Raw genomic sequence first — 72089 nt, 5'->3', positions numbered from 1 at the left:
CATACTCTCTGCTTTATCAACTGTGTGCTGTGTAAAGTGTAAAGACATATAGGAAGAGGTAGGAACACAAGATTGGGTGGCACACACCAGGCTTCATTTGGTGGTGCTCAGACAGTGGAAGGGATTCTTCCCACTAAGTTACCTTCCTCCCCGACCTCCACCAGTGGAATGTGCATGTGATCTAGAGGAACGGCAGAGTTCGGCATGAAAACTTGCATGCCATGGTGACATCACTGAAGTGGCAGTCTCATTGTCAAAGAACTCTAAGGCACAGCAGTAGTTTTGGGGTCTTTTATGAGTTTAAGGTTTTTCTAACCTCTTATTAGCAGACTTTAAATACAACGGCATATATATATATATATATATATATATATATATATATATATAAATAGTTCAGATTCTAAAGGGCTAACTTGTGTTATTTTGGTTTTAAGCATTTATTTTCCTGAAGGTCTACATTGTACTTTGAACATATTCTCATCCCTATTACTCATTTTCTTCTCTCCCCCATCATTCAACTTTCTTCCCCTAGAGGATTTTTACTTCTCCTTTCACTTAATATGTGAATATATGAATGTATATAGTCATATGAAATCTAGAAACCACATTATTTGGACTATTTTTATTGTTTAAACATGTGAAATAGAGACTAGTACGAGAAGGGTTTTTACTCACTATGGTGAAATACCTGAGGCAAGCTACATACAGAAGTAAGGTTTACTTCAGCTAACCTTTTTAGAGTGTTCACTGAAAGACAACAAGAAGTAGGAATTCGAAATCTAGTGGCAGTTGGGAGAGTCTGGAGAGAGAATAGTGAGTGGGATAGAAGAGACACCTTGTAGCAGTATCAAAGAGTTTCACAACACAAATTTCTTTCAAAGACGAGACTCCTGGGAACAGTTTCTTACCAAGTTGTCCCACCTAATTCGTGCCTAACTCTCAGGCAAGACAGAAGTAACCGATGATGCTCTAATCCATTGATCCAAATGCATCTAAAAGTGCAATAAGCTGAGGACAAAGTGTTCAGAGCACCACAGAAGGAACTGAGAAACTGTACTTGACCACTTACATGACTTTTTGTTGTTTGCTCTTTTGTCTCCTTTTTTTAAAAATTAATCTCAGAGTACAAATCCTAATTCATGAATCATCATTACGAAACACAAAGGAGTCCAATGCGCCTTTCTGATTGAAACTGCACTTCTCCCACTGTCACCAATTGCGTCACGGCTTCTCCAGCTCCTCTTGTCCCTTCTCTATGCTTCCTAACCCCATACAATAAACAGCTCTGTCTTTCCACACTCATCATACTGTTCTGTCAATCACAGCTCCCAACACAAAGACATGAGATACTATGGGCTCAAATTATGAGTGAGAGTAAATCTTTCTTCCTTCTAAGTTTATCTACCCAAGTATTTTCTAGAGAAATTAACTAAACATATACCAAAGATCAGTTTAGAATGACAAAACTATGGTTTATGGTGGTAATACCATCATTTAGGAGAGAGGCAAAGGATGACAAGTTTAAGGCCAATTATATAGATAATGATATCCAGCCAGAAACATCAGCAGCAAATAAATCAGTTTATCACAGCACTTCCCTACTTTTGTATGGCATCAGCTGGCCTCCAGGTAATACTGTCCTTAACCAGTGAGTAGACACTGGATTGTAGATACCTCCTGTCTGAATGCTTATCATTGTCCTAAATACTATAATCCTTTGGAATAATTCCCTGATACTCCTCCCTATCCATCAACGGTCAACCCCAGTGACCTTGTTTCCATTCTTCTTACTCCATGTCTCTTTTAAACTTTCTTCATGACCTTCCCAGGAATAAAAGTTCACCCTAGACATAATACATTTAGCTCTTCTCTTCAAGCATGCCCTTCTAACTCTGGCAGCCTTTCTCAAGACCAATTTGGGATATCCCATGAATCCATTTTCCTCTTTAATTGCCTCATTTAATTCCCCATATTTACATATATATCATTTTACTATATTTCATTAACCTTGGACTTGTCATACGCATTATCTACCCCTTTGGATCTGTGTTTGTCCGATATAGATCTGTAGGCAGATGATAACTTAAAATTCACCTTGATTCTTGGGACTGTTCACAAATGTTGCATGTCTCTTCAATCAGTTCCCATTTTCTGTTTCCTCAGTGGTGATGCAAATCTTGCCACTCTGCTGGAAAATCTACCCACTCCTACTCTCTTTTTTTCCATACTAAATATTTGACTAATTTTTTAGAGGAAAAAATAAGCTCCCATTTTCACTAACTGCCCATTCCAAGAAGCTTTCTTGCTCATTTACACAGTCTATTACAATAAATTTTCTTTCTCTCTAATTCTGCATGTTTTCTTTTCACAAACCTCCTTCTACCTTATCACTTTGGAATGTTTCTTGGATTTTGAGGATGCCTTTAAGTTCTCCTGTCTCCAACATCAAGTTCTTCCTCCATAATCCAACAGGAACTTAACTGAATCAAGTCCTTTTGCTTCTGTCTTTGACATTCTTTAATGTGGTTCTCTATTATCATATAGATATTCAAAACTGGGTTTCTGCACAACTGTTAATTTCCTTTTATGTAACCTTATTCAAATAATCTAAGCTCCAACAATAATGATTTACTCATAGACATCTGTGCTTGCCATAGCATTTTTCATACCATTCAATACAAATAAATTTCTTTATTTTTGCTTTTCATGGAGAATTATGGCAATCATACAGTTTAGAAAAAATCGCTGTATAAATTTTACTAAGTTCTTTTCTCTTTCCCAAATGTTGTTAAAATGTCCGGGAAAGGAGCATGCTTTTGAGAGAATGTGGTATTTAAGCTGTGAATGAATACCTAATCCAACTGTACAGCTAGAGGAGGTGTACAATTGGATTTATGAATTCATGTGTTCATTGCTAATGATCATATATTTAATTGTAAATAGAGCATACAAGTTTGGTCTATACAGATTGAAATGCCAAATCATAAATAATTATTTAAGCTGTGAATGAATACCTGATCCAACTGTACAGCTAGAGGAGGTGTACAATTGGAGAAATGCCGATTCTAACCTCAGTTATTGAAGGAGCAATTATATATGCTAACTGATTTGGTATTAAGAAGGAAGTTAGTAGAATAAATGGATTATCTCCAGGATGTTAAGTTTCTCCCAAGACTCCTATCTAACATTGTATCTACCACAGTACCATACACAGATAACATGTCCAATAATGCTTTGATAAAGGAATAGGAAAGGTAAGACAACTAGAATCCACTTGTATATCTTTTATGCTCAGTTTTTTAAAAATATTCTATAAAATACTCTCCTTATAGAATAGCCCTAGACTGTACTTCTTATTACTATACAAGGGCAATGGTAAAATAAAACATTTGTCAAAAGAAAAAAAAAAGAGTTAAAGGAGTTATAGTAGCAATGCCAGCAATCTCTGAGTGAGAATAAGGCAGATTCATAATTAATTTACTCTATATTTGTGCCATACTAGCTAAGATCTGCTAACTATATGTATATACATAAGATATATAAATACACATACACCGTACGTGTAGAAACACATTTTATATATGTGTATAGAGTCCAACCTTGTACATAGTGAGAATAATAAAATGTTCTCTTCATAAATAAGTAATAGAAGTCAGCCTTTCCTCCTCTCTGCCAAAAATAGAGCTCTAAGTGATCACAATACACTAACTGGATTTATGAATTCATGTGTTCATTGTTAATGATCATATATTTAATTGTAAATAGAGCATACAAGTTTGGTCTATAAAGATTGAAATGCCAATTCATAAATAATTATTTCAAAAGTAAAGGACTAAAGTAAATTTGAACTTTATGTTTATGTTTATGAACATATGTTCATAAATATGAATTTATGTCTGGAAAACCCAGAATAAACTCATTGAAGAAATTTGAGCCATTCTGGGAATTAGGATAGACAATGTATGTGAGGAAAACACATAACGATAAGCATTTTAAGCTTGATGAACAATAGTTTTCAGGATAAAATGCTAGAAATGGATACAAGGATGAGAATGGTCATTAGTGTTGTTAAACAGGACCTAAAGTTCTTTTTATTTTACATGGCTTGTTTGAATTTTCTAGTGTTCTTAGAATCTATTAGGAACATGATTAATTTGGGTCAGGGAGTTGTCAGTTGAAATGATGTGTTATTTCTATGCTATGACATCTAACTGTTAGTGTATAACCCTCAACATGCTTCCCAAGCAGCAACAATGAAGACCATGGATGCTCCCAGAACCTGGATTCAAGTGGCTCCAGAAAAACAAAGACATTTCTGACTAGATGAAAGGACTAGGTATATTTTATAGAAAATAAATTTTAGTCATTTCAAGAAAGAGATTTTATAATGGTTTATTGTCATACTTTAGCCTAGAGAATACAAACAGGTAGAAACACAATGAGATACTCCATTTGATAGGCATATGTGACATATTAAATAAAGCAGTAATATGTTTGAAGGGGTAAACAAGTCAGTTTGCAGAGAAGCATGAATTCCATCTTAAAGCAGATAGGGTTTATTTTACAGGCAACAGAAAGCTGTTAAAAGCTTTTAAACAAGGAAATATTATGAACAGAATTGTGCGTTAGGAAAATTAATCAAGCAGGATACAGGATGCCTAGGAAGCAAAAAGACACTTAGAAGCAGGGAAACAAGCTCTGCTATTGTAAAAAGCCGAGAAGTCATGGTGTTTAAACTAGGGTAGTAGCAGTGGGAACCAATTTGGCAGAATGAATGGAACAGTAATTTGCAGGTCTTGGCAACTGATGAGGCCCAAGGGATTTATAAATCATTCCAAGCTTTTGAGCCTGAATGATTGTTAAGATGGTGCTGTTGCCAGTTAAATAGGAAGCCGGGAAGGTTGAATAAATTTGAGAGGAAGAAGAGCAGATTTGGGTAAAGTACATTCAGCTGGTGGTGTCCAGTGAACAACTGGAAACAAACTGAATACAGATTTGAATCACTCAGGATATGTGAGACAGAAAGGTGCAATGATGAGGCTTTGTGTATACCTACCTTTAGGCAGAAAAAGGAGAATTAATGATATCAAGACATATGCTTTCACTGATACAAGGCAAAGGGGAATGTCAAACAAAATAGCTAACTAAGAGCACTTTCTGTAAAGCTGGATTAAATAATATATACAATATTTAATATATATTAAAAATCTATTGTATTTGGTGATTTCTTATATGGTATTTTCAAGTGGTCACTGGAGCAGGAAAACAGAACTGAAAAGAAAAATGTGAACAGTATAAAACACATTGAAGTTTTTGCTTTGTACAATGGAAAGGTAAGTAGCAGGTAAAATAAACCAAGTAAATCAGTGCATAAGAAAACATGGTTCATCTCAAAAATAGACTGATTTAAACAGAAAACTTTAAAATTATACAAACAATATGATTTTACTTATCAGACATATAAATAACACAGGCAAATATTTACAAATAAATGTCTTATACATATATTGTATATGTACATTATTTTTTAGTGGCAAGTTGATGGAGGAGGGTCATCTGTATATCTGTTGTTTCATTGGTTAATTAATAAAGAAAACTGCTTGGCCTGATAGGTCAGAACATAAGTAGGCGGAGTAGACAGAATTGTGAAATAGAGAAAGCAGTGTCATGCAGACACTTCAGGCAGTCGTCATAGGCTGTCGCCATGCCTCTCCTCTCTGAGTCAGACGCAGGTTAAGATCTCTCCTGGTAAGCCACCACCTCTTGGTGCTACACAGATTACTAAATATGGATTAGTTAAAATGTGAGAACTAGCCAATAAGAGGCTAAAACTATTGGGCCAAGAAGTGTTTAAATTAATAGTTTCCGTGTAATTATTTTAGGTGTAGAGCTATCCGGGTGGCAGGATGCAGCCCCTCAGCTCCATCTACAGCAAGTCAAGTTGTGTGTGTGATATTAATGGTGCCTGGAATGGAGACGGTGATGATGATGTTGAATCTGTAGTGATGATAGTGCTGGCAAACAGAGTAACAACAAATTAGTCATCAAAACTATTGTAGAAGGAGAATTGCAGCATAAAATTACTTTTGCTTACTTATTACTTGTGATATGTGCATACATGTGTGCATACATACAAGGTATGTGAAGAACAACTTTCAGAAGTATTTCTCTCCTTCAATAAATGCTTCAACATGCCATATTGCTAGCACACATAAATTGCTTTAGCCACATGGGTCACACATTAGGTAATTTATAAGAACCTGCCGTACACTGCTTTTGCTAGCCATGACTTTTGCTTGTATTCTGCTTTTCTTTTGTGGACTGGGTAGTGAGGAATCTGCCATATAACGCTGATCTTTTACACAGTTGTTCTCATGGCCAATCACAAGTTCATCACCTAACTGCCCACACTTCAGTTTCTGTCAGCAAAAAGCTCTAATTAATATCCCCAGATAAGTCATATTTCACAAATATATTTATATGAATTCATTCACTAAGGTGTGGATTAAACTGCTAAGCGTGTACTCTATGTGACAAGAAAATGGTTTTGGGGATATATCCATAGCCAAAACTGCCAGTGTTTCTGCTCTCATAGAGGGTTTTTTGATGCACTGTCAAATCAACAAATTGTATTAAATTTAAATAGTAACATCCCCATAGTTTCAGACTGTGTGTATTTCTTGAGATTAGCTTCCAATACATACTTTTTATTCCCTCTGTACTTACTATTTTGTCTTCTGTCATCAATTACTTTTCTTTATTCTAAAATTTCATAAAATATGTTTTGCGGAGAGGGTGCCAGAAATGTCCAGATCCTATTGCCATATTCATGAATATCTTGCATATCACCATAGAACCTTCACCTGGCATTGGATGGAGAAAATGACAGAGCCCCACATAGGAGCACCGGACTGAGCTCCCAAGGTCCTGATGAGGAGCAAAAGGAGGGAGATCATGAGCAAGGAAGTCAGGACCGTGAGGGGTGCGTTCACCCACTGAGATGGTGGGACAGATCTAATGGGAGACCACCAAGTCCAGTTGGAATGGGACTGATGGAACAGGGGACCAAACCGGACTCTCTGAATGTGGCTGATGGTGGAGGAGGACTGAGAAACCAAGGACAACGGCGATGAGCTTGAACTCTACAGCATGGACGGGCTCTGTGTGAGCCTTGTCAGTTTGGTTGCTCACCTTCCTGGACTTAGGGGGAGTTGGGAGGACCTTGGACTTAACATAGTGAAGGGAACCCTGATGGCTCTTTGGCTTGGAGAGGGAGGGAGTGGGGGTATGGGTGGAAGGGAGGGGAGGGAAGGGGGAGGAGGAGGGGAGAAGATGGAAATTTTTAATAAAAAATGAGAAAAAATATGTTTTGTGAAGTTCAGGATGGTCTGTAGCTCTGGTCCTCCCATCTCAGTCTCCAGTGTGAATGATCCTAAGAATATGTTATCACACTTGGGGCTTCTGGGCATTTCTTAATCCAGACAAACTGGTATTACACAGACAGATAAAAAGAGAATGATTATTGGATCACCTTGCAAGCAGTCAGCTTCCATACACTGAAAAAAAAAAAACCACTGAACTGTAAGTGCTGACAGTCAGTCACCTCTCCCTTCCGGACTAAACTATTTTTGCTTATAGAATACAAGGTTCTGATGAGGAGCAGAAGGAGAGAGAACATGAGAAAGAAAGTCAGGACCGTGAGGGAACCTCCACCTGGCAATAGATGAAGAAAATGACTGAGCCCCACATTGGAGCACTGGACTGAGCTCCCAAGGTCCTGATGAGGAGCAGAAGGAGAGAGAACATGAGAAAGAAAGTCAGGAACGTGAGGGGTGCGTTCACTCATGGAGACAGTGGGACAGAACTAATGGGAGATCACCAACTCCAGTTGGAATGGGACCGATGGATCATGCGACCAAACCCGTCTCTCTGAATGTGGCCAACAGTGGGGGCTGTCTGAGAAGCAAAGGACAATGGCGCTGGGCTCTGATTCTTCTGCATGGACGGGCTCTGTGGGAGCCTTCTCAGCTTGGTCGATCACCTCCCTGGACCTGGGGGGAGTTGGGAGGACCTTGGTCTTAGCATAGAGTAGGGAACCCTGATGGCTCCTTGGCCTTGAGAGGGAGGGAGGGGAGGTATGGGTGGAGGGGAAGGGAGGGAAGGGGAAGAAGGACGGGAGGGAAGGGGGAGGAGGAGGGGAGGGAAGGGGGAGGAGGAGAGGAGGAGATGGAAATTTTTAAATAAAAAAAAACATGAAAAAAAAAAGAATACTTTTCTTGAAAATTTTTGATAACTGACCTTCAAGTCTCTCATGCTGTTGCTTAATTCAAGCAATATTTCAGCTTACAAAAATGCAAAATATTTTATTTACTAGGATACTTAACATATCCATGAATTAATAAAACGTAAATGCAAAAGGCCAGTCTTCTAGTGAATTTTGTAATGTGCTTTACAAAAACATGATTGCCATGGGTAATAACTGTAAATATTTTTCTCTTATGCCAACTACATCTAGTTACTGATCTACTGAATCTACTGCAATAAGTATTGAGCCTAAAGTGTTTCACCTAGGAAAAAGGGGAGGGATGAGAGGTAAGCATTGCCTCTATATCAAGAATGACTTATGTCCCTCCTCCCAATTTATGACACTAAACTGGAGTCTCTCTTCAATTACTCTTTTCTAGAAAGATTTCAATCACATTTTTAAAAGAGTTTATTTTTTGCCTCCTCTAGCAATATGAAATAAGTGATACATTTCAGAAAATACACTACTAAGTTTCATCATATTATGAAGACATACCATAATTTATGTGCTAGTTTTCTCAATTTTTATCTGTCCCATTATTTAAATTTGGATTTCTGTAAAAAAGTACCTATTCAATTCTCAAATTTAATCATTTGATTTTTGCTTTTTCTATCTTTGAGGATAATTGTCTGTGTGTGTTAAAGAAAAAAAGGGCATTCTAAAAATCCTTACTATTTCTGATTTCTTATGAAGATGATCATTAAGATAGTTTCACTGACTTTCTTTTTCATGATCTCTCTCTCCTTCTGCTCCTCATCAGAACTTTGGGAGCTCAGTCCGGTGCTCCAATGTGGGGCTCTGTCTCTATCTCTATCCATCGCCAGGTGAAGGTTAAGGCTCACAGTGAGCCCGTCCATGCTGTAGAGTTCACATTCATTGCCGTTGTCCTGGACCTGGAGGGAGTTGGGAGGACCTTGGACTCAACATAGTGTAGAGAACCCTGATGGCTCTTTGGCCTGGAGAGGGAGGGAGTGGGGGTATGGGTGGAGGGGAGGGGAGGGAAAGGGGAGGAGGAGGGGAGGAGATGGCAACTTTTAATAAAAAATAAATAAACTGGAAACAAAAAAAACAAAAAAAAAACAAAGAAAAGAAAAAAAAAGATAGTTTCACTGGCATTTTCCACATAACAATTTGTGATCATTATATCTCCATTTAAATATTTCAGTATGCGTATATGCCTACACATTTTTCTAAAGGTGCAACAAACTACATTTATAGATGCACCATAACTTTTTTAAATGTGTGGCTTATTGATAAATCTTGTTTTTGTTTCTATCGACTTTACTGTAGTAAACAGCCTCCTAACCCTTACATACAGCTCACAAATAAATATACAGGACAGATTTCCAAAGCTAATTTTTCAGTAAGCTTATAATTACATATGTAAAGCATATATCCAAAGCAAATTCATACTACAATGCACTCAGACACATCTACATAAAGATACATCTGAGAATGTACAAAACAAAAACTGGTACAAGTTATTAAACTGTGCTAAGAAAAGGGATGGACTATGGAGGAAAATAGCATGAGATTGAATTTTTTCACATTCAAAATAATTTATAACTTTGAAATTTGTGTTTTCATTTTGATCTTTATATTTCACTTATTCAAAGTGTAAATTTTAAATGTTTATCTTTTTACTAGCAAGATTGAGATCTTCTGAAAATAATCAAAGAAAACAGCTTCAACCTGATACCAAATAAGTAGTACATATATGTTAAAGCACAGAGTTTGCAGTAGTCAGACCTATACAAAGGCATCTGAAATTCTTGAATGATGCAGATATGATTAATAGAGCCAGATAAATGTCTGAAACACGAATTCCACCCAAAAGCCTGTAAACAATTCAATGGACATTTAAACTTCATGCTCAAAGAACTTTATGCAATACCTGTCACTGCCAGAGTATCAACAATACAGTGTGCAAAGTGGTCTCTTGGGCAAGGACATGGGATAACATTTTAAAACAGACATGCATTGTGTAGTTAAGAACAGTCTGGGCTCAGCATCAACTATTCCCTACAACATAGACAAGACTCTATCTAGGTAGAATACCCTCTAATCAATGATACCTCTTCATTAGTACTTTTTGAACTAACTAGTTTTTGATTTGAGGGGAGGAGGTGTACCTTCGAATGAAGCTTGTCCTCACCTTCCCAGTGTGCTTTGCATGTCTCATACATAAAAGGATGAGTTAGTAGAAGTGCATGTGAAAGCTGACGTTGAGCTCCAGTGTTGTGACCTAAAGTGTAATAAATCTGCTTTTCACCCATATTTCCCTAATGTGAATTATGTGGCTATATATTAGATAAAGCAAAGGTGAAAGACCGCTGGATATTGACTAAAGAAGAGTAATTAGAGGAGGAAAAATTGTTCCATAAAGACATCGAAAATGTATAACTGTAGATTATTATAATTTAAAATTGAAAATATCCTCAAGTATAGAATTCATGTCTTCAAATAGATGAAAGACATGCATCAAAGACAAAGGTCTGAAAGATAGCATATTAGGCTAACAAAACTCTAAGAAGTAAAAAGGTTTCAGGATACTGTTCCAATGCCACAGTCCTTCCCCTAATACAGCTGTGGGTGAAGCCTGGCAGGTGGATCCAATATCCCCTGCAACATCACCTTTTAAAATCAATGAGAAAAGACATTGACATTACTTTAGGAGAAATAGGCAGCAACTCAGCAACTCAGCAAGTTTGTTTGTTTGTTCCTTCTCACAGGACTTAGCTCTGTGACATGAAAGTTCTTTCTCCAGCTGCACATCAGTGTAACTGAGCACAGCACTGCCAGAGCCCCAGCAAATGTAGTACCATCTCTACAGCTCTCGTGGACCCTAGAACCCTTCTTATGTATGCAGCAATGCTTATTTTGGAAACTGACTGAATCTGTCCATGCATGTAAGTTTATTATGTATGTTAAAATCATTTGAGGTAGATTGTAATTTCCCAATAGTAAATACGTGACTGTAGTAACTGAAAGGTTATATATCTGACATGTACTCATATGTCCATGATGTGTTTGACCAACTTCAATAAATTAAAGAAAAATTTTCAAATATTGGAAGAATATGTCTTTAATTTTTGTGCTATTTACAGTATATAGGATATGAAAAAAGTTTAATTTAAACTACAGGTTTAAGATTTTATCCATGGAAATTTTTAAATATAAGAAAAAAAATAAACCATGAAAAAAAAAAAGAAGGAGAAGAATCACAAAAAAAATATTACATTTAAAAGTATATTTGTTTCAATAAACCTTGCATTTTGATATTATCAGTCAAAAAAAGATTTTATCCATGATTTAATCAAGATTATGAAGTCAATAAAACAGTAATTCAGTCTCAATAACTAGAATTTAGTGATTTTCAGGTTTAAATATCCCTCTAGTGGAAAAATAAATGGTCAATTTGTTAAGAAAATGAACAGCTCTCCCAATCCTTCCCTAGTGTATTCAAGTGTTCTGCTCCTGTACTAAGGCCATCCACCCAAAGCGGTGAGACTCTGGCCTCTAGGCAGGTCTGAGGATTCCTGCAAGGGAATGAGGGCTCCTTCAGATTGTGCTGCGAGGTCTGCTGTGTGATACTCCATCCCGCCCTGCCCCCACCTTGGCCTTCTTGGCCGGGCAGCTTCCCTGGGCTGCCAGGAATCCCTGTTCTGGTGCATTGGAGTTCCATCTGGACTGGTGAGTATGTGCGACCCTGGGGCAATCTGCCCTGGAAGAGAGCACAGACCCCCTCGCCCAGTTCCTGCTGCAGGCTTGTCTTTGGTTCTCACTTCCCAGCCTCTCCCAAGCCTTCCCTAGTGTATTCAAGTGTCCTGCTCCTGTACTAAGGCCATCCACCCAAAAGGGAGAGAGGCTGCCCTCCAGGCAGGTCTGAGGATTCCTGCAAGGGAGTACGGCTCCTTCAGATTGTGCTACAAGGAATAGCTCCTGATCAGGCACTGAGGATATCCAACCAGATTCAGTCACAGCAAAGATTGGTCTAAGACACCAAGTACCTCCCGGCTCCATTTGAAGGAAGAGATGGGCAGGCGCCAATGCAAGAACTCCTCCAACAACATGAAAGGCAACATGACATCACCAGAATCTAGACATCCCGAAACAACAAGAATTGAACACCATAGTCCAGAAGATATAGAAGAAACCGACCTTAAACAGTACTTTATGAAAATAATAGAGGACCTTAAACAGGAGGTAAAAAACTGCCATAAAGAAATGGAGATGACAAACAAAAAGGTAGACAAAATGAATAAATCTCTCAAAGATACCCAAGAAAAACAAGAAAAACCAATCAAACAGGTAAGGGAAACAGTACAAGACTTGGAAAATGAAATGGAGGTAATGAAGAAAACACAATCTGAGGGAAGACTGGAAATGGAAATTCTGAGTAAACGAACAGAAACTTCAGAGATAATTATTTCCAACTGAATACAAGAGATGGAAGAAAGAATCTCAGATTCTGAAGATACTATAGAGGAAATAAACTCACAGATTAAAGAACAAAATGAGAAGCCAAGGATAATGGCTCTGGGCTATGATTCTTCTGCATGGATGGGCTGTGTGGGAGACTTCTCAGCTTGGTTGATCACCTTCCTGGACCTGGGGAGAGTTGGGAGGACCTTGGTCTTAACATAGAGTAGGGAACACCGATGGCTCCTTGTCCTGGAGAGGGAGGGAGGGGGGTATAGGTGGAAGGAGGGGAGGGAAGGGGGAGAAGAAGGGGAGGAGAGGGAAGTTTTTAAATATAAAAAAATAAACCATAAAAAAGAAAAAAAGAACAAAACAAATCCAACAAATTCTTAACACAAAACATCCAGGAAATCTGGGACACCATGAAAAGACCAAACCTAAGAATAATTGGGGTAGAAGAAGGAAAAGAATTACAACTCAAAGGCCCAGAAAATATATTCAACAAAATTATAGAAGAAAACTTCCCCAACCTAAAGAAGGATTTTCCTATGAAGGTACAAGAAGCCTACAGAACACCGAATAGACTGGATCAAAACAAAGCATCCCCATGCCATATAATAATCAAAACACAAAACATACAGAATAAAGAACAGATATTAAAAGCTGCATAGGAAAAAGGTCAAGTAACATATAAAGGGAAACCTATCAGAATTACACCTGATTTCTCAATGGAAACCATGAAAGCCAGAAGAGCTTGGATAGATGTGCTACAGACACTAAGGGAACATGGATACAAGCCTAGACTACTATACCCAGCAAAGCTTGCATTCACCATTGATGGAGAAAACAAGATATTCCAGGACAAAAACAGATTTAAACAATACGTAGCCACAAATCCAGCCTTGCAGAAAGTAATAGAAGGAAAATCACAAACCAAGGAGTCCAACAACACCCACAATAACTCAGGCATCTAGCGACCCTTCACCAGCACAACTAGAAGAAGGGTAACACACAAACTCTACTACCAGAAAAAAAAAATGAAAGGAGTTAACAACCACTGGTCATTAATATCACTGAATATCAATGGACTCAATTCACCTATAAAAAGGCACAGGCTAAGAGATTGGATACAAAAACAGGATCCAACATTCTGCTGTTTACAAGAAACATACCTCAACCACAAAGACAGACATCTACTCAGAGTAAAGGGTTGGGGGATGGTTTATCAAGCAAATGGTCCTAAGAAACAAGCTGGTGTGGCCATACTAATTTCTAACAAAGTTGACTTCAAACTAAAATCAATCAGAAGAGATGGAAAGGGACACTTTATACTCATAACAGGAAAAATCCATCAGATTGAAGTCTCAATCCTGAATATCTATGCCCCTAATATAAAAGCACCCACTTATGTAAAAGAAAAATTACTAGAACTCAAGGCAGCCATCAAACCACACACATTAATAGTAGGAGACTTCAACACTCCTCTCTCACCAATGGAAAGGTCAATCAGACAGAAACCTAACAGAGAATTAAAAGACTTAATGGAGGTAATGAACCAAATGGAATTAACAGACATCTATAGAACATTCCACCTAAAAAGGAAAGAATATACCTTCTTCTCTGTGGCTCACGGAACCTTTTCGAAAATTGACCATATACTTGGTAACAAAGCAAACTTCCACAGTTACAAAAAATATTAGTAACTACCTGTGTCTTATCGGATCACCATGGATTAAAATTAGAATTCAACAACAATGCTACCCCCAGAAAGCCTACAAACTCATGGAAACTGAACAGTCAACTACTGAACCACAGCTGGGTCAAGGAAGAAATATTTAATGAAAACAAAGACACAACATACTCAAACCTATGGGACACAATGAAAGCAGTGCTAAGAGGAAAGTTCATAGCACTAAGTGCCCACTTAAAGAAAATGGAGAAAGCACTCATTCGAGACTTAACAACACACCTGAAAGCTCTAGAAAAAAAGAAGCAGATTCACCTAGGAGGAGTAGAAGACTGGAAATAATCAAACTGAGGGCAGAAATCAGCAAAATAAAAACACAGAATACAATCCAAAGAATCAATGAAACAAAAAGCTGGTTCTTGGAGAAAATCAACAAGATTGACAAACCCCTAGCCAAACTAATCAAATGGCAGAGAGAGAACAAGAAAATTAATAAGATCAGAAATGAAAAGGGGGACATAACCACAGACACAGAGGAAATTCAGAGAATCATTAGATCTTACTACAAAAGCCTGTATGCCACAAAATTGGAAAATGTAAAAGAAATGGACAGTTTTTTAGATAAATACCATATACCAAAGTTAAACCAGGACCAGGTAAATGCTCTAAATCGTCCTGTTAGTCACGAAGAATTAGAAACTGTTATCAAAAACCTCCCTACCAAAAAAAGCCCAGGACCAGATGGTTTCAATGCAGAATTCTACCAGAACTTCCAAGAAGACCTAATACCTATACTCCTTAAGGTATTTCATAATATAGAAACAGAACAGTCATTGTCAAATTCCTTTTATGTGGCTACAGTTACCCTGATACCTAAACCACACAAAGACTCAACCAAGAAAGAGAATTACAGGCCAATCTCACTCATGAACATTGATGCAAAAATTCTCAATAAAATACTGGCAAACAGAATCCAAGAACACATTAGAAAATTTATCCACTATGATCAAGTAGGCTTCATCCCAGAGATGCGGGGCTGGTTCAACATATGAAAATCCATCAATGTAATCCATTATATAAATAAACTGAAGGATAAAAACCATATGATCATCTCATTAGATGCTGAAAAAGCATTTGACAAAATTCAACACCCTTTTATGATAAAGGTCTTGGAGAGATTAGGGATACAAGGGTCATTCCTAAATATAATAAAGGCTATTTACAGCAAGCCAACAGGTAACATCAAATTAAATCGAGAGAAACTCAAGGCCATCCCACTAAATTCAGGAACACGATAAGGCTGTCCACTCTCTCCTCATCTCTTCAATATGGTGCTTGAGGTTCTAACAATAGCAATAAGACAACACAAGGGGATCAAGGGGACTCAAATTAGAAAGGAAGAAGTTAAACTTTTATTATTTGCAGATGATATGATAGTGTACATAAGCGACCTCAAAATCTCCACCAAAGAACCCCTACAGCTGATATACTCCTTCAGTAACGTGGCAGGATACAAGATCAATTCCAAAAAATCAGTTGCCCTCCTATACACAAAAGATAAGGAAGCAGAGAGGGAAATCAGAGAAGTATCACCTTTCTCGATAGCCACTAATAGCATAAAATATCTTTGGGTAACTATAACCAAGAAGTGAAGGATCTATTTGACAAGAACTTTAATTCTCTGAAGAAAGAAATTGTAGAGGATACAAGAAAATGGAAGAATCTTTCTTGCTCATGGATTGGGAGGATCAAAATAGTAAAAATGGCAATTCTACCAAAAGCAATCTATAGATTCAATGCAATTTCCATCAAGGTCCCAACAAAATTCTTCACAGATCTTGAGAGGACAATAATCAACTTTATATGGAAAAACAAGAAACCCAGGATAGCCAAAACAATCTTATACAATAAAGGAACTTCTGGAGGCAGTACCATCCCTGACTTCAAACTCTATTACAGAGCTACAGTATTGAAAACAGCTTGGTATTGGCATAAACACAGAGAAGTTGACCAATGGAACTGAATAGAAGACCGAGGCCTTAACCCACAAATCTATGAACACCTGATTTTTGATAAAGGAGCCAAAAGTGCACAATGGAAGAAAGAGAGCATCTTCAACAAATGGTGCTTGTATAACTGGATGTCAACCTGTAGAAGAATTAAAGTAGATCCATATCTATCACCATGCACAAAACTCAAGTCCAAATGGATTAAAGACCTCAATATTAATCGGAACACACTGAGCCTGATAGAGGAGAAAGTGGGATGTACTCTATAACATATGGGCACAGGAGACCGTTTCTTACGTATAACCCCAGCAGCACAGACATTAAGGGCAACATTGAATAAATGGGACCTCCTGAAGCTGAGCAGCTTCTGTATGGCAAAGAACACTGTCACTAAGACACAAAGGCAGCCCAGTGACTGGAAAAAGATCTTCACCAACCCTGCAACTGACAAAGGTCTGATCTCTAAAATATATAAGGAACTCAAGAGACTAGACTTCAAAATGCTAATTAACCCATTTAAAAAATGGGGCTCTGAACTGAACAGAGAATTCTCAACAGAAGAAATCCAAATGGCCAAAAGACACTTAAGGTCATGTTCAACCTCCTTAGCTATCAGGGAAATGCAAATTAAAACAACTTTGAGATACCATCTAACACCTGTCAGATTGGCTAAAATCAAAAACACCAATGATAGCCTTTGCTGGAGAGGTTGTGGGGTAAGGGGTACTCTCATCCATTGCTGGTGGGAATACACACTTGTGCAACCACTTTGGAAAGCAGTGTGGCAGTTTCTCAGGAAATTCGGGATCAAACTACCCCAGGATCCAGCAATTCCACTCTTGGGAATATACCCAAAAATGCCCAATCATACTACAAAAACATTTGTTCAATTATGCTCATAGCAGCATTATTTGTAATAGCCAGAATCTGGAAACAACCTAGATGCCCTTCAGTGGAAGAATGGATGAAGAAACTGTGGAATATATACATATTAGAGTACTACTCAGCGGTAAAAAACAGTGACATCTTGAATTTTGCATGCAAATGGATGGAAATAGAAAACACTATTCTGAGTGCGGTAACCCAGACCCAAAAAGATAAACATGGGATGTACTCACTCATAATTAGTTTTAGCCATAAATAAATGACATCGAGCCTATAATTCGTGATCCTTGAGAAGACAATAAGAAGGTGAAACCAAAGAAAAACATATAGTTATCCTCCTGAATATTGGAAACAGACAAGTTTGCCGGGCAAAAATTGGGAACTTGTGGGTTGGGTGGGTTGGGGGCAAGGGGAGATGGGGAGAGCAAAGCGTGAAGGGGAGGATAGAGAGACACCTTGGGGGAATGGGATGTTTGGGATATAGGAAGGGTGGATATGGGAGCAGGGAAGCATATATCCTAATTAAGGGAGCCATCTTAGGATTATTAAGAGACTTGACTTTAGAGGGGTTCCCAGGTATCTAGTGAGATGCCCCAGCTAGTTCCATGGGCAGCTGAGGAGAGGGAGTCGGAAAAGGCCAGATCCTATAGCCATACTGATGATTATCTTGCGTATCACCATAGAATCTTCATCTGGAGATGGATGGAGCTAGAGACAGAGCCCCACATTGGAGCACCGGACTGAGTTTACAAGGTCCTGAAGAGGAGCAGAAGGAGGGAGAACATGAGGAAGAAAGTCAGGACCATGAGAGAACCTTCATCTGGCAATGGATGGAGATAAAGACAGAGCCACACTTTGGTGCACTGAGCTCCCAAGGTCCAAATGAGGAGCAGAAGGAGGGAAAACATGAGCAAGGAAGTCTGGACTGCGAGGAGTGCTCCCACCCACTGAGATGGTGGGGCTGATCTATTCGGAGCTTACCAAACCCAGCTGGACTGGGACTGAAAAAGCATGAGATAAAACCGGTCTCCCTGTACATGGCAGACAATGAGGGCTGCTGAGAAGCCAAGGACAATGACACAGGATTTGGACCCTACTACACATACTTTCTTTGGGGGGGCCTGGCCTATTTGGATGCTTACCTTCCTAGACATGGATCGAGGGGGGAGGAACTTGGACTTCCCACAGGGCAGGGAACCCTTACTGCTCTTTGGACAGTAGAGAGAGGGGGAGTGGAGGAGGGAGGGGGGTAAATGGGAGGTGGGGTGGAGGCGGATATTTTCAATAAATAAATTTAAAAAAAGAAAACATGAACATGACATGAAATTGGCAGCTATTTCTACTGTATGTCACATGAGACATGAGCAACATCAAAAGCATATGTAATACTATGCTTTGTCATTCAGTAAATTAATCAGGCAATAATATTTTAAAATCTATTATGCATGTTTTAAATAGCTGTTTCATTTTAAGTTTGCATTCTTAGAAATTCTAAAAACAAAGGAAAGCCAGACTATAGTCCACAACCCTGGAAAACATAGACAACAAAGAGGACCCTAAAACAGACCTACATGGACCAACATAAGAAAGAGGAAAAGACAAGATCTCATGAGTAAATTGGGAGCACAGGAGTCACAGGAGAGGATAGAAGGGGAAGGGGAAGGAAATGAGGGGAGCAGAGAAAAATGCATACCTCAAATAAAAGCAATAAAAAACTAAGTAAAAGTCCTTAACAAGTGCTTTTTATAAAACTTCTAAGATTCTGATAATTAAAGGTAGTATGATGCACAAAAGAACAAAGTTAAGATTTTTTTCAATTTCTTAGAAAACAGATTTTCTAAACCTCACCAAATGAGAAGACAAGACACATAAGATAAAATAGCCTTGAATGCTATTTATGTTGAGTCCTTAATCATAAAGTCTTAGCTAAGCATGAATTTTTACTCTACTGTAAAGGTGGAAGGTTTCAGTGTGCAACACGCTCACTAACTCACATATACACACAAGCACACACATATATCCTTTCTGATTTTATGAGCAATCCTGTCTTCATGCTTCTTTAAACTTGAAGCTCTTTCAAAAGCAACATACTGTGCCAAATGTACAGTGATTATATAATGTGGACAAAAGCCCAGGGGAAATGTGTGAAACACATCAAAATCACTCCACTTACAACCTTTTACAGCCATTTGATCTAATGATGTTCATTCGCTAAGGATTGATGGACTAAGAGGCAGCCATAGTGGGAACATAAGACATATGATGTGCCAGTGAAACCAGCATTATTTTGTCTCTTGAAGACTATTTTACATGCAAAGTGATATGTCTATACAAAATAAATCTGTCCATACAAAATAAATCACAGGAAAAAACTATTGGAATTACCCCCATCTTACACTATATTTTATTTAAAAAAAAACCCACCAAGTCTTAGAAAAATTAAAGCAGAATTCTTTATACATATGATAATAAATTGTAAATTATATTGATTACTTAAATGAGAAGTGTGAATCAATTTAGTTTATGGAGGAAAATTAGTTTTCTTCTGGTTTGTTGTTGTTTGTTGTTTGTAGTTTCATTGGGAGATCCACGGTTGTATAGTGAAAACAAAAATATTTCTTCCACTTTTTTTACATTATATTCTTAGTTAATTTTTCAATATCTAACTTGATCACATGTTTCAAGATTCCAATACACCTGTGACTAACAATTTTAACAAAGACATGGAAATAAACCTCAGAAAATTTCCCAGATTACAGGTTTATTTAAAAAAAAAAAAAACAAAACAAAACAAAAAGTGAAGTGTAAAAAAAAAGTCTCCTCCCAAAAACCCAAGAAAAAGTTTAAAAATTCAGATTATACAAAAAAAGAATTACTATTGGTATTGGAGGTCTTTCTGTCCATGTGCAGTTTTCATTGGTTGATAAATAAAGAAACAGCTTTGGCCTTTTGATAGGTCAGAACTTAGGTAGGCAAAAGACAGAACTGAATTCTGGAAGGAAGAAAGCTGAGTCAGATAGCCACCAGAGAGTCGCCAGAGACAGACACTGGGAATTTTACCCAGTAAGCCACTGATATGTGGCAATACACAGATTAATAAAATGGGTTAAATTGAGATGTAGGAATTCGTCAATAAGAACTAGAGCTAATGGGTCAAGCAGTGATTTAATTAATAGTTTCTGTGTGGTTATTTCAGGGCTAAGCTAGCGGGGCAGCCAGGAAAAACAAGTCCTTGCAACATACTATTAGAATTTACTCTGGATCCCAGCAACAATCTCAACTCAGGGAAGTTATAAACTTGGCTGATTCCCACATCTCCAGGCTTCAGACCTGCAGATGCACAGCACTAGTCCCCAAACTCTAAGCTACAGAAAACACTAAAGAGCCAGATAGTTCTTTTGTACTTAGATTTTAGTCCTCTTCCAATAGGCTCAGGCTCCAGCCTAATAGTCACAAACTCAGCTATGGGCATTTCCCAGCATTAGTAGAGTTAAATAAAGATGCAGACGGGAAGCTCTTGCCAGAACAAGAACAACCATGTAATATAGTGTTTAGGTCTGCTCTATTACTAAACTCATTACTACAACCTCAGGATTCAGGCCAGCTCGAGAAATAGGCTGACTCAAGAGGCTTCAGTTGGACCAGTCCTTGAAGATCCAGGCATCTGATTTTCCATCGTGGACTGAGGATCTGAGGTCATCCTAATGTTAAGCCACCCTCATAGCTCTAGGCCTTCAGCTGTCTTCAGTATCCCAATTCACATCAGTGTTACTGGTCCATGCCACACCATGTGCTCAATACCTTCATATGAACATAGGTTCCATAACAGTGTCCCAGATTCCAGGGTCCAGGTACACTACAGTGCCACCAAGATCCACAGAGCCCCATGTGATAGGAAGTTCCTTATAAACTTAAGGGTCAGATCTTCTCCCAGGAAGTCAAGCTCCACTTGACATCAAAACACTCCCAAAGCCCATTTTCTGGTCTTATGCTAAAAATCCCAGACACTAGGCCCAATCTAGCCCAAGCTTGGCTGCACTAATCGTGCCTAGATTCTAGACTAGAGCATAGAGGCTGAGACTCCAAGAACATGACAATTTATCAACAGCCACCATGGCCCAGGATTTAGCCCTTTCTCTCAACACTAAGGAAAAAAGCATGGCAGTTTTGACTCTAGCTTTAGACCCCATCAAAGAGGCCCCCGCAGCATATGCAGCCTCTGTCTTTCATTGTTGCTGTTGTTTTGGTTTTTTGTGTGTTTGTTTGTTTTTGAATCAGGGTTCTTCTGTGTAGTTTTGGTGCCAGTGCTGGAGCTTACTCTGTAGTCCAGGCTGGCCTTGAACTCACAGAGCTCTACCTGCCTCTGCCTCACGAATGCTGGGATTAAAGATTGACCACGACCACCCAGCTTTTAAGACCATCCACATAGACCTATATTACTTTACCTAAATACCTGAGCCTATGAAGCTGGATTCATCAGGTTTACCATAGAGCACCATGCATCATGCCTGTAATTAAAACTAAGACTTGCCAGGAAAACCTCTGTGCATTCGAGAACAGCCTGGTCTACAAGAGCTAGTTCCAGGACAGACTCCAAAGCTATAGAAAAACCCTGTCTCGAAACAAACAAACAAACAAACAACCCCCCCCCCAAAAAAAAACCACACATACAAAAATTTAAGACTTCAGTCTGGCTCAGATTAAGCTAGACTCTGAATCCATCCATGTGCGCTCAGGTGCCAAACCTGTCTTTTAAGATTTATAAACCAAGTGGGGTCCTGTTGCCATAGAACAAAACCCTCTATCCCACTGAACAAGGGAACAAGCAAGCTCACCAAAGACTCTCAAAGCATTCATTTCTCACAGGCGTAACCAATCAGAGTCTTTAATTTACAGACACACTGTTAACTTAAAGCCATTCAGAAACTACATAAAAAAGTTTCCTACATCTTCCAATGCACAGATGTATGCCAGACTACAAGATCATGAATATGCATGGAAACATGATAGCTCAAAGAAAAAAAATCAAAGTATCACTGTGGATCCCAAAGATAACACAGAGCAATATACTATACAAGGAGAATTTAAAATAAATAGCTTCATCTACTACCTCTGACTCTTACAGTATTTATGTCTCCTCTTCTAGAATGATCTCTCAGCCTTGGGAAGAGGAGGCGTGAAATACATGTCCTATTTAGGGCTGAGAATTTCAGCCTCTTCTTTGCTGTACTTTGACCAGTTTTTGGTTCTCCATGTTAATCACTATTACAAAATGAACCTTCTCTGAATATGGTTGAGAGATGTGCTAATTCACATGTACTATGATAGTCTTTAGTAGTGGATTTAATATGATGCCCTTTCCAAGGGAATACTACCTAACTACCTTCAGGTTCCTGACCCATACATGAATGCAGTCATAATTTCCCTCATGTTGAGTGAGTCTTAATCTCATCAGAGTGATTGGTTACTTCCATTAGATTTATGCTGTTTTTGCAACTGTGGATATATCTTGTCAGGCCAGTGGCTACTGTAGTTCATAGAATTCACAGTTGGGTAAGATTTATGCTTGCTTTTCTCCTCTAGTAGAAAACAGTCCAGTAGGGATGAAACTTTTGGGTCAGTGCAGTTTGGTTTCTTCATGTTCTACAATTTTTGTGTGTGGTGTCCTCAGGAGCATGGTCTTACAACCAAGCATTATTATTTTGGGGGGTGGGGCAGGGACCTGTAATGTCTGGAGGATTATGGGATGTACTGGCAAACAAATCCCAGGGATTCCCATTTCTGCTTCTGGGATTTTATTTTTTATCTTATGGTGTCTTGAAAGGGCTTTGTTGTCCTATTTTAGTGTAACTCCAGTTGAATTCTTTTATTTTTGGATATGTATATATTTTAGGAAACCTCTAGTGCAGTAGCTTTCTATATGACTCTTCAAAAATGTCTTTTTCACCCATTATCCCTCTAAGCATTCCCTCCTCAATCCTGCCCTCATATTCCTTATCCCTTCTAATCCTTTTTTTCCCACTATTCTTCTTTAGCTTTTTGTACTACTGCATTCTATCTTTCTTCTCTTCAAACTCCCCAGTTCTTCTCCTCTAATTTCCCGACCATTATGGATATTCCAAATGCAGCACACATAACTGAAGACTCAAGGCTGACATTGAAAACATTCTCCAGATACAGCTTTGTAGTTACACATAAGAACTCATAGCCATCACAGCAGTAATGACAGAATATGCAAGATCTACGTAAGCACAAGCCATACACAATCTCAGGATTGAGTAGGAATGTGTGCATGAAGTCTCACTTCTAGTTATGAAGACTGGCAGATGATAGCTGCCAGGAGCAGACAAGTCTGGGAGATGAAGGCTATCTTTGATAAACACAGGAGCAGGCCACATATGCCAAAAGAAATAGTCAATGAATTTGGAAATATATCAATAGAGATTTTTTAAACCAAAGTCAAATGGAAAAGAATAATGAAAACATACAGAACAGGACTATCAAGAACTGTGTGACTTGGGCCGTTGTCATATTTGCAAAATTTTAGTGCTACCAGTAGAAGAGAGAATGAGGTAGAAGAATATTTTATGTAATAGCTGCTAAAAATATTTCAAAAACTAATGACAGTCATTGAAGCCCAAGATCACAGGATCTCACAACTATTAAGCAGGACAAGAACACAAAGTTACACATACCATATTGGAGTTGCATAAACCAGAGGCAAACAGAAATATTAAAAGAGAAATACTATATTACATAGATGGGTGACTTTTATAACTACAACAACTTATTGGGAAGCCATGAAAGGAAAGGGAAAAAGCACAGAATCTCAAAATACTATTTCATAATTTTCCTAAACTGCTCTAAGATAAAATGACTATGTCTTAAATGTGCAAAGCCATGCCTCTCATGCTGATCTTGCTCAGAAGATGTTCCCCTCTCCTTCCTGCCTATTTGATCGCACTTAGACAGTCTGGTGCCTTAAGCTCTTTGTAGTTGGAGAAGGATGATAAAAGTACAAAAAAAAAAGTCTAGCTTTGCTTCAGCCACTAAGAACAGTCCTCTGCAGATTTGCTTCCATATCATTCCAATGGACAATACAGAACAGTGGACAAATCTAATATTTGACAATGAAGCCTCTGTATGTCAATATTTTAAATGGCATTGTTGTAAACTTAAGCCGTGTTCATAAAATGAAGAAATTGATAAATGAAAATAAATCCTATGATTTAGATTGTGAATTTTAATGTTGGACATAATTAGGTCAAACTCTCTGTTGATAACAGATGAAACAAAATTTCATCAGAATTCTGTCTATTTTATAGATGGGCAAACAGATCCTAAATTTCATATGAAGTGACAAGGTGCCCAGAATTTAAGAGAAATTATCTCTTAAAAAACAAAGTTGGAGAAAACATAATTCTCAGTTTCACAACCTCTTATAAAGTTGAGGCAATCAGAAGAAAGCAATAGATATGTATATTAACAAAGTAGAATTAACAGTGCCAATGTATCTATGACCTGTTCATATTTATAACAATTGAGAAGGTCATTCACTGGGAGGAACAGTCTCTTCAAAAGTATTTTCTGAAAAAAATGAATACCATATGAAAAATAGCAGATTGCCACCATTTCATATAAAGTTCAAAAATCATATCAGGATTAATCCCAGCACTTGGGAGGCAGAGGCAGGCGGATCTCTGTGAGTTCGAGGCCAGCCTGGTCCACAAGAGCTAGTTCCAGGACAGGCTCTAAAACTACAGTGAAACCCTGTCTCGAAAAACCAAAAAAAAAAAAAAAATCATATCAGGAATAACAAAAGACTTAAATAATAATAAAAATAAGAAAACTCTGTAGATGAAAATCCATGTAGACATCTTCATAACCCTAGTTCAAAGAATGGTTCCTTACTTATGACACCAAAACCAAAACAACAATTAAAAGTTTTTCGGACAAAATTTTATGAAAGTTAAAAGTTTTCATATATTAAAGCATGTCATCAAGAAATGGGACGGGTCAATAGCATAGAAGAAAATATTAGAAATTCAGTAATAGTAAACCAATTAAGGGCTGCATGTGTTTCAGTGGCTGGGAACTTACATAGCATATTCTAGCCTGTGTTCAACACCTAGCACTACAGAGACAGGTTATTAGAGTTACACAATAAAGGAATAAACAAAGGAATTTAATTGGCCATCTTTTCAAGAACATTTTCAAGTAGCTAATAAGCAGACAGAGGAAAGATCAACATTATTGACAATTAGGAAGCTGAAAGTTAAATATTGCAAATAGTGTCCACTAGAATGACTATTGTTAAAAATAAGAGAAAATAGCAAATGAAGTAAAAATATGGAAAAGTTATAATGCTCATTTGTTGTTGACAGAGTGTAAAATGGTAAAATTACTACGGAAAATATCTCATCAGTTTTGTGATCCAGCAACTCTACTCCTAGGTATATCCATAAGAGAATTGAAAGTGCAGGCTCATTCTAAAGAATTGTTCATGAGTATTCTGCCACAGGAGCAGAATCCACAATAGCTCAGAGGTGGAAATGACATAAATCTCCATTCATTGTTGAAAGGCTAAACAAAATATAATAAATCCATAAAATTAAATATAACAAGAATAAGGAAAGGAATAAAATGCACACTATAGTGTAGATGCTTCTTGGAATACTGAAATTATCAGAAAAAAATTAAAAAATGGAGACTAGTCTTTGGACATACTTGGAGCAGGGAAAACTCAAGAATGCCTGTTGACTGAAGCCAGCTTTCCTTTCAAGGTCTCAAGAATATTGGGCAGCAGAAGAGAGGGTACCTGAGCTGGCCTTATCCCATAGCCACACTGATGAATATCTTGCATATCACCATAGAACCTTCATCCAGCGATGGATGGAGATAGAGACAGAGACCCACATTGGAGGACTGGACTGAGCTCCCAAGGTCCAGATGAAGAGCAGAAGGAGGGAGAACATGATCAAGGAAGTCAGGACTGCGAGGGATGCGTTGGGGAGATGGTGGGGCTGATCTAATGGGAGCTCATCAAGGCCAGCTGGACTGGGACTGAACAAGCATGTGATCAAACCGGACTCTCTGAATGTGGCTGACAATGAGGGCTGACTGAGAAGCCAATGATAATGGCACTGGGTTTTGATTCTACTGCATGTACTGGCTTTGTGGGAGCCTTCCTAGACCTAGATGGAGGTGGGAGGGCCTTGGACTTCCCACAGGGCATGGAACCCTGACTTTTCTTAGAACTGGAGAGGGAGTGGAAGTGGAGGAGTGGGAGGGAAATGGGAGGAGGGGAAAAGGTGGAATTTTTAACAACTAAATTTTAAAATTTAGTTGTGAATACACTAAAACCACTAAATGATATACTTACCATGGAGAGTTCTATAGTATAAATTACTTTTTTCTTATCACTTTGACAGCTAGTGAACGATCTGACCGTGGCTAAGTTTGAAGTCTTTAACAGAGTGCTGACAAGGACACCAGCCTAGGGCTAAAACAGCTCTGTCAGATACAGTTGTTGGCAGCAGGAAGGAAGAACTGCTCCTCCCGCCTGAAGAGGACCCCAAACTTGGGCACAGCTGCAAATATCCCTGAAATAGAGGGCAACACAAGAGACCTGGATTTTCCACAGAGCCTTACTGTTCTTGTGAAACAGCCTGACCAGTGTGGATAGCATCATTTTCCTCTTAACAGCCGATTGTTTCTTACCAATATCTCCTCTGTGGTTTAAGTTCAACATAAACTGTCTATGTGTTACTTTCATTATTAATAAAGAAAACTGCCTTGGCCCTTTAAGAGAACAGAAAATTAGGTAGGCGGAGTAGACAGAACAGAATGCTGGGTAGCAGGAGTGGGGGAGATGCTTCAGGCAGTCGCTATATGCAGCTGTGATGCTTCTCTCCAAGATGGACGCAGGTTAAGATCTCTCCTGGTAAGGCACCCCTCGTGGTGCTATATAAATTACTAAATATGGGTTAAAGCAAGATATGAGAATTAGCCAATAAGAGGCTGAAACTATGGGCCAGGCAGTATTTAAAAGAATACAGTTTCCATGTAATTATTTCGGGTGTAAAGCTAGCCGGTGGCCGGGTGGCGGGACACAGCCCGCTACTCCTTCTACATAAGGGACCCATCTCAATTCAGTCAATAGACACAAGTGCTCTCGGGCATAGAAATGGGGGAAGAACCTGTGCTAGTCTATTCAGAAATGCAGTTTCCAGAGTCAGATCAGGACAGCAAATGACAACTCATGGGGAGCAAAGCAAAGGAAGGAGAGCAGTACGAAGTGACATCAACAGTCCTAAGAAACTTCAGTGTTTCCCTGAGGTGGCTGTGAAGGTGTACTGGTAAAGGGAAAACTCAGGTCTTCCTTTATCTTTGAAACAAGTATCTAGGAACAAAACCTTTTGTTGATTCACAGACCAGAACTATCAAGTGACCTCATTTCTGACTTTTAGAGTTGGAAATGTAACCACACTCACTGTACACCCTAAATTGGTATTTTCCAAAGGAAAGCTAAATTGTTTTTAATAAGTTCTTCCAGGCCTTCCTCCATTTTCTTGAGAATATATTCTTGAGACTGAGCCTTCTCTGGCCAGAAGAGTAAAAATTAGCCAAAGAACATTTTTCTTTTGAAACACAAAGGTGCTCTTTAGTAACACTAGAGTTCAAATCCCTAACTATGGGAAACAAAATAATGCTCAATTAATTGAATTACTTCATTTACCAAGATATTTCAGAAAGAAAAGTCATGAATAAGTCAGTCTATTGCCATATTAATGTGCTTAGAGTGGTGTCTCCTTAACTGTGAAACTTGGAGCACAAAGGCCACTATCCCAGCAACCATCCTGCTTAAAGGTGGTCTCAGGATTCTGTGGAACTTTTGTCCTGCCAGGCTAGAGGAGAAAAAGAGAATATATCATTCCCAGCTAGATCAACACTGGAAAGGCTTCTCCAATAACATGAGTAATATGACTTATTTGCTATAAAGGGTACTCTGTTAGGAGTCATTTTTAAGAGCAGTCCACTTGTTTTTTTAATTTTTTAATTGATTTTTTATTGAGTTCTACTTTTTTCTCTCTGCTCCCCTCCCTGCATCTCTCCTCCCCTCTTCAACCATCTCCCAAGGTCCCCATGCTCCCAATTTAATCAGGAGATCTTGTCTTTTTCTACTTTCCATATAGATTAGATCTATGTATGTCTCTCTTAGTGTCCTCATTGTTGTCTAAGTTCTCTAGGATTGTTGTTTGTAGGCTGGTTTTCTTTGCTTTATGTTTAAAAATCACTTATGAGTGAGTACATGTGATAATTGTCTTTTTGTTTCTGGGTTATCTCACTCAAAATAATGTTTTCTAGCTCCATCCATTTTCCTGCAAAATTCAAGATGTTGTTATTTTTTCTTTTTTCCTATTCATTTTTTATTAAATTATATAATTTTTCAAATTTTCACCTCCTCTCCTCCTCCCATTTTCCTTCCCCTCCACCATTCCACCTCCCCTCCCTCTCTAGTCCAAGGAGCAGTCAGGGTTCTCTGCCCTGTGAGAAGTCCAAGTCCCTCCACCCTCCATCCAGGTATAGGAAGGTGAGGATCCAAACAGACTAGGTTCCCACAAAGCCAGTACATACAGTAGAATCAAAACCCAGTGCCATTGTCCTTGGCTTCTCATTCAGCACTCTTTGTCAGCCACGTTTCAGGGAGTTCAGTTTGATCACATGCTCCATCAGTCCCAGTCCAGTTGGCCTTGGTGAGCTCCCATTAAATCAATCCCATTGTCTCGGTGAATGGACACACCCATCACGGTCCTTTCTTCCTTGCTCATGTTCTCCCTCCTTCTGTTCCTCATTTGGACCTTGGGAGCTCAGGCCAGTGCTCCAATATAGGTCTCTGTCTCTATCTCCATCCAACCTCAGGTGAAGGTTCTATGGTAATATGTATGGAAGATAATCATCAGTGTGGTTATAGTAAAGGGCCAGTTCAAGCCCCATCTCCTCAGCTGCTCAAGGAGCAAGCCGAGGACATCTCCTTGGACATCTGGGAACCCCTCTAGAGTCCAATCTCTTGCCTACCTTCAAATGGCTCCCTTAATTAAGATATATACTTCCCTGATTCCATATCTACTCTTCCTCCATCCCAACAGTCCCATTCCCCCAATCTCTCCCCATCCTCCCCTTCTCACTTCTCTCTCCCCATCTCCCCTTACCCCATCCTACCCCCACCCCCAAGCTCTCAATTTCTGCCTGAAAATCTTGTCTACTTCCCATATCCAGGAGGATAACTACATGTTATTTTTTTTTTGGGGGGGGGGGTTCACCTTCCTATCTAGCTTCTCTAGGATCATGAAATATAGGCTCAATTCTATGGCTAGAATCCACTGATGAGTGATTACATACCATATTCATCTTTTTGGGTCTGGGTTACCTCACTCAGGATGGTGCTTTCTATTTCCATCCATTTGCATTCAAAATTCAAGATGTCATTGTTTTTTACCACTGAGTAGTACTCTAATGTGTATATATTCCATACTTTCTTTATCCATTCTAGGTTGTTTCCAGGATCTGGCTATTACAAATAATGCTGCTATGAACATAGTTAACAAATGCTTTTGTAGTATGATAGGGCATCTCTTGGGTATATTTCCAGGAGTGGTATTGCTGGATCCTGGGGTAGGTTGATCCCAAATTTCCTGAGAAACCACCACACTGATTTCCAAAGTGGTTGCACAAGTTTTATTCCCACCAGCAATGGATGAGTGTTCCCCTTACTCCACATCCTCTCCAGCAAAGGCTATCATTGGTGTTTTTGATTTTAGCCATTCTGTCAGGTGTAAGATGGTATCTCAATGTTGTTTTGATTTGCATTTCCCTGATGGCTAATGGGGTTGAGCATGACCTTAAGTGTCTTTTGGCCATTTGAACTTCTTCAGTTGAGAATTCTCTGTTCAGATCAGTACCCCATTTTTAATTGGATGAATTAGCATTTTAAATTCTAGTCTCTTGAGTTCCTTATATATTTTGGAGATCAGACCTTTGTCAGTTGCATGGTTGGTGAAGATCTTCTCCCAATCAGTAGGTTGCTTTTTTGTCTTATTGACAGTGTCCTTTGCTTTACAGAAGCTGCTCAGCTTCAGGAGGTCCCATTTATTCAATGTTGCCTTTATTGTCTGTGCTACTGGGGTTATACATAGGAAATGGTCTCCTGTGCCTATATGTTGTAGACTCTTTCCCACTTTCCCTTCTATCAGCTCCAGTGTGTTCAGATTGATATTGAGATCTTTAATCCATCTGGACTTGAGTTTTGTGCACAGTGATAGATAAGGATCTATTTTCATTCTATTACAGGTTGACATCCAGTTCTGCCAGCACCATTTGTTGAAGATGCTTTCTTTCTTCCATTGTATACTTTTAGCTCCTTTGTCAAAAATCAGGTGTTCATAGGTTTGTGGGTTAATATCGGGTCTTCTATTTGATTCCGTTGGTCAACTTCTCTGTTTTTATGCCAGTACCAGGCTGTTTTCAATACTGTAGCTCTGTAATAGAGTTTGAGGTCAGGGATGGTAATGCCTCTAGAAGTTCCTTTATTGTATAGGATTGTTTTGGCTATCCTGGGTTTTTTTATTTTTCCATATAAATTTGATTATTGTTCTCTCAATGTCTGTGAAGAATTTTCTTGGGATTTTAATTGCCAAACATAAAAATAATAGGGGTAGAAGAAGGAGAAGAATTATAGCTCAACGGTCCAGAAAATATATTTAATAAAATTATAAAAGAAAACTTTTCCAACCAAAAGAAAGATATTCCTATGAAGGTTCAAGAAGCATATAGAACACTGAATAGCTGGATCAAAAAAAATCCCCTCACCATATAATAATCAAAACACAAAACATTCAGAATAAAGAAAGAATATTAAGAGCTGCAAAGGGAAAAGGTCAAGTAAATTATAAAGATAAACCTATTTGAATTACACCTGACTTCTCTATGGAAACCATAAAAGCCAGAAGGTCCTGGGTAGATGTACTGCAGAAATTAAGAGATCATGGATGCAAGCCCAGACTATACCCAGTCAAGCTTTTATTTATGGAGAAAACAAAATATTCCAGGATAAAAACAAATTTAAACAATATGTAGCCACAAATCCAGTCTTACAGAAAGTAATAGATGGAAAATCACAAACCAAGGAGTCCTACAATGCCCACAATAACTCAGACATCTAGCAAGCCTTCACCAGCACAACTCAAAGAAGGGAAACACACAAACTCTACTACCAAAAACATGATGACGAGAGTGCACTTGTTTTGTATTTGATTGTGATTCAGAGCACCACATGTAGTTTGTATTCCACATGTAGATTTACCCTTATATAACACAGTTAGCAACTCAATATAGTAAATAAAGACTTCAGAATGGAAAAAGAGATCTTTTGATTTAACTGGTTTCACATATGGTGGGCACATTGTAATATTAGCCAGATATAAAAGGGTTAAGGGAGTCCTGAACACTCTAGAGCAATGTGGGCTGGGCCTTAATGTGGTCATACTAAAAAGTACTTCCTAACTAGCATGACTCAAGGAATTGTCATTCTTGTGGTTTGGATCATGATTCATGACCGCAAATACCTTAGGGGCCAAAGATTGTATCTATCAGTGCAAGCTGGAATCATCTTCCCTCATTCTGTTAGATCTCTTCACACTACAACATGTTAAGATTTGCCATTGCATGGTGGGGTAACTAAAAACACATAATGATAAATACAGACAGGGCTACTGTCAGTATATTCATGAACCTAGAATATATTTCCTAGTGTTTATCGATTTAGACAATTTGAGTTGTATCAAACCATATGCAGTACTTTTCTAACAACCTCAAATCAGAAAATTCAAAGAAATTATACTTTGGCCAAAGAGAGGCTCAAAGATGACCCTAGAGGGTTCCAGAGACATTCATATATTGTTTCTTTATGTGGGAAGGGGTTGATGGTGTGTTGAAATGGCCCAACAAAGTGAAATAGGAAGAGAACCCATGCATGTACAGTACAGTTGTACAGATCTCTCTCTCTCTCTCTCTCTCTCTCTCTCTCTCTCTCTCTCTCTCTCTCTCTCTCTCTCTCTCGCATGTTTTTGCTTTCTCTGAGTATCCCTGGCTGTCCTGGCACTACCTCTGTAGATAAGATTGGTCTCCAGCTCATACAGATTTACCTGCTTCTGTCTCCTTAGTACTGGGATTAAAAGAGTGAGCCACCATTGTTCAGCAACACTTTATTGATTTTTGTTTCTTTCTAAAAATAAACCAACAACCAAATAAACAAAAATCAACTCAATCCAAAAGTAAAAGAAACACACACACAATCACAAAAGCACTGTTTTATTGGAGGCTTTCATAATCTCTCTTCCTCTTCTTCTGCATAGGCTCCTGAGACTTGAAGGGTAGAATTGTATAAGGACATCACATTTATAACTTAGTGCTCCAAAGTTCCCTACTCTCTGCACATCCTTCATTTGCGTGTCTCCATGCTAGCTCACCTTTATCACCAAAATTAGCTGCTTTTATAAGTAAAGCATTGATCTATGGCATATCAGCATGTCATTAGGATTTACTTAATTGCTGTGTTTCTTTAGGAGGTCCTTGGCCACATTAGTCATGTCAAATATGAGTTCCATGTCTTGAAATGGGCCTTATATCAAACCAGAAAATAGTTCTTTATTTCTGTAATATCTGTTCCACTTTTGAACCAGTACAGGCATTTCACTGTTTTAGGTCACAGGATTTGTAGCTGAGAGAGACTGATGACATCTTCTAGTAGCATTCAGAGTACCTCCTAGGGCACTGAATTCTACTCAGTAGGAGTAAAGCTTCTAGCTATACACCAGCTCAACTTCTTCATGTTAAATGTCACGTGTTAAGAGTTATCTTCAGCAGTAGGACCTTACCCTTACCATCAACTCATAGAGAGTAACAAATAGCTTTGAAAATAGTCTGAGATATGTGGATAGTTTCATAGGACCCCTTTGACCAAAAACTCAACAAGATATAACACATTGCTGGCACTAAAAGTTTTATTTGGTGACTTAAGATGTCTAGTTGGCTCAATGTCCTTTAATTATGGCTAGAAACCGATTATGAGTGAGTACATCCCATGTTCATCTTTTTGGGTCTGGGTTACCTCACTCAGAATAGTGTTTTCTATTTCCATCCATTTGCCTGCAAAATTCAAGATGTCATTGATTTTTACCACTGAGTAGTATTCTAGCATGGAGCACCGGACTGAGCTCCCAAGGTCCTGATGAGGAGCAGAAGGAGGGAGAACATGAGAAAGAAAGTCAGGACCGTGAGGGAACCTCCAGCTGGCGACAGATGGGGAAGGTGACTGAGCCCCACATTGGAGCACTGGACTGAGCTCCCAAGGTCCTGATGAGGAGCAGAAGGAGCGAGAACATGAGGGAGAAAGTCAGGAACGTGAGGGGTGTGTTCACTCATGGAGACGGTGGGACAGAACTAAAGGGAGATCACCAACTCCAGTTGGAATGGGACTGATGGATCATGCGACCAAACCCATCTCTCTGAATGTGGCCAACAGCGGGGGCTGACTGAGAAGCAAAGGTCATTGGCGCTGGGCTCTGATTCTTCTGCATGGACGGGCTCTGTGGGAGCCTTCTCAGCTTGGACGATCACCTTCCTGGACCTGGGGGGAGTTGGGAGGACCTTGGACTTAGCATAGAGTGGGGAACCCTGATGGCTCCTTGGCCTTGAGAGGGAGGGAGGGGAGGTATGGGTGGAGGGAAGGAGAGGGAAGGGGGAGAAGGAGGGGCGGGAAGGGGGAGGAGGAGCGGAGGGAGGGGAAGGAGGAGGGAAGGAGATGGAAATTTTTAAATATAAAAAAAAATAAACCATGAGAATGAAAAAAAAAAGATGTCTAGTTGGGGCATTGTCTCCCTATTGTTTGGTGACTCCAATTGGATTTCTTTCATATTCATATATATTCTAGAAAGCTTCTATAATACTACATTTCCATATTTTATATGACCTTTTAGTGTTATTTCTTTCTCCATATATTTTTTTTCCTTATACATCTCTTCCATGCTGCTCCTTATTTAATCTTCCTATTCTGGCTTCCTGTTTGTCTCTCCATAGCAATATATTCTATTTCCCCTTACTAGCTAGATCCTTATTCTTCCCCCAGTCTAGTGCTTCTCAATTTTCCTAAAGATGCAATCTTTTAATACAATTCTTCATGACCCCCAACCATAAAATTATATTGTTGTTATGTCATAACTGTAATTTTGCTACTTTTGTGAATCATACTGTAAATGTCTGATGTTCAGGACATCAGATACATGACCCCTGTGAAAGGGCCATTTAATCCCAAAGTGGTCTTAAACTTTTTCCTTCCCTGATCTCTTAGTAGGTACCTAGCCTCTGTGGTCATTCAGATTGTAGCACACATATTGAAGACTTAAAAGCTAATATCCACACATAAGAAAAAAGAGAAACAGACAAATTTGTCCTTTTGACCCTGGGCTACCTTATTCAGGATTATATTTTTTTCCTTACTTCTACCCACTAATGGTGTGGAATTCCCTTCTGTATGCTGTGAATATGTTTTATTACCATTGGATAATAAAGACGCTTCTTTGGCCTATGATAGGGCAGAAGAGAGTTAGGCAGGAAACTAAAATGAATGCAGGGAAAAAGAAGGCAGAGTCAGAGTGACACCAAGTAGCTGCCAAAGGAGAAAGATGCTGGACACTTACTGGTAGACCACAGCCTTGAGGAGATACATAGATTAATAGAAATGAGTTAATTTAAGATGTAAGAGCTAGATATAAATATGCCTGAGCCATCAGACAAACAATGTTGCAATTAATATAATTAATATAATGTAATATAATATGATTACTTGGGTCTGGGTGGTCAGGAAATGAATGAGCAGCCTCAGTTTGCACACTAACTTATATATTTCAGATTTTTTTCTTAAACAGCTAAATATTATTCTATTGTGTAAATATTGAACATGTTTCTTATCCATTGATGGGCAACTATGGTATTTCTAATTTCTTGCTATTATGAAAAAAGCAGCAATAAACATGAGTGGGCAATATTTTAGTAGAATGATAAACTCTTTTGGGTATATGCCCAAGAATGGCGTAGCTATATCTCGAGATAGTTGGAATCCTATACAGTTGCACTCCCACCAGCAATGAAGTACTTCACTTTCCCAGCATCCATGACATGTACTGTCATTCATTGTATTTATCTTGGCCATTCCTATAGATATAATATGAAATCTCAAGGTAGTTTTAATTTGCATTTTCCTGGTGGATAAGGATGTTAGTCATTTCTTTAAGTGTTTCTCAGCCATTTGCATTTCATCTTTTAAGAACTTTCTGCTTAGTTTTGTAACTAATGTTTTAATTGGGTTATTTTTGTTTCTTCAGTTTGTTTAATTTTATATATATATATATATGTATATATATATATATATATATATATATATATATATATATATATATGAATCGTTTCCTGCGCATAACCCCAGCTGCACAGACATTAAGGGCAACATTGAATAAATGGGACCTCCTGAAGTTGAGCAGCTTCTGTAAAGCAAAGGACATTGTCACTAAGACACAAAGGCAGCCTACTGACTGGGAAAAGATCTTCACCAACCCTGCAACTGACAAAGGTCTGATCTCTAAAATATATAAGGAACTCAAGAGACTAGACGGTAAAATGCCAATTAACCCAATTAAAAAATGGGGCGCTGAACTGAACAGAGAATTCTCAACAGAAGAAGTTCGAATGGCCAAAAGACACTTAAGGTCATGCTCAACCTCCCTAGCTATCAGGGAAATGCAAATCAAAACAACTTTGAGATATCACCTTACACCTGTCAGATTGGCTAAAATCCAAAACACCAATAATAACCTTTGCTGGAGAGGTTGTGGGGTAAGGGGTACACTCATCCATTGCTGGTGGGAATGCAAACTTGTGCAACCACTTTGGAAAGCAGTGTGGCGGTTTCTCAGGAAATTCGGGATCAACCTACCCAAGGACCCAGCAATTCCACTATTGGGAATCTACCCAAGAGATGCCCAATCATACAACAAAAGCATATGCTCATCTATGTTCATAGCAGCATTATTTGTAATAGCCAGATCGTGGAAACAACCTAGATGCCCTTCAGTGGAAGAATGGATGGAGAAACTGTGGAATATATACATGCTAGAATACTACTCAGCGGTAAAAAACAATGACATCTTGAATTTTGCAGGCAAATGGATGGAAATAGAAAACACTATTCTGAGTGAGGTAACCCAGACCCAAAAAGATGAACATGGGATGTACTCACTCATAATCGGTTTCTAGCCATAATTAAAGAACATCGAGCCTATAAATTTGGGATCCTTGAGAAGATAATAAGAAGGTGAACTCCTAAAAAAAGATATAGTAATCCTCCTGGATATTGGAAGTAGACACGATCGCCAGTCAAAATTGGGAACTTGAGGGTTGGGCAAGACTGGGCCAAGGGAAGATGGAGAGAGAAAAGTGTGAAGGGGAGAACGGGGGGAGCTCGGAGGAATGGGGTGCTTGGGATATAGGAAGGGTGGATATGGGAGCAGGGAAGCATATATCTTAATTTAAGGAGCTACCTGAGGGTTGTCAAGAGACTTGACCCTAGAGGGGTTCCCAGGTTTCCAGGGAGACGCCCCCAGTTAGTTCCTTGGGCAGCTGAGGAGAGGGAGCCTGAAAAGGCCAGTTCCTATAGCCATACTGATGATTTTCTTGCATATCACCATAGAACCTCCACCTGACGATAGATGAAGAAAATGACAGAGCCCCACATTGGAGCACCGGACTGAGCTCCCAAGGTCCTGATGAGGAGCAGAAGGAGAGAGAACATGAGAAAGAAAGTCAGGACCGTGAGGGAACCTCCATCTGGCGACAGATGGGGAAGGTGACTGAGCCCCACATTGGAGCACTGGACTGAGCTCCCAAGGTCCTGATGAGGAGCAGAAGGAGCGAGAACATGAGGGAGAAAGTCAGGAACGAGAGGGGTGTGTTCACTCATGGAGATGGTGGGACAGAACTAATGGGAGATCACCAACTCCAGTTGGAATGGGACTGATGGATCATGCGACCAAACCCGTCTCTCTGAATGTGGCCAACAGGGGGGGCTGACTGAGAAGCAAAGGACAATGGCTCTGGGCTCTGATTCTTCTGCATGGACAGGCTCTGTGGGAGCCTTCTCAGCTTGGACGATCACCTTCCTGGACCTGGGGGGAGTTGGGAGGACCTTGGTCTTAGCATAGAATGGGGAACCCTGATGGCTCCTTGGCCTTGAGAGGGAGGGAGGGAGGGGAGGTATGGGTGGAGGGGAGGGGAGGGAAGGGGGAGAAGGAGGGGAGGGAGGGGGGAGGAGGAGGGAAGGAGATGGAAATTTTTAAATATAAAAAAAATAAACCATGAGGAAAAAAAAAGAGAAAAAAAAGATAAAAAAAAAAGAATTTTCTGCTTAGTTTTGTAACTAATGTTTTAATTGGGTTATTTTTGTTTCTTTCTTCAGTTTGTTTAATTTTATATATATATATGTATATATATATATATATATATTTAGATACTAAATATCTATCATATGTATTATTGGAAAATGTATTTTCTCATTTGGTAGCATGCTGCTTTGCCTGAATGATGGAATCCTTTGCTGTACAAAACCTCTTCAGCTTCATAAGGCTCTATTTATTCATTGTTTGTTCTTAGTGCCTGTGCTATTAGAGTTCTGTACAGAATACCTTTTTCTGTTAGCAGGGCAGTGGTGGGCACATGCCTTTAATCCCAGCACTCAAACATATCACAGAATATTTGAATATTTTTCTTGAAAATTGTGATTGATAGTCTTGATGGGTATAGTAGTCTGGGACGCCATCTGTGGTGTTCTAAAAGTTTGTACAAAATCTATCCAGGCTGTTCTGCCTTCCAGAATGTCCCCTGAAAAGTCAGGCATTATTATTATGGGCCTGTCTTTATATATTACATGGCATTTTTCTCTTGTAACTCGTAATACAAACAGTTGAATGAAATAATGAAAACAATTCAAGACATGAAAGCAGAATTTCACAAAGAAATAGTATCTCTGCCCCTCACATACACACACTAAATTAAATAAAGTTGCAAATGAAAATTTTTGTTCTGTACATTTAGTGTTTTGATTATTATCATGGGGAATTTCCTTTCTTTTTTATCAAAAATTTCCATATTTGATAATCTCTGCTCTTCTTTTTACTGTGATAGAGGCCTCCTACTTTAGATTAGGGGAACTTTCTTAAATAATTTTTTAAAAATATATTTTCTGTCTCTTTGTTCTGTTTTTTTCTATTTCTTCTATCCCCATTATATTTATAAATTTAGTATTTTTATTGTGTCTCCAGTTTCCTGCATGTTTTGTGCCTGGATTATTTTAGGTTTAACATTTCTTTGTCTGGGCTATCCATTTGTTCTTTTATCTTGTCTTCAATACCTGTGATTCTGCCTTCCATTTTCTGTAATCTTTTAGTGAGGCTTACCTCTGAGATTTTTGTTTGACATTCTAAAATTTTCATTTGCAACTTTATTTAATTTAGTGTGTGTATGTGAGGGGCAGAAATACTATTTCTTTATGAAATTCTGCTTTCATGTCTTGAATTGTTTTCATTATTTCATTCAACTGTTTGTGGTTTCATGGACTTCATTATGGAATTTACTCATGTCCTCTTTGGACATATTCATGGCTGCTGTGTTAACTCTTTGTCCTATGATGAAGATACATTGCATTTCTGAACACCCACTGCACTAGCACTACTGACATGTTCTGGATTCATATTTTCTTGGGGTTGATGGTTATATTTTTGTACTGGGATCTAGGTTTCTAGATTTATGATGTTAGATATATCTCTTGGTGTCACTATCTAGCCTTGTCTTTGTTGGGTGGGCATTCTGTTCTTTGGTTTCTGTTGCCTTCTCTGGATTCTAGGGTACATGGTAGAAAGTGCATTTCCACAAGTCAGCACATAATAGAAAAGAATGGAGTTAGGCTAGGAGAGAGTTTAAGTAGAAAAATTGAGGACTATCGGGGTCCACATGAAACATCAGATCCCAAGGGAATGAAGGTGGGTAAGAAGGAAGAGTTCTTGTAAGCAAGCTGCTAACCAGAATAACAATAAGTCTGACATGATCTTAATGGAAGACAGTGTAGTGTGAAGCGGCGGGACTGCGTCCCGCCACCTGGCCACCGGCTAGCTTTACACCCGAAATAATTACACGGAAACTGTATTCTTTTAAAACACTGCCTGGCCCATAGTTTCAGCCTCTTATTGGTTAATTCTCACATCTTCCTTTAACCCATATTTAGTAATCTGGGTAGCACCACGAGGTGTGGCTTACCAGGAGAGATCTTAACCTGCGTCCATCTCGGAGAGGAGCAGCATGGAGACTCCTATGGCGAATGCCTGAAGCGTCTCCCCAACTCTACTTCCTTGTTCCCACAATTCTGTTCTGTCTACTCCACCTACCTAATTTTCTGTCCTCTTAAAGGGCCAAGGCAGTTTTCTTTATTAATTAACCAATGAAAGAAACATAGACAGATAACTCTCCTCCATCATTTCCCCTTTTTCTGTTTAAACAAAAAAGAAAGGCTTCAACTTTAACATAGCAAAATTACATATAACAAAACAGTTATCAAGCAAGTATTACAATTACAATATTTAAATCTATTTTATCTTTTATCATAACTTAGGAAAGCTATAACTATCTATTTATTCTTCAACTCCATCAAAGACTCCAGAAGGATATAATGCTACCTAAGTAAACAAGAAATAAGTAACTTATAAAACTCTAGAAATGACAGAGACAACTCGCTGTCTGGACAGTCACCCAAAGTTCCTCTGTACCGTTGGGGCATCCATCTTCGGGCTTCAGGCCCACAGTATCCAGCAGACATTTCCATGAAGCAGAAAAATTCCAAAGACAGTTCAGTCACTTTCTGCTGTGTCCTGCAGAACGTCTCGCAGACTCTTTCACGAATCAGGAACCCTGAGAGACCATCTCACCTTTAGGCAAGTTTAGCAGTCCTCTTTCTGTGGGTTCCTTGTGTCCAGTTTATGCAACAGTCCAGGCAAGAGCAGTTTCTTGCCTAAATGGCTAACAAACTCCATAAGTAGCCTCTTCGATGCCCATCTTCCTCTTGAAGTAGATTGGTGCTGCCAGGAGCAGACGTGTCTCATTGTCATGAAAAACCCTAAGTTATTAAAACATTAAATGCCATATTCTGCAGTCTTTGAAAGATATGAAGAATGTCTATCTAACTGAAATATATCTCTACATATCTAGAAAATCTAATAACATAACTACAAGCTTAACTATTATCAATGATTATCCATTAACAACCTATATTTCCTAATTATACATTACAGTTTTTAAAATGAACTACAATCACAATAGCTTAATCAAGATCAGAAATACATATAACAAAATTGACCTTAAAATCTATACCAATGCAAATTCATATCTATATCATCTCCCCCTTTAAATGTAAAAGAACATTTATAAGCAATATTTGGGAAAATGGGCGCAGTTTTTTTTCTCCAAACTGCTTCCCGCTGAATGGGGGCGCTGTTATTTAGGTCTTTCATGGTGTAACCTGTGTGCTAGGTTCCTCTCAGTTGGCTGAAGGGGAAGCCTAGCCCAAAACCTTGTTTTGTAAGGCGTGTCCCCCTTGGTTTAAAGGCGTGTCCCCCTTGGTCTAAAGGCGTGTCCCTCTTAGGCGTGTCCCTCTTAGGCGTGTCCCCCTTAGGCTAATATTGACTTATAAAATCTTGCGGGCCTGCGGCCTGCCTGCTCTTTGTTTTCCTGCCCTCCTCGCTGGAACCTTGGATTTGTAAGTTCCCTTTCCTTTCCTTTATTAAAACTGACTTATATATATATATATTAAAGCTTGTCTGGTGAATCATAACTGCCGATCAACCACGCACCTTCAGTTGGCAGTTGAGTGAATTAATTTTTTGAAGATGTTCACAGCAACCTTTCAGGAGGGCGTGGTCTATCATACCATATTGGGATAGAAGCAATCCACAGAGTCTCGTCCTCTGTGAAAACAAAAGAAGAAACTCTTTTCCAAAGCATCATGTTCTTAGATCCAAATCCTGAAGTCATACCGTTAAGATGTCCATTCTGGTCTAGCCTGGCAGCCCATATAATGAAATGTCTCTCTGTACTTAGCTCCTTTACAGTCAAAAAAATCAAAGAAAACACAATAAAATACATAATCCAGACTCTCTGTGAATTTTCCATTTTTACGTGGCTTATTTTTACTCTATCACTTTACTTCTTTTAATCTATAACTATCTGTACTCTGTCTCTTTAAAGACTACCCTTTTTTAAGGCATTAACTTTTTTATATTTTTTTCTTCTCTCTCTCAAGCCTACGTAATTCATATGTCTGAATCTGTCCTATTGTGAATCTGTAATTTTTTTACTACCCAGAAGCACTTTTGTTTTATGCTTTTAAATCGCTATGCACTTATGAATCTAAGCTGTGACATTCCTAGGTCAAAAACAGGTACTGTGAGCTTGCCACGCTCAGTCCACCATGGCGGAGCCGTTTATGACTCTGAATCGGTTGCAGCTCTGAGCTGCAGAGCTGCGGGCTGCTCTGGATGTTGGCTCCACCTCTCTCCAATTTCAAAATGGAGGACGTACCATTTTCTGCTAGCTCTGGGGCTGCCAGGTAGGAGCCGCACTCAGCACTTTAACTCTGAGACTGAGCATGCGGCACAGAAACTCTTTTCATCCAAGTTACAATCAAATCTGACACGCAAAGCACTGTGCAGTCTGAAAAACATCTCTCTGTATGGTGGCAGAAATCCGCCATGTTCTCCCGCTGGCCTAAGCCTGATTCCGCCATCTGCCCAGGTGCAGGCAGGGAGCAGTGAGCCATTGGCATGGTCTCAGAGCAGCACTTTCTTTCCGATCCCAAGCAGGCACACAAACATCCAGTCCATAAAAGCCACTGAAATGCTTTAAAGCCAGAGTTCGCACTGGCGGCACAGCACCAGGAAGCCGCGTTTTAAAATGACTCAGCGTTTTCTCTGCCGCTATTGCCGAAACAGGAAATCTCTCTACAGCACGTCCAGGCAAACAGCAAAAAGCTGTGTTAAACTCTCTCTCTCCTTTATTTAAAGCTTTTTCAGGTTTTTACGTGGATTTAGTCACCACGTTGGAGCACCAATCTGTAGAGTGAAGCAGCGGGGCTGCGTCCCGCCACCCGCCACCCGGCCGCCGGCTAGCTTTACACCCGAAATAATTACATGGAAACTGTATTCTTTTAAAACACTGCCTGGCCCATAGTAAACTCCATCGAGTTCCAGGGCAGTGTGGCCACTGAGGGTCTGTGTTAGAAAGCATTTCTATGGATAGGTATTTGACACAAAGGAATGAATGATGTAGGTGTGTCTTCTATCTATCTGATGATTTCATTGGTTAATTAATAAAGAAACTGCTTGGCCTGATAGGTTAGAACATAGGTGGGTGGAGTAGACAGAACAGAATGATGGGAAGAAGGGAAGTAAGTCAGATGCAGTGAAGCTCTGAACCAAGATGGACGTACGCTAGAATCTTCCCGGTAAGCCACCCTTCGTGGTGCTACACACATTACTAAATATAGGTTAATCAAAATGTGAGAATTAGACAATAAGAGGCTAGAACTAATGGGCCAAGCAGTGTTGAAATGAGTACAGTTTGTATGTTGTTATTTTGGGGTATAAGCTAGCCAGCAGGCCAGGAACAGGGCGGCGGGAACGTGGCCACTGCTCCACACTACAAATGAAGATGATCTAGAAGAAAAATCTTAAAAATGGGTTGGCATATTTTAACTATCATCATGCCATATTATCCCATTCAAGAAATTTCTGATTCTTTCAATCAATTACAGTTAAGACATCACATTGAGTCCCTAATTTGAATAATATATTCACTGCTAATAGTTACTGGAAAGAAATATATAAGGAAGATGGTGTGGGGGGGGCGTGTGTGTGTGTGCGTGTGTGTGTGTGTGTGTGTGTGTGAGAGAGAGAGAGAGAGAGAGAGAGAGATAGAGAGAGAGAGAGAGAGAGAGAGAGAGAGAGAGAGAGAGAGAGAAGGGTGAGTGTGGGAGAATAGGAAGAAAGAGAGGGAGCTAATAAGATTCTGATAAAAATATATGGGGATGGGGTTATCACAGGTAGAAGAAAGCTAAGAACTGGAAGAGGGCATTAATAATCCAGGGAAATAATATTATTTATAGATAGGTACAAACTTCCCACAAATAGGGCAGCTAATAACAGAAGGCAAATCCTCCTTAGCATGCCCCAATTGACTTGCTTGTGCACATGACTCCCTCTCACGACCATTGTACCAGTCTGATTTTATTATGTGGTGTTTATGCTTTTAAACAGGGAATCAAGATAATCACTCTTAGATATTTGCTGAGGATTTATTACAATATGCTTTGATCAGATTCACCCACCAGGACTCCTCCAAGATCCATCTCCTTCTCCATTTATTCAACTTCCTGTCCTCTTTTTAAAATCCTAACAAGTCTGTTTTTGTTTTTACTCTCTACTCTTGGATGTATGACCTTCATCTCTGAGACTCTCAGAATGTGGCTGTTCATTGTACTTCCCATTTTGGTGTCACTGGTCCAGGGCTGCCAGTGTTATAGAGAACTTATATTGCAAAATTCTGATCACATTTGAGTGCTTCTTAAATGCTTAATGGAAAACAGAAAACCACCGTAATTCTATACTAACTTATGAGTGCTGTGGCTCCACTCATAGAAATCAGTCCAGCTTCCAGCTGGCACAAGGCCTATAACTCCATCCAAGTCCCAGAGAGAGAAACCCCTGAGAGACAAAAATACAAACTAAAAATCTGACAGAAGAGTTTTAAATTGCTTTCTTTTGATCTACTGAACTACATGAAGTACAGCATGTATAAAGAGACTTCTAGGAAAAGATTCTCAGTAAATGTTATCATTAAATAATTGTGGTGGAAATCATAAAAACCAAGTGGCCCTAAAGCATAATATTGGAAGACAATGGCACAGTAATGATTGCAATTGAGAGAAAATTAATGTAAGAAAATAGCTTGATGGGCAAGATAGGAGCACAGAATTAGAGTAAATTTTCATTGCCATAGTCTGAGAAAAAAAATTCTAATATAATTCAGTCTTCCTTCCACAATCCCGAGAAGGGAAAAAATGGCATTATATAAAGTATACAGGAATACAAAGTACTAGTTCAATTATGAGCTCTATGAGCTCTAAATTTCAAAAATGGACTTCTTCCTAGAGAACTCTGAGAAAAATTCTGATATCATCTCAAGGGAAAAAGGAGGAGTATGAGCCCTAGCGCTTGTCTCCACGAAAGAAGGCAGGACGGGAGTTCAGGCGAGTGTTCTCCTGAAGTCACAGTGCGGCTACTTAGATATTAATAAATTCAAAATCAGACTGAACAGAAATTATATTACAAAATTGAGACTTTCATAGGCCTATTTGACTGTTTACTCTCTTCTTAACCTTAATACTATGAATTTCTTCCTTGATCCACTATAATATAATTCCAACTTTCCTTATTATAAAGATATTAACATTTCAAGAAAATCTCTACATCATCCCAACATTTAGTTCTTTACTTCATGGATCTCTTGGTTTATTTTGACATGCATCATAAGACGTTTTCTCTTCTGTTGCCAAATCCTCTGCTCTCTGAGCCTTACTAACATCTGTCTTCAGTCGAGTAGCTTAGCCTACTATCTCTTCTATTTATTGCTTTTCTTCCTCCTTTTGAAGCTTAAATGACTCACTTAAACCAACTGGATTTTTTTCTCAAAAATCTTGTCATAAAGAATGAGCTTATTAAAGTTTAACATCTAACATAGACCTTAGGTAGAGCTTTCCTTTATAATCTCCTAGTGGAATTGTATTTATTATTCTTGCAAACTTCATGTTTTCTACTCCATGCAGTCATTCTGGGTACAAACAGACAATAGAGCTACCATTTTTAACTTGGAATTGTGAAAATCAGATGCATAGATGGGTAATAGATAAAGTATTATTTGGGATATTTTATAAATTTTTGATATTTAAAATGAAATAAAATTAGTTTACAAAGAGGTCATATTAAAGTATAGAAAAGTCTGTGAATCTTTTTTGTTGAAATATGATGTTATTTTTATTTATGAGCATTGAGACAGATGCATAGTATGTTTTCAGAGTCTTGTGTAAGCCAGGTGTCTAGCAAAGTAGGTACTTAGTGCTCCTTTATGATAAATGTAGAAATTATAACTATTATTAACTTATAGTTATAAGTTGCTTTGCAGAGATCTCACAAAAATCTAACTTTAAACTTGATTTTTTTGTATTTATAAAAGTGACACTTCTGTGGTGGCATACACCTTTAGTCCCAGCACTTGGGAGGCAGTGGCAGGAGGACTCTGTGTTGGAAGCCAGCCGGACCTACAACAGGACATTTAGGGCTGTTACACAGAGAAACCCTGTCTTGAACAAACAAACACCAAAACAAAAACAAACAAAAAATGTAGTACTGTTCAAGGCTTCTCAGATTGGGGTGCCAAGCAATAATCAGATAAGAGTGAAAACTTATTTCCCTCTGTTTTTAAATTTCATGTGATAATTAATATGAGAAAAGGGGAAAGAAGACATCTCCACTTTCATATGGTTGATGGAAATAACAATATTGACAAGATCAAGTACTGTTTTGATCATTAAATAATTACAGATGCTATAGAAGTTTGCAACAAAATAAAATGCATGTGAATGTCAAAATTCTGTGTTTGTAACTCATTGCCTTAAACATATGGATATTTAATTTAAGACAAATGCCCAAAAAGTATCTAATCATAGAGACAATTCTAGTACCTAATGCATAGACAGTAGTAGGCAAAAAGAGCAAAAATATACATAATGCTTAACTGTGTATTACATGAACAAAACCAGATATTTTTACTTCAAAGCATTATTCTCTTGTTTAAGAAGTTTGTAGTAGTGCCAATATAGCTACTTCTGAGAGGAAAACTGTGACTTATAAATCTATGGAAAAAATAAAGTCATAACTATTTGCACATTCTCCATGTGTATAATAAAACAAACCCCTAGAATTTGCCTATACCTTTCCAGTTGCAGGATGAACATAGTCAGTGAACATATTAAACACATTGAAACAAAGTGAAACGCATGTCTACTGTCACAGTATTGTGCTAGTTACAAACAAAGGGCATGGCACACTTTCTGCAGGCATGCATGACAAAACTATGTTAATTGCTTCAACACACATTTCCCACAAGTAGGACACTATGAATGGTGAGGTTAATTGAAGAATATCAAACAAGAAGCTTATAAAGGAATGTCAATCTTATGTCATTGGAAGGCTAGTAAGAGTCTCCATGCAGAAAAAGAAATAATACATCATCATGAAAAGGAGAGTCACTGACATCCCGGGGGGGGGGGGGGGGGGGGGAACTGTGGTTACCACCTCTAAGTATTTTCAAGAACATAATTTCTTTATTTTATGGCAATGACCATGCAGGTGAAAAGGAAATGAATGCAATGTATGCGTGGATGATTTTTAAATAAAATATGTGACAAAGCTGTTGTATTAAAACTAATTTCTACCAAATGCACAACCAATACACATTTCATTCTCTGGCACACATAAGACCTGTCATCCATAAAATAATATAAACCTAAAATGTTTATCACTGGGAAAATAAATGACCAACCTCACAATGAGATATTAACCACAGGACAATTGGAAAGATATACAGAAACTGGAAAAAACAAAAGTGGCTCGTGACTTTTCAAAGAATATACTGAGCAAATAGATGATTTTATTTTAATAAATACACTAAGATAGTAGTTCAATGTCTTCATCTAGAACTGAAGTCATCAATCTATGGCCTTAAACACATTCCCCACACTTGGCTTTTGTACATTTTGTAAAAGTCTTATTGAATCATAGGTACATTCGGTTTATGTAGTCTAAAGCTGCCTTTGAGCCACAATAGTGTTGAGTTATGGCAACAGAAACCATATGATCAACAAAGTCTCAAACAGTTCTAACTAGATATTTATTTTTAAAGGTTATTCATCCTGACATTGAATTAGGAACTTTATAAACTTCAGGGCTGAACATAGTCAGATGTCTCTTTCCTCCTCCATCTACTTTTCTTCAATCTGTAAAAAGTTGGATTACTTTCAAGTATTCTTTACTTTCTTCCACAAGCCATTTTTTCAAAGCCCATCACTCCTAGGTTTCAGGAGAAAACAGAAAGGCCAATGTTCTAGGTTATCATGGCTGACTTACTGTAACCACTCACTTCCCTTAAAGAAGATGGTAATTTTTGGAATAAACATGTGGAAACAATTTTTGCAACAATGCATCACTCAAATAATAAAACAGGAATATGAGACTACCCAGAATTCTCTATTCTTTAATGAGCAGAGAAAGAGAGAAGAAATATTTAGATACATCCATATTGAAGACATATTAAAAATATAAGATCTCTAATAAACATCAAGGTGGGACCAACAATAAACTAGAGACATAATGAAAACATTCAGCATACTTATACGTAAATATACTTTAGGTGCCATTTACCCAATAAATTATGGTTCCTCAGGCTACATACTAGTAAAATGTTTTTGCTAAAGAGAAAATAATTTTTTATTGATTTTTATTGAGCTCTCTATTTTTCTGTGCTCCCCTCCCTGCCTCTTCCCTCCTTTTTTACCTTCTCCCAAGGTCCCCATGTTCCCAATTTACTCAGGAGATCTTGTCTTTTTCTACTTCCCATGTAGATTAGATCTGTGTATGTCCTTCTTAGGGGCCTCATTGTTGTCTAGGTTCCCTGGGATTGTAACTTGTAGGCTGGTTTCCTTTGCTTTATGTTTAAAAACCACTTATGAGTTAGTACATGTGATAATTGTCTTTCTGTGTCTGGGTTACCTCACTCATGCATTTGTCTGCAAGATCCAAGATGTCATTATTATCATTATTATTATTATTATTATTATTATTATTATTATTTTGCTATGTCGTACTCCATTGTGTAAATGTACCACATTTTCTTGATCCATTCTTCAGTTGAGGGGTATTTAGGTTGTTTCCAGGTTCTGGCTATGACAAACAAAGCTGCTATGGATATAGGTGAGCACATGTTCTTGTGGCACGGTTTAGCATCCTTTGGATATATACCCAAAAGTGGAATTACTGGGTTTTGAGGAAGATTGTTTCCTAATTTTCTAAGAAATCACCACACTGACATCCAAAGGGGCATACCAGCTTGCATTCCCACCAGCAATTCAGAAGTGTTCCCTTTACCCAACAACCTTTCCAGCATAAGTTGTCATTAGTGCTTTTGATTGTGCCCATTCTTACAGGTATAAGATTTCCATCTCAGAGTTGTTTTGATTTGCATTTCTCTGATGACTAAGGATGTTGATCATTTCTTTAAGTGTCTTTCAGCCATTTTAGATTCCTCTGTTAAAAGTTCTCTGTTTAGGTCTGCACTCCATTTTTTTATTAGATTATTTGTTCTTTTGACAACTAATTTCTTGAGTTCTTTGTATATTTTGGGGATCAGACCTCTGTCTGATGTGGGATTAGTGAAGATCTTTTCTCATTCTGTAGGCTGTCATTTTGTCTTGTTGACCTTTGCTTTACAGAAGCTTTTCAGTTTCAGGAAGTCCCATTTATTAACTGTTTCTCTCAGTGTCTGTGCTACTGCATTTATATTTAAGAAGTGGTCTCTTGTGCCAATAAATTCAACTGTACTTCCCACATAAAGAAAAAAATATTTCTAAGTGGTTTAGGAAGCTTGATCAGACCCACCGCAGCATGTATGGTCAGACTTCAAGTGATCACATGGTGTCCTGCAACTCATAATCCTAGAACCAACCAGTTTAACTATTAGACTGGAAGTCACCCCACAACAGTGTGACTCTAGGGAAACCACAAAACATCTTACAGCCAGGAATCTCACATAAAGATCAGTAGAATTAGGAGTCTGCCTTCCCACCCTCCAGTCTCTTCCCACGGGGCTGCTCAGGAACCGTGGACTTCTTGTCACCCAGAGCACACAGTCTGTCCACTTGCCTAGCTATTAGCCACTCCACCTATGAGATACATAAGTAGCATGTGGCATTCTGCGATCTCACCCCCAAGTAAGAGTCACTCATAGTAGCCTCCATCCCACCAAAAGCCACCTAAGGACTATGAGGAATCCTGTGGTTGAACCCACAGACATTTTCCATTTCTGCTATGACTCTATCCTCTGCCACCAAAAGATTACATGTAGAACCCAGCAAGTCTTTCCTCCACTTCTGAAGACTATCTAGGAGAATATTCTAATATTACAGAAAGTTTGCTCCTGGGCTCAGAATTTTCACTTACCCCAATCTATAATGGAACCTTTTGCTGATACCCATTCACACAATACAGTTTCCTCTAACTAGAATCTAAAGCACTATTGACCAATCCATAAACTGATAAAATCGAATGACTACAATTATATACAAATGCCCAATCAACCAAGGTGAAACCAGATATCTTTATCAAAAAAGAAAAACATCAATCTAACTCTAGATGCCTAGATCTCATTGCAAAAACAAAACAAAACAAAACAAACAAACAACATGCAAAACAAAAACAATATGCTTGCTCTAGAAACTAGAAAATCACTGTAATATCCCATGAGGAAAGTAACTTAGTAATAAAGCGATAATTTCAAAATGGTAATCATAAATATATTAAAGAAATTTAAAGTAGATACAACTAATACCAAAATAAAGAACTCAAAATGAAGATAAATGAAATAGGGAAAACAATTCAAGATTTTGAAAGTAGAATTAATAATGATTGTAATATCTTTTTTTCTTTTTTTGTCTTTTTTTCTCTTTTTTCTTTTTTTTTTTATTAAAGATTTTCATCTCTTTCCCTCTTCCTCCCCCTTCCATCCTCTCCCTTCCACCCATACCCCCTCTCCACCCCTCTCCAAGACAAAGAGCCATCAGGGTTCCCTTCACTATGTTAAGTCCAAGGTCCTCCCAGCTCCCCCTAAGTCCAGGAAGGTGAGCAACCAAACTGACAAGGCTCACAGTGAGCCCGTCCATGCTGTAGAGTTCATGTTCATTGCCGTTGTCCTTGGTTTCTCAGTCCTCCTCCACCGTCAGCCGCATTCAGAGAGTCCGGTTTGGTCCCCTGTTCCATCAGTCCCATTCCAACTGGACTTGGTGGTCTCCCATTAGATCTGTCCCACCGTCTCAATGGGTAAACGCACTCCTCACGGTCCTGACTTCCTTGTTCATGATCTCGCTCCTTTTGCTCCTCATCGGGACCTTGGGAGCTCAGTCCGGTGCTCCTATGTGGGGCTCTGTCATTTTCTCCATTTTTAAAAAAACTAAGATAAAATAAAACTCAAAACAACAGCAACAGATACTTTATGAAATCAAAGAAAAGCCTCATCAGTAATAGTTGTATCAAGTGAAACAGAGACTATCTAATATTGGAGACAAGATAAAAGTACTGATTACTCAGTCAAAGATGTTCAATCTAAAAGCAAAAAAACAAACAAATAAACAAACAAAAACAAATTACCACCTTGGAAATATGAATTACAGGTGTAGAAGTGAAAGATACAGGAAATATTATGAAAAAAAGTGTGGAAGAAAATTGTCTATATAAGAGACACCTATTTATGCTTCAAGAGACAAGAAAGAACAGAAAATACACAGGACTTAAAACAAACCTCACAAGTCATATTATAATCAAAAACTAAATGTATGGAACAAATAATGGACTTTTAAAACTGAAAAACTGAAAGATCATGTCATATATAAAAGTAATCACTTCAGAATATCATTTCACTTCAAAGAAGATGTTAAAAACCAGAAGATGCTGGGATGGTGTTCTACAAGTTCTGAAAGAATCACAGATGCCAACCTAGATGATTATGCACAGAAAAAAAGTCAGTTATAATAGAAGAATGAAATTATTTTCATGAGGAAAATAGATATGAGAGATTTGTAACTAATGAGGCAGCTCTACAGAGGATACACACTAGAAGGAGCACATCAGTGCGAAGAGAAGATTAAACACACCCAAAAGAACACACACAAAAATAAGCACTTCCAGATCAGTTAAACAAAAATGATCTTAAAAATCACCAGCATAATAATATAACAAATCAATAAGTATTCTCAATAGTAGTATTCACTGTTAATGGTCTGAACTCCTGAATAATATAACATAGACTGGCAGACTAGATATAAAACTGAATCTATATTTCAAATGCATCCAAGAAACATACATAAACATCAATAGACAATACCTTAGAATATAAAGATGGAAAAATATTCCAAAAAAATGGAGAAAAAAAGTAGATGTGGTTAGTACACCTTCTAAAATAGACTTGAAAACACACACACATCAAAAGAGGTTGGGGAAGATCTTTCATATTCATCAAAAGAAAAAAGAAGACCATTTAAACACAGTGGTGCCAAATTTCATCAAAGAGATGCTTTACATACAAAACCCTAGACTGAACTCACACAGTGACAGTGGGTGACACCAGTATTCCACTCTCACAAACAGACAAAAGCTAAGTAGGGAAAATCTGCAGTTAAATGACAATGTTTAAAAAAAATGGATGCAAAAGATACTTATAGAACATTTCACCTAAACACTAAAGCATACATATTCTTCTTAGAAGACAAGGAACTTTCTCCAAAATCAACCACATATTAGGAAACAAAGCAAATCTCAACAAATGCAAGAAAATTGAATTAACATCCTGAAATTCTGATAATGAAAAAACAAATCTGAATCTCAACAGCAATAGAAACTGCAAAAAATTTACAAATCATGGGAAAAAAAGACAAAATTGAAAGAAAATTGGGTCAAGAGAAAACTCAAGATGGAACTTTAAAAATTCCTAGAATTAAGTAAAAATTAAAATACAACATACAAAATTGATGTGACATAATATAAACTAGAGAGCCTTCATCCAGTAACTGATGGGATGATGCAGAGATCCACAACCAAAAACAAGGTTGAGCTCTGGGAATCCTGCTGGAGAGAGGGAGGAGGGATTATAGAAGCTAAAGGGGTCAAGGGCATAACAAACCCACAGAAACATCTAACATGGGCTCATAGGAGTTTACAAAAACTGAACTGACAATCAGGGAGCATTCATGGGACCGACCGAGGCCCTTCACAGATATGTGACAGCCATGCAGCTTGGAAGTGGGACTACTAACAGGTGCAGGGCTGTCCCTAATGCCTTAGCTGACTTTTGAGAACCTGTTCCTCATACTGGGTAACCTTGACCAGTTTTAGGTCAAGGGAAAGTGCTTATTCTTACTTCAACTTAATATGCCATGCTTTGTTGATACCCATGAGATATCAGGGTATATTTGGTAAGTAGGGAGATTTGATAATAGGACGTTGGGTAAATAGGGAGGTGGTTGGGTATTTGGGAGGAGCTGGAGTAGGGATGAATATGATCAAAATGCATTGCATGAAATTCTGAAAAAAAAAGAAAACATTGTTTTTTCAAAGGGGACTTGGCCAAGCATTATTAATACTCATTTGTTTTTTACTTGTTAATTTAATAGTTCTTTAATATTTTTATATATTCTGGACTCAAGATCTAACTATATAGCTCAGACAAATTTCAAACTTAAGATCCACCTAGCTCAGCCTCAGGAGTACTGGTACTGCAGCTATGAGCCACTGTTTCCTATAGTTTTAAATCTTTCTCTATTTAATTTTCCTTTCTTTTAAGTAATTTTTACCTTAGAGTATAAAGCAATGAATTTAAATATGATATTTCATACCCGTGTGTCATTGTAGTGAAGCCCAATTTGCATTCCCCAAAGCACCAAGCTGTGCTGGCCCTCTTCCTTCTAGACAGTGTCCTGGTCTGCTTCGGTGTCACGTGCGTTCTTTCTCTTTTCCTACTTTCACGCTTTCTTCAAACCCCTTCTCATGATACACTTCCAGTGTTATGACCTATAGGCACATATAGGCATACTATATACAAAATTTGAAATATACAGTCTGCATATAAGAGAAGACATAAAGCATTTGTATTTCCACCTCAGGCTTATTAAATTTAACATAGTAATGTCCAGTTCCATCTGCTTTTCCTGCTAATGTTATTATTTCACTTTTCCATACAGCTGTCTACAAATTCCCCTGTGTATATGAAATATTTCTTATTGTTTTATAGATAAAAAAGATTAAATAAACAAAATAGGTGACACATGATTCATAAGTATTTGCTATCTGTAAACCTAACATTTGTGAAAGTGTAATAGTTAGTAAAAAGAGGAAACTCAGCTTCTGTTTTTAAGACTTCACAATATAATGAAAATGTCAAGGCAATTAACTGTCTCATTTTGTTGAGTTTTGTAACATAGATTAGTCTGAATCCCTCCTCAGGATGTGATACTCCCCATCTGACAGTCTCAACCAGAATCGAAAGATTCTCTGATGTACACATGGTGGTAAAAGATGCTTATTGCCAGCTACTGTGCTAGGTGTACTATTTGTATTAACTCTTTTAAACTCTGCAACACCCTATAAAAGATTAAAATAAAATTGATTAAGTTATTACATGGTGTTAGACATGAAATCATGCTCTACATCACTAACAAATCATATTGCAAGTTAAGGTATTTCATTCTATTACACTTCCTTGAATTCAGAGATGTTAATCATAAATATTTGTGTTTCTTTTTTAATTAATTAATTAAAAATATCTTTTCTCATTTGACATACCAATCCTAGTTCCCGTTCCTCCTCCTACCCCATCCACCTCCCCCAATCTCACCTTCCATCCACACCTCAGAGAGGGTAAGGCTTCTCATGGAAAGCGAACAAAGTCTAGCATCTTGCTTCGAGGCAGGATCAAGGGTCTCCCCATTATATCTACGCAGAGCAAGGTATCCCTCCGAAGAGAATGGGTTCCAAAAAGTCAGAACAAGCAGTAGGGATAAATTGGTCTCACTGCCAGTGGTCCCACAGTTTCCCCCAGCCATACAAATGTACCCACATTCAGAGGGACAATTTTGGTCCTATGCTGGCTCCCCCACTGTCAGGTCAGAATTGGAGAGCTCCCAATAGCTCATGTAATCTGTTTCAGTGGGTATCCCCATCATGGTCTTGACCCCATTGCTCATATTATCGCTCCTTCCTCTCTTCAACTGGACTTTGGGAACTCAAGATAGGGTGCTGCTGTGCATCTCTGCATCTGCTTCCATGAGTTTCCAGATGAAGGCTCTCTAGTGTCATTTAAGGCCAGTTCAGGCCCCCTCTCCACTATTGCTTAGGGTCTTTGCTCGTGTCATCCTTGTGGATTTCTGGGGATTTCCTTGGTGCCAGGTCTCCATAATGGCTTACTTTATCAAGATATCTCTTTCCATGCCCTCCCTCTGTGTTCTTGCCCCAGCCTGACTATCCTATTCCCGCAGTGTTTGTGTTTCTTAAGCTCACGCTTCAGGTGAGGCAACTAGAGGGAAAATGGATGACTTCTCATCCTAGTTACTAAACTAGAAGCTAGCAGAATAATAAGTCTAACTTCAAATACTTAATCTCAAAAACTGAGCTCTCCTAAATACAATGTTTAAAAATTGGAAGAACATTTTTAAAATTTAATTTCCCAGGAAAAATGAAGGTGTTGGTTGTAGGCCAGATGCCAGGAAGCAAAGTTACAGGATATTAGTAGTTACTACAAAGAACTGATTTTCTTTCTGTGCCCACTGAATTATTTTTTTAAAGTTCTGGGTATTTCTACTGTAGTTGGGCTTTTCATACTCCATTTTACTTCCTCCTAATCATGAACTGAAGGAGAGAGAGGTCAAGTAAGACCAAGAGCAAGAACAGGCGATAATCATGTGTTGATGAAGAATGAATAAGTATCACATTGGCAAAGATATTTTTACAGTAAACATATGTACGGATAAAAACAATAAAATCTCCTAGATTTTAAGAGGTTCTGCAATGTGTTTATATGTTTATATTCTAGAGTGGGATTCGTATTTATAAATTCATATTTCAATCCCCTCAAGTCTATTTGCAAATGCCTTTGGAAAAAGAATGTGAAGTAAGACTGGTAATAGCTTTATTTGTCCCCAGGACTTAGGTCATTTCTTATGAGAAAAATAGGAGAGTCTGTGAACACCCTCGGGACCAAAGACAGCGTTGTCACTCCTTCAGACAATGCTTTCCACAATGTTTCTATAAAGCAAGGCAACGATTCTTTTCACTATCATCATCAAAGCACTTTGTATTATTGGCAAGTCCAAATATGTTTTGTCTAAAAGTATACTGTTTGAATTAAGAGTTTTGTGAGCCAGAATCATTGGAAGAATGCAATCCTTCGGGATTTTCAGTGTAAATGGAACTGAACTAAGTCTTCATATCTCAGTGAATCGGACACGATGGAACTTTATGTATTTTAGAGAGTTCTGGCTGTCAGAGACAGATCTACAGTTTATTAACATTTTGAAGACAGAAGAGGAAGAGACAGGATTTGCAATTTGCAAATATTCATTGTCGACTTTCACTTGATTATTGTTAACCAGGCTCCTTGGAAGTGAGATTTTAAGTTATTTTTTGAAACCCACTTTGGATGAAACTAAAGCCACCCAACAGCATATGTTTTGGTTTATCTGGTACCACAGAATTTGAGTCTCAGAATGAACCTTCTTTGCCCACATCATGTTCAAACTGACTTTAGTTTCTTAAGTTAGAATGTATTCCAATCTAATTGTCATTACTTCATGGATCTCCTTCTCTGTAATAGAAGTATCATTTTAAAATGTTAAGAAACTGTATGTAAGAAGTCATTGAAAATGAAAAAAGTAACAATTTGATTACCCATAATTTGTATTTCATATCAAAGCATAAAAAATATCTATCTGATGTGCTTTGGATGTAAAACTAGCAAAGTCTCAGAATGGAAGAAAAGAGGCAAAGGGCAGAGGGAAAAAATGAAGTGTCTGTATAAAACAGCGATTGTTTACTTTAAATGCAAGGGATATTCCTTTGAAGTGAATATTGTACTAAGTGTTAAGCCAAAACCAAAATTGTATGAATGGAAAGAAAGGAAAGACTTGGAGTCCCAGTGGATTTTTAAAATTCCTGTGGAAAGTTTGATAGGCTGTCTTTCTTCTCATAAATAAACTATTGTGGTTTTAAGACATGTGTTGTGTCTTGGTTTATTTAATTCTGAATAGCAGAAAAAGGAGTCTCTTGATGGGTAATAAACAATATATTCGTATTTAAAGCCAATACAGCAGATCAAGTTTAAATTAAAAAGGCCCTGCCTCACGATAAAAAACAAAGACATTGTTTTTGTGCAAGAAAAATGTCAAAGACGTCATGTTTTTGCAAAAAAAGAATCCAGCTACTGTAAAAATTATTTAAACTACATTATGACAAGAAAAACGCTCTTCACCACACAGATATACTCAACATTGTTTGATCTGAACACTATTAAACACTATCACTGTTGTTATAGAGGCAAAATATACAGTTCAAAATCATTAGCATGGAGGTGTTTTTAGTCCAGTGTATCTTGATCTGATCTGATTCATACACTAAAAAGTTCCTAATAGTTTTATTGACATATTCCAAAGAACCTATGCCAAAATTGAATATGGAAAAGACATCATTGTTTTCTACTTAGGTTGTTTTGCTTTATACAAATGCTGAGAGTTCATTTTAATTCTACATTAGGTATTTTAAGAATGCTTTTAAATCTACAGATAGCAGTTTTTTTTTACAGTATTTGCAGGAGCAGATTGTCCTTCAGTAGTCATTGGGACTGAGTCTACCAGCAATACTTTACATTAAATGCTATAATATTATATAAACGTTTACCTAGTTTATAACACCCAATTGAATATATTTGCTATATGAGATGCAGATATTCAGCATTGTTTATGAAATAAAGTAACAGAAAAATTCTTCTATGTGCTTGGTACAAATGCATATTCTCAAATGTTTATTCATATTTATCCATATATAAGAATTTATATAGTCTGCCTGTAAAAAAGATACATATGTATATTATATATATATACTTTGTCAAAATGGAGTGGCCTACAACTATAAAATAATGTATATAGACATGTTATATAATTAATGTATGAAGACAAGTTTTCAAATTTCAGAAAAATTATGATTGTAAAAGGTTTGAGTCCCCACTGGATTTTTAAATTTTAACTTGCCTTAATACAATATTTACAAAAAGATTTATAGCATAATAAAATAAATATTTTATATGAAATAGAGTACAGGTATACCCATTAAATTTAATAAAGGATTCTTTATGTATCTTACTTTACTTCACGGCTTTAAAATGCACTATTCTACTCATTATCTTGAGGGAAGATGTAGTAGCTTCAAAATAGACTGTAAAACTATAGTAATCAAAAGCATATGGCAAACACAAAAAGTATTAAATAAAAACTATTGCTAGACTCACAGATAAGTGTCTTCTCAGCTCTCTCAGTACTCATCAAAGGAGCTTCTCTTTGGAGCCAATGGAAAACAGTACAGAAAACCACAACTAAACACAACGCAAAGGCCAACAGATGCACAACTTCTGTATTCAAAGCTCAGGGAAAATCACAGAAGAGGACTGAGCATGATCAGAACCAGGAAGTATGCTCTGAGCTGTGTCTCCTAGAACTGGTTGTCTAAACAAGACATAAGCAATGGCGATATTAATAAACATGCTAATTCAGAACAGGGAAAGTCTCAAAGAGTTCCACTCCAAGGCAAGTAAGAACAAGGAATTAGTGTTTGCTGAGAGAGGGAGAATTACCTTCTCCCAAAGATGGACCCTGTAATTGGTTATCAATGGTCATCCCTAAAATTTTATGTACACAAATAAGAAAAATGTACCCAGCAGATAACATTTATAATTTGTGTACACACATATGCACACCATGTGTTACATAACAGTAACCTCAAGAAAAAGAAGTTGTACTGGCTGGTTTTGTATGCCAACATTACACAAGTTATAGAGTCATCAGAGGTAGGAGGAAATGACTCCTTGAGATCCAACTGTAAGGTACTTCTTCGTTTAGTGACCAATGGGGGAGGCTTAGTCCATGTGGGTGAAGCCATTCCTGGGTTGCTAGTCCTGGGTTATAGAAGAAAGTGAGTTAAGCAAGCCATGGGAAGCAAGCCAGTAAGCTGCTGCCCTCCATGGCCTCTGTATCAATTCCTGCCTTCCAGGATCCTGTCCTGCTTGAGTTCCTGTCCTGACTTCCTTCAGTAGTGGACAGCATTGGTAAAGTGTAAGCCTAATAAACCCTTTTCTCCGCAATGTGAGTTTTGGTCATGTTGTTTAATAACAGCAATACAAAACCTGACTAGGACAGAGGACCTCAGTTTGAGAGGAGTGCTACAAAAGAGTACTGCAAGGGGTTATATAGTACCAAGTGCTCCGCCTGAAAGATACATCAAATGATACACTGCTGAGCAGGCTGTGTTTGTGTATATAGCGATATGTTTGTGTACACATATACACATGTAACAATTAGTTTAAAAAGAGGCCATGAATTTAAAAGAGATATGGGAACAGTATGTGGGAGGGCTGAAAGGGAGAAATGAAGTAAAAGTAAAAAGAACAGTGAGCATCAAAACAAATCCATGAACCTACAAGTAATTGATTTTCAACACAAATATCAAGCATATAAATTAGAAGATAACCATTTAAATACAGGTATTGGGGCAAGTAGATGTCCACATACAGAAATACGCAATTGTATCCTTAGTCAAAATATTGCTGAAACAGTTTAGACTGATCCGAGAACTTAACTGTAAGACTCAAATATATATATATATATATATATATATATATATATATATATATATATAATCTTGGTTTCAAAGGAAGCTACACAAATATCCAAAAGCTTTACTAGTCATCAAATCTAAGGTACTATGGCACAATATGGATGAACATGTATGGCATTTTAAAAGTGACAAAAGCCAAATACAGGAAAACAAAAACACAGTGTTATTCTTATGTTTAGGAAAAAGCTGAACTCATTAAAGTATGAGGCAGCATGGTGGGTGCAAAAGCTGTGGCAAAGAGAAAGATAGCAGTTCCTGAATACCAGAATGAATTTCGGAGGACTAAGTGTGAAATCTCTGGTGCAAGGGTGACGAGTGATGGTAAGGAGCATAGCATGACTCCTTAGTATGTTCTGTACTGTTGCAAATGGAAACCAAAGGATGAGCAATACACAGACATTCATTTCGATGTTTCTACAAACTTCAAGGTCCGGCATCAAAGCCCTATTAGATCTGTTTGGAATTGAGGTCTTAGGCTCTAATTACTCAATGGCAGGTTGGATAGTCCATCTTCCAGTGTGTGAGAGACATTATTTTTCATGTGGCAGAAGATCAGAGCAATTTAAAGCATTCCTGAATATTCTTTGTATAGCAGCGTTCATCCTTTCATGATGGTGTAGGCCTCATGACCCAAACATCTCTCATTAGGCACTTCCAACATTATTGGTTTGACAATCAGCATCCAACACATGAATTTGGAGTGAGGAAAACATGCAAAGTGTATGATAAAATATGATATTGTATAAAAAGAAATTGTAGCTGTTTACACCACCAGAATGGTACATGAAATAATGCATATATTTTTAACTTGAAGATTCTATATTCTATAACACTGTATTCACATTCTTTCCACTTCTCTTACCCCTCAACCTCTCCCATACATCCTCTACCACCTCCTTTAAAATTAATAACCTTGTTTTATAAACCTTTACACACACATACACAAACACACACATACTCACACACACACACACACACACACACACACACCACATAAAAAGTATCAAGTTCAGTTTAGCTTTTAGGATTGGGGATCTCATCCCTGAAAAACAAAACAAAACAGAACAAAACTAAAACAAAAACTAGGTTATTTTTCCTTCATCAGCCATTGACTGCTCGAAAGCTCATCATCTGGGGTGGATCCCTTTCAAAATTTCCTTCATCTGTTCTGTCATGTTGATGTGTGTGGTCATTGCAGGTCTTTTTGAGCAACTATATTGTTGAGGATACCTGGAAGCAAGATCCCATTCTGTGCACAGGATGATGCCTCACAACAGTTGACCCAGTCCTCAAGCTCTTACAATCTCTCCATCCACTATTTCATGATTTTCCTTGAGCCTTAGGTGGGAGCTTGTTATTTAGGTCTCATTTGGGCTTGGCACCCCATAGCCATTTATTCTCTGATTTTAAATAGTTGCATATTTTTCTAAAAGTTTCCATCTGCTTTGAAAAAAAGACTTGTTGATGATATATGAGAGCTTCACTTATCTATGTAAATTTAAGGATGTATATTTAGAAGCCAGTTGGAAACTCTATTAGCTTAGAGCTATGGTAGCAGTAGTAGGTTCTTCTCTAAGAGCTATGACTTAACAAGCCAAAGATTCTTGGCTCAATTTGCAACACGGGGCACTATTTCCATCCAATTTAGCAGGCGTTAGTAACAATTAGACAGCTGTTGGTTGCCACCAAAGTACAAATGCCACTATTGCACCATTGGAGACAGTTTATAGGCCACACCATTATTTTTGTTCTCAGAATTTACAGCTGAGTAGGACAGTTGACAGCTTCTTTCTCTTGGCACCTTACGTAGCACATTCAGACTAACCCTCATGGAGAATTAGCCCTCAGCAGGGAGGCTTTGAGTTCAAACATAGCTTGATTTATTCATATCCTATAATCAAAGTGTGTAAAGTCTTTAACAATAGCATCTTACCTTCCTGTTCTTGCAGGAAAGTGAGGGCAATGGTAATAGCCTATATTGTTTGGGGGGCTTCTTTAAAAATAGATGCAACATTCTCAGCAAAGTACTTTTAAATTGAATCCAAGCATATATACATATATACATGCTTATCTGTGCTCCACAACCAAGTTGTCTTTATCAAAGATGCAGGAGTGCTTAACACATATAAGCCAATAATAAGATAGAACATATAAAGACTTATAGGGAAAACCGTATTATCATATCAATGGATGTAGAAATCACAATTTCACAAAATCTAGTATGCCTTCATGACAAAAGGTGTAGAAATAATAGGGGCCTAGGGAGCATAGCTCAATATAAGAAAGCCTATGCATAACAAACCCATTCCCAAAATAGTCTTAAGTGGAGAAAGCCCAGAATTAAGTACATTAAAATCAGGAACAAGACAAGACAGTATCTCTACCATCTTCACTCTTTTTCAATACAATGCATAAAGCTCTAACTAGAGCAATAAGAAAAATAAATCAAAGGAACACAAACAAAAAAAAAAGAAGAAATGGTTCCCGTTTGAAGATAATGTTATATTACACATAAGAAATCTCAAGGGTTCCAACAAAAGACTTCTAGAAAAGATTATCACTTGTAGTAAAGTATCAGAATACAAAATTAACTATAAAATAGTAGCTTTTCAATATATTAATAACAAATATAATAAAAATAAAATCATGGAAATACTTTCATTCACAATAGCCCCACAAAATACCAAGAAAAAAATTAAAGAAAGAGATGAAAGACCTCTACAATAAGAATTTTAATGTCTGAAGAATGAAGTTAAAGCAATCATTAGAAGATGGAAACATCTCCCATGCTCATGACTGGAAGAATTAATATTGTAAAAATGCTCATCCTACCCAGAGAATAAAACTGTGTCCATATAATTCCAGATAAAATCCCACAACACTCTTCACAGAAATAGAGAAAAACGTTTTAAGCTTCATCTGAAGCAGAGAAGTCTTCAGATAGACATAATAATCCTAGCCTAAAAGAAAGCTGGAGGGATTACCACAACAAATTTAAAGTAAATTAGAGAGTCTTAGTAATAAAAACAGCATATCACTGGTACAGAAATAGACATAGAAATAAATGAAACAGAATAAAAGATCTACTGGTAAGCTGTGTAAACACAGTCACCTGATATCAGACACAGATAAACACACATCAAAGACAGGGATAGCAAGACACTGACGCTGTGAAGGGAGAAGAGGAAATATGTGAACTCTTACCTGGAAATGAGGAATGGAACCTAATACAGAGGAAGACCAAAGGAGGAGGAATAGTTGACAGTAAGACTGTTTTAAAGATTCATGGGGAAACATATTACATACCAACTTACTTCAAAGTATATATAATACATATAGTTTTAATATATGATTATATGTAGCTGCCAGGATTATTTTATTTTGAAACATGTTCTTCATTGTGTAGCTCTGGCTGTTCTGGAACTCCTCAGGTAGACAGGCTGGCCTAAAAAACAAAGAGAGCTAACCACCTCTTTCTCCTAAGTACTGGGATTAAAGGCATGCATCACCACAGCTGGCTTTTAATTATAAATAGTTTCAATGCAATTACTCCACATGGCAGAATGGTGTTCCCTCCAGGAACCATTGATTGCCTAACAGAACCCCAATGCCACACAGGTTATACCTCTCTTCATATTGCTAGTTGCATATCTTAATGAGCTTCACATAGGAGTTACCAATGTATATCAAATTTTAAAATGTTTTACAAATAATAAATAATTCATCAATTAAATAATAAAATGCATTTACATCAAGGATTTCCGAATTAATACTACACTGTTTTACATTAATATAGTGTTTTAAGCAGGCGAAATATTTAAAGACCTTGAACTTTGGAAACTCTCTTTAGGTTAGGGTAAAGGATAGACTAGAGCAATGTAAGATAGTAGGGGAAATTCATTGAGATCATAAGAGGCCAGCTGAAATGGTGATGTGGCTAGGGTCCACATATTCTGATCAAACTGATACTCTGCTCCAAATTGCATTCTAAGGTGATTTCGACAGTGTCTATTTCTTTAAATGGCTGCTGTCGGCAGCTTCTAAAATCCAAGCAGTAGCCGCCCTGGAGAAGAACGCCTGAAATGGGACAGCTGCAATGGTTCACATGCCCCTGTCAATCTCGTTTGTCATTTTTCATCAAAGACATCTTAGTGCAGCAGGCAGCTCTGTGGTATTCTTAGCTCAGACAACTTAGCTGGCTGCCTCACTGTGACCTTTCTTTTTATGGTAACTACTCACACTGCCCGCTTAGCCAGGGACCTCCTCTTCACACCCCTCTTCTCCAGCCTTACCCTGTCATCTGAAGACAGACATTTCCTGAAGAAGGTCTTACAATACATAAAGTTTTCATCTCTTATTTTTAAGAGAATTGCTTTAACGTAATTTATAATTTGTGTATGTGTGTATGTATGTACACGTACTCATGACAGTAGTCCTGGTGACTGAATCATTTTCGAGGAATCTGAATGGTTAATGCCTGGTACAGACTCAGTTAGGCTGTGCCGTTTGTCCGTTCATAGCCAGCTGAAGCACAGCAAGTTTATAAGCTCCCTTCACTTGGCAAAGTGTATTTCTATCATTTCTGATTTAGGGTTTTTTTTTATTTTGTTTTGTTTGTTTTTTTAACTGCATACCACAGGAAACCAAAATTACAGCAATTTCCAGGGTCAAATAGGGAGAGAAGTTCTGGATGAAATTTAGAGAGAACCACACACTTCCCTTGTCCAAACCCCCCAAGCTGTGGCCCCTGGAAGAGGCCTGTGACTGAGCAGACCTATCAGTTAAACGTCGCCTTTGTGGGCAGAGGTGACTGGGGCTAAGTTTAAAGGTGTGTAAGGAGTATGGAAGTTTTTACAGCAATTGCCCAAAATTGTGTTTTAATTTCCATATACGCATTTGGAATCTTGTGTTATTTTTAGTTTTTGCTATTACTGTTTAAACAAAGCAGCAGGTTAAAATTTTTCCTCCCAAATCATATGAAAACCTCATGTAAGAAAAGTCCACTGCTATTTTAGACCAAGTAAATACAGACAAGTAGACCTTAGGCTTCCTCTTGCTTCTTGACTTTGTTTCATTTTGAGGTAAGAGAAGTCTTTCAGAAAAAAAAAGAAGAAAGAAAATTATAATTCTTACAATGAGTCTAAATTTGGGTAAGTTAACCAAAAATATTCATGAGTGCAGCTGTAAATTCTGTGAGGAACAACCTATAAGACGCTAGATATTAGGTATCATCTGCTCTAAATTGTTTTTTTTTTTTTTTTTTTTTTTTTTTTTTTTTTTTTTTTTTTTTTTTTTTTTTTTTTTTTGTCAAGGAAGTACTTGTGAATATGCACTGAGAGCAAGCTTCGAAATGTAGCCTTGGAGACTAATTCTGCACGTTATGCACATAGCCAGTGAATATAATATTAAAAGTTCACGACATATGAGGCCACTGGGTAAGTCGGGAAAAATGTTTTCACTTATACTTGGATCTCAGTGGCCCATCATCTAGAAGTGAGATCTAACTACACAGTGCTAATGAATGAATGCGGAAAGTGCCACGGAGACACAGGGGAATGAGCAACTAACCTCACAGAGAGGGGAAAGTACTCAGCCCTAAAGGGTTGTCTCTGTCAAACCTCTCCCTTTGGCACTCAAGGAATCCTGGGAAGAAAAGATGAAAGAGAATAAAAGCCAGAGGAGATGGAGTTCACCAAGGCAACAAAGCACATATGAACTCACAGAGGTGATGGCAGCATGCACAGGACCCGTATGGGTCTGCACCAGATGGGGTCCTGAGCTTACAGATCTGACACATAATCCAATACCTAACCTAGAAGCTATCTCCAATTGATAGCTACTTGAGACCAAAACTTTAGTTCCTTCCAAGGAAGTCTACTGGGGAAACAAACCACCCTTAAGTGTAGGCTACATGTCAAGTAGATGATCAATAAAAAAATGAACACAAAGGAATCTTTGGAGGTTCCTTGTCTCATAATGTGTCAGGGTTTTTCCATTTTTAAATTTTATCTTTTATTTATTTATTTTTATTGTATTTTTATTTTATATTTCTCTCTCTTTTTAACCTACAGGTCTTTTGCATATATTTCACGACTTCCAATTTGGTGTTTTTATGGGATTCCTGAGTGTGTGAGTGAGTCCTTGTTTTTTGTGTCTTCTCTAGGTCTCTTTTCCTTTTGATTGTTTGTTTTATCCAGTTCTGATGTGTTAGCAGTATAGGATGGTATGGTATGGTATGGTATGGTATGGTATGGTATGGTATGGTATGGTATGTTACGGTATATAATAGGATATTATATTTTATTATTATCTCGTGAAGTCCAGAAAGGGGGCACATTCAGATTAGAGGGGGCAGAGTAGAAAAGGGGAAACCTAATCAGAATATATTTGGAACTCTATAACCAATTAGAATACTCTAAAGCATCTTATATTCTAAAAGTGATAAACAATTTTAAAAATGGATAAATTGTTGCTATACTTAAGGTGATCAGCTACTGAGAAAAGGTAGAATAATTAATTTGTTTACTCAAGAAAGGATTTATTGAGTGCTTACTACATGTTAGGTGCAGCCCTAGATTCTGGGATATGACAATAAACATGACAAATTACTCGACCCCATCAAATTACAATCTTTAGCGAATAATACTCAATAAAAAATAACCATGGGTTTGAAGATGATAATTAACTTTAAGACAGACAGATGAAAATATAGAGATTGTTATGGTATGGTGTACAGTTAGGGGCAGGGCAATATTTTAGAAGGATCGACCAGAGATGACTCATTGACAGCAGAGTCAGTAATAATGCCTCCCATATATTCACAAACTAAATGTCCTCCCACCTTTACACCTCCTAGACAGAAAGAGCACATAAGCTCCCTTCACCATTATCCTTATGAGGGAGATAATAAGAAAATTCTGGAATGATTTTCAGAATCAGTTTAACAGTACAATTGGTGAACTAAAGTCCTACAAAATAAGGTTTATTGACTCGGAATTTTAAACATACTATATTTCTCAGAATGTTAAGTTTTTAGCTATTAAATGTTTTTTGTGATGAAGTTTAATATCCATGATGCTATTTGAGCAAGTATACCAATTCTGGGTTATGTGAATCATATAATATTAGTTTAATAAGTGATGTATTTTATTTTGTCCTTTATGAAGACCTGATTTGTTTCCTTTACCATACATTTTATTACCTGCTAAGTAATGCTACATTTTTGTTTCAAAGAGTTGAATGTATATGAACTAAGATGGATATAATGATTAAAATGAAAAGACTGCTTTAATATGCAGTGCATATTGCATTGTATTAATTATAAAACTCATCAAACATGTTATCAATCCTTGCTAAATACATTTGGAGATAATCAACAATCAAGATAAATTGTAACAATTTCTAAGACTAAATGAAAGATGTTTATCATTTGTCAAAATAAATCCCACAGTTTGTGTTTAGACGGTGATTCATTAAAATGTTTATTTTTTTATAAAACTACACATTCCCTAAAATTGTTCAAATTCCTATAAAAACACAATTTTGTAACTGACTCAATATTAATACTGTTTTATCCAAAATTATGTTTTACCACACCATACACCAAAGTACAGGTATAACATCACAGATTGATTTCAGATCACAGAAATAATTGTTTTCTAGACATCATGGGCACCTTGTCTAGATATACATTGTTGACATTGTCTAAAAAGCATCTGGATTCACACAAAACTACAGAGATTTTTATCCCAGGGTTGATTTCAGAATGCTCCCTAATGATTCTATGATCTGAGTTACAGCTTGTCATGATGAAGTGGCAGCTGGGACAGCTGTCTACAAATATGTGACCCAAGGCTTCTGTGGCATTTGATTTTCTTGACCACACCTTTCTCCATGTGCTCCTTTCCCTTAGTTTCCTTGACAATAGTGTGTGTGTGTTTTTTTTTTGTAATCTGCTTTTGTTCTCTTCTATTATTTCTCATTCTCAATGGTGAACTTAAATGTTGGTGTTCCATAGAGCTCAATATAACACTCAATGCTCTTCATTAGCATATTTACTAGCAATTACATATATCAAGACCTTTTGGGGTAAGGCACCAGATAAAATAAGAAGTAAAATTATAAAAGTAGAACTATAAGCTGTTCCCTAGATATTTTGTTACATGGTTAACCAACATTTCCCTCCCAGGCTTACTGTGTCAGAACTTTTGCACGTATTTATTCTGAAAAAGCAATATGAAGTGATCACAGTGGAGAAATGGAATCCACAGCATGATAATCTTCTCAAGAACAAATGCAAGCCGGGTGGTGGTAGCGCACGCCTTTAATCCCAGCACTCGGGAGGCAAAGGCAGGCGGATCTCTGTGAGTTCGAGACCAGCCTGGTCTACAAGAGCTAGATCCAGGACAGGCTCTAAAGCCGCAGAGAAACCCTGTCTCGAAAAAAACCAAAAAAAAGAACAAATGCAATGAAATTTCATTGTATTTCTGATTAATGCACAGTTCCAGTTGTAAGCATGCTTGTATCTAAAGAATTTTCGAACCCTTGCAGAAGGAAAAAAAACAAATTTCTACATCATCTTTAAAATCATGTAACTAAAAAGATCATTCCAGTGAGAAAAGCTTGATTTGGATTTACACACACACACACACACAGAGAGAGAGAGAGAGAGAGAGAGAGAGAGAGAGAGAGAGAGAGAGAGAGACAGAGACAGAGACAGAGACATACAGAGAGAGACAGGGAGAGAGACTGGCAGAGGTAGACACAAACAGAGAGACACAGAGAACTAATAAATGCTAACTTTTATTGATGAAGTGTGAATAAATCTGACCATATTGTTTGTAAACATTGAGGATTTGCAGGGACATGAGAATCTTATTGAAGTATTGCAAGTACAGTTAGTTAATGGCTTCATCTTTTCTGAAGTTTGTAAATACTTGATTGTAAAATGCCCCCACCCCATTAAGACATGTCTTTCCTACTCTCCCCCTCCATCCTGCCTCCAACCTGTCTCCTGAACTCAACCGGGCCAACCTGCTCTCTCTAGTTTTCATCCCTTCATCCTTTCCAACCCCTGCCTCAGTGTACCCCGGAGTATCAAATGAGGCTGCGTGTTGGTTCCCTGATGCTCAGCCCCAAAATAATCACACAGAAACTATATTCTTTAAATCACTGCTTGGCCCATTAGCTCTATCTTCTTATTGGCTAATTCTTAAGTCTTTATTTAACCCATTTCTAGTAATCTGTGTATCGCCAAGTGGCTGTGGCTTACTGGGTAAAGTTCCCAGTGTCTGTCTCTGGTGGATGCTACATGACCTCTCCCTGACTCTGCCTGCTTTTGCCCAGCATTCAGTTTAGTTTTCCCCAACTATCTAAGTTCTGCCCTATCAGACCAAGCTAGTTTCTTTATTCATTAACCAATAAAAGCAACACATAGACAGAAAGGACCTCTCATACAATTTTCCCTTTTCTGCTTAAATAAAGAGGAAGGTTTTAACTTTAAAATAGTAAAATTACATATAACAAAACAGGTATCAAGCAATAATTACAGTCACAATATTTATATCTACTTTATCCTTTATCATAACTAAGGAAAACTATAACTATAAATTCTTCAACTCCATCAAAGATTCCAGAAGGATATACTACCTAAGTAAACAGAAAGTGCATCGTAATCAACTTCCAAAACTTTAGAATTGACAGAGACATCTTGCTCCCTGAACAGTCACCAAAAGATCCTCTGTACCACTGGGGCATCCATCTTCAGCCAACAGGCTCATAATATTCAGCAGACTTTTCCATGATGCAGGAAATTTCAAAGACAGTTCTGCCTATATTGGCAATTTGTTAGTCACTTTCTTCTGTATCCTGCAGAATGTCTTGCAGACTCTTTCATGAAGCCGGAACCCTGAAAGACAGTCTTACCTTTAGGAAAGTTCAGCAGTCATTTCTCTGCAGGTCCTGCATGTCCTGTTCACCAAGCAGTCCAGGCTAGAGCAGTTTCTTGCCCAAATGACTAACAAACTCCGTAAGGAGCTCCTTGGATGCCCATCTTCCTCTTGAAGTAATTGGTGCTGTCAGGAGCAGATGTGTCTCACTGTCATGAAAAGCCCTAAATTCTTAAACATTTAAATGCCTTATTGTGAAGGTTCTGAAAGATTTGAAAAATACCTATCTATCTGAAATACATCTCTGTACATCTAGAAAATCTAAATAACATGACTACAAGCTTGACTATTATAGATGATTATCTATTAACCTACATTTCTTAATTATACATTACATTTTTAAATGAGCTGGACAAACACAATACCTTAATCAAAATTAGAAATGCATATACATTTAACAAAATTGACCTTAAATTTGTATTAATAAACCAAGATCCATTCCAATGAAACTCTCTATAGCATATCCCCCTTTAAATGTAAAGAAACTTTATAAGAAATATTTAGGAATTTGGGTGTAGTACTTTAGACTACTTCCTACTGATTGTGGGTGCTTTTAGTCAGGTCTTTTATTGTATATCCTGTGTGCTAGGTTCATCTCAGTCAGCAGTTGGGCAAAATAATTTTGGGGTGTGTTCACGGCAACCGTTCAGGGAATCTTGGTCCATCAAGCCATATTAGTCTGGAAGCAATCCACAGGTTTTCATCCTCCATGGAAACAGAAGAACCTCTTTTCCAAAGCAACACATGCTTAGACTCAAACTTCAAAGACAAAATACCTTTAAAGTATATATGTTGATTTAGCTTAGCAACCTATACAATGAAATGTCTCTTTGTACTTAGCTCCTTCAGAGTCAAAATTTCAAAGAAAAAAACACAGTAAGATACATAATCCTGACTATCTATGCATATTTCATCTTTGTATGGCTTGTTTTACTCTATTACTTTTTAATATTTATTTTGGTTATCTTTATTCTTTTAATATATGACTGTCTGTACTCTGTCACTATCTTTTTTATTTTTATTTTTTCTTTCTTTTTCCTCTTCTTTATTATATTATATAATTTTACAAATTTTCACCTCCTCCCCTCCTCTCATTTTCCTTCCTCTTCCCTCATTCCCCATCCCCCTCCTTTTCCAGTCCAAGGAGCAGTCAGGCTTCCCCGCCCTGTAGGAAGTCCAAGTCCCCCCCTCCCAATCCATCCAGTTCTAGGAAGGTGAGGATCCAAACAGACTAGGTTCCCACAAAGCCAGTACATACAGTAGAATCAAAACCCAGTGCCATTGTCCTTGGCTTCTCAGTCAGTCCTTCTCATCAGCCACATTAAGAGAGTCCGGTTTGATCATATGCTCCATCAGTCCCAGTCCATTTGGCCTTGGTGAGCTCCCATTAGATGAGTCCCATTGTCTCGGTGAATGGACGCACCCCTCATGGTCCTGACTTCCTTATTCATGTTCTCCCTCCTTCTGCTCCTGATTTGTACCTTGGGAGCTCAGTCCAGTGCTCCAATGTGGGCCTCTGTCTCTATCTCCATCCAACCTCAGATGAAGGTTCTATGGTGATATACAGTGTGGCTAGGGTAAAGGGCTAGTTCAGGCCCCCTCTTTTCGGCTGCTCAAGGAACAAGCTGGGAACATCTCCTTGGACACCTGGGAACCCCTCTAGAGTCCAATCTCTTGCCTACCTTCAAATGGCTCCCTTAATTAAGATATACACTTCCCTGATTCCATATCCACTCTTCCTCCATCCCAACTGCCCCATTCCCCCAAGCTCTCCTCATCCTCCCCTTCTCACTTCTCTCTCCCCATCTCCCCTTAACTCCATCCTGCCCCCACCCCCAAGCTCTCAATTTTTGCCTGGCAATCTTGTCTACTTCCCATATCCAGGAGGATAACTACATGTTTTTCTTTGGGTTCACCTTCCTATCTAGCTTCTCTAGGATCATGAAATATAGGATCAATTCTATGACTAGAATCCACTAATGAGCAAGTACATACCATATTCATTTTTTTGGGTCTGGGTTACCTCACTCAGGATGGTGTTTTCTATTTCCATCCATTTGCATTCAAAATTCAAGATGTCATTGTTTTTTTACCACTGAGTAGTACTTTAATGAGTATATATTCCACACTTTCTTTATCCATTTTTCCATTGAGGCGGTATCTAGGTTGTTTCCAGGATCTGGCTATTACAAATAATGCTGCTATGAACATAGTTGAACAAATGCTTTTGTAGTATGATAAGGCATCTCTTGAGTACATTCCCAGGAGTGGTATTGCTGGTTCCTGGGGTAGGTTGATCCCAAATTTCCTGAGAAACCTCCACACTGATTTCCAAAGTGGTTGCACAAGTATGCATTCCCACCAGCAATGGATGAGTGTTCCCCTTATTCTACATCCTCTCCAGCAAAGGCTATCATTGGTGTTTTTGATTTTAGCCATCTGACAGGTGTAAGATGGTATCTCAAAGCTGTTTTGATTTGCATTTCCCTGATGGCTAAGAAGGTTGAGCATGACCTTAAGTGTCTTTTGGCCATTTGAACTTCTTCAGTTGAAAATTCTCTGTTCAGTTCATTACCCCATTTTTAATTGGATTAATTAGCATATTAAAGTCTAATTTCTTGAGCTCCTTATGTATTTTGGAGATCAGACCTTGGTCTGTTGCGGGGTGGGTAAAGATCATCTCCCAATTAGTAGGTTGCCTTTTTGTCTTATTGACAGTGTTCTTTGCTTTACAGAAGCTTCTCTGTTTTAGGAGGTCCCATTTAATCAGTTTCCCTTATTGTCTGTGCTACTGGAGTTATACACAGGAAATGGTCTCCTGTGCCTATATGTTGTAGACTCTTTCCCACTTTCTCTTCTATCAGGTTCAGT

This window comes from Arvicola amphibius, chromosome 3, assembly GCF_903992535.2.
Source record: "Arvicola amphibius chromosome 3, mArvAmp1.2, whole genome shotgun sequence".
Lineage (NCBI taxonomy): Eukaryota > Metazoa > Chordata > Mammalia > Rodentia > Cricetidae > Arvicola > Arvicola amphibius.
The sequence above is the reverse complement of the archived record's forward strand: the minus strand, read 5'-3'. Positions refer to the sequence as shown.